This window comes from Telmatherina bonti (genome assembly GCF_933228915.1).
Source record: "Telmatherina bonti genome assembly, chromosome: 14".
Classification (NCBI taxonomy): Eukaryota; Metazoa; Chordata; class Actinopteri; order Atheriniformes; family Telmatherinidae; genus Telmatherina; species Telmatherina bonti.
The window spans coordinates 25720919-25791714 of record NC_136612.1 but is presented as its reverse complement, the minus strand read 5'-3'; the positions used below and the strand labels follow the sequence as shown (position 1 = coordinate 25791714).

At 38.0% G+C, this 70796-nt stretch overlaps 6 protein-coding genes across 6 annotated transcripts; all 6 read right to left on the bottom strand.

Moving 5' to 3' along the window:
- Nucleotides 1-12807: 12807 nt before the first annotated feature.
- raver1 (ribonucleoprotein, PTB-binding 1) lies at nt 12808-19544 on the bottom strand (the record flags this gene model as incomplete). The annotated part of the gene is made up of 15 exons (XM_079252184.1): nt 12808-12954; nt 13046-13111; nt 13305-13436; nt 13556-13627; nt 13778-13920; nt 14049-14130; nt 14258-14460; nt 14738-14816; nt 15243-15278; nt 15404-15504; nt 15594-15705; nt 15808-15999; nt 16716-17185; nt 18191-18257; nt 19227-19544. 15 exons carry the CDS (start codon nt 19542-19544, stop codon nt 12808-12810), a joined length of 2220 nt encoding a protein of 739 aa, XP_079108310.1.
- A 1375-nt stretch (nt 19545-20919) lies between these two features.
- Nucleotides 20920-30909, bottom strand: tyk2 (tyrosine kinase 2). Its single transcript, XM_079252868.1, has 24 exons — nt 30791-30909; nt 30111-30294; nt 29876-29999; nt 29663-29795; nt 29387-29550; nt 28033-28405; nt 27765-27950; nt 27329-27486; nt 27114-27231; nt 26835-27018; nt 26611-26732; nt 26354-26521; nt 26176-26263; nt 25824-25951; nt 25107-25242; nt 24534-24685; nt 24276-24426; nt 24095-24186; nt 23825-24014; nt 23089-23207; nt 22044-22216; nt 21841-21958; nt 21612-21719; nt 20920-21526 (listed from the first exon to the last, which is right to left on the bottom strand). Exons 1-24 carry the CDS (start codon nt 30791-30793, stop codon nt 21383-21385), a joined length of 3516 nt encoding a protein of 1171 aa, XP_079108994.1. The 5' UTR covers nt 30794-30909; the 3' UTR covers nt 20920-21382.
- A 3965-nt stretch (nt 30910-34874) lies between these two features.
- LOC306765904 (hsp90 co-chaperone Cdc37) lies at nt 34875-38712 on the bottom strand. Its single transcript, XM_079253439.1, has 8 exons — nt 38383-38712; nt 37827-38108; nt 37216-37321; nt 36715-36830; nt 36390-36512; nt 35990-36172; nt 35833-35904; nt 34875-35704 (listed from the first exon to the last, which is right to left on the bottom strand). The coding sequence occupies exons 1-8, from the start codon at nt 38488-38490 to the stop codon at nt 35564-35566; spliced, it is 1131 nt and encodes a 376-aa protein (XP_079109565.1). The 5' UTR covers nt 38491-38712; the 3' UTR covers nt 34875-35563.
- A 3169-nt stretch (nt 38713-41881) lies between these two features.
- On the bottom strand, nt 41882-43885 carry LOC306765524 (intercellular adhesion molecule 2-like). Its single transcript, XM_079253007.1, has 5 exons — nt 43736-43885; nt 43086-43352; nt 42663-42995; nt 42313-42567; nt 41882-42219 (listed from the first exon to the last, which is right to left on the bottom strand). Exons 1-5 carry the CDS (start codon nt 43785-43787, stop codon nt 42212-42214), a joined length of 915 nt encoding a protein of 304 aa, XP_079109133.1. The 5' UTR covers nt 43788-43885; the 3' UTR covers nt 41882-42211.
- Nucleotides 43886-45325: 1440 nt separating this feature from the next.
- Nucleotides 45326-50603, bottom strand: LOC306765171 (intercellular adhesion molecule 2-like). The gene is made up of 5 exons (XM_079252543.1): nt 50457-50603; nt 48666-48935; nt 48248-48568; nt 47859-48122; nt 45326-47701 (listed from the first exon to the last, which is right to left on the bottom strand). Exons 1-5 carry the CDS (start codon nt 50497-50499, stop codon nt 47565-47567), a joined length of 1035 nt encoding a protein of 344 aa, XP_079108669.1. The 5' UTR covers nt 50500-50603; the 3' UTR covers nt 45326-47564.
- A 2552-nt stretch (nt 50604-53155) lies between these two features.
- LOC306765503 (intercellular adhesion molecule 1-like) lies at nt 53156-65983 on the bottom strand. Its single transcript, XM_079252982.1, has 11 exons — nt 65863-65983; nt 63030-63293; nt 62635-62958; nt 61686-61910; nt 60793-61014; nt 60440-60709; nt 56519-56785; nt 56259-56417; nt 55947-56132; nt 55575-55814; nt 53156-54442 (listed from the first exon to the last, which is right to left on the bottom strand). Exons 1-11 carry the CDS (start codon nt 65918-65920, stop codon nt 54240-54242), a joined length of 2418 nt encoding a protein of 805 aa, XP_079109108.1. The 5' UTR covers nt 65921-65983; the 3' UTR covers nt 53156-54239.
- Between the last annotated feature and the right edge of the window lie 4813 nt (nt 65984-70796).

Sequence of the window (70796 nt, the reverse complement as noted above, 5' to 3'; positions counted from 1 at the left end):
AAAATTAAAAAAAAAAAAAAAGAAAAAGAAAAAAGAACAAGATCCCCTTTTAACTGAATAGTTAAATAATATGGCTATATTTGTTTATTTCAAGCACAAAATAAAACGTTTCATGTCCCTTTCTGACACTTGATCTCGGAGCGAACAAATCAAAGTGACCAAGTCCAGCACAGCCCCCGATCGGAATCTGGTTTTCTGAATACCATCAAAAACTGTCACAGTGATAACTTGACAAGTCATCCAAAAATGATTATCCTCATCGTTGTCGATGGTGACCAGTTTCAGCTTATCCCAGAACCTCCGTTCTGCCGTGGTCCTCACCAGTCCTGGGTTTTGGTGATGAGACACCAGTCCTGCTGCTTCTCCTGAAGTTTGACGCCTCATCGCCCATGGCGCAAAACCGGATGACAGTATTTATTTAACAGGATTTATTGCTTTTTATCAGCCACTTATTGCAGAGACACAGAGAACACCGGCGCTGGCTCCTCTATGTGTGCGCTGTGGTATTATTGCTGTCCGTCTGTCTTTCAGTTGAGCTGAAATCTTCAAGCAATTCCTATAAAAAGTGTCCAATCTATCACGGTTCATGTGGAGCTATGGCATCTTTGCCATACATATGGCGCTGAGGTCTCAAGTAATCCTTTCGTGGAGATGATTGATCCAATCATTTTATTATAGAAATGAAACTGGACTTAGTTACCTTAGTTACTCCTCTTCAGCAAATCAGGATGGTGACAAAAAAAAAAAAAGATCCAAAAACTAGATGCGGTCCTCTTTTCTTTGATGTCCAAATTTCCTCTGCCTCAGTTTTTTTTTCAGTGAGAACCCATCATGAAATTACTCAAACTGATAGTTGCAGAGGTTCAGTCATCCTGCTCAGTATGGCACATAATTTCCCCATCCTCATATTTACTGGAGTACGACGACTAACACTGGCTTCATCTCAACGCGCCCTCCCCCTCCTTTCCTCTCTTTAGCTTTCTTTCTCTCTCTCTCTCTCTCTCTCTCTCTCTTTCTCTCTCTCTGTGGTGGATGGGTGGTTGTTTCTTTGCTCATCCATTATGTTTTGCCCCATGCATGTTCACTGCGCATTTCCGTCACAGAAAACAAATACAGCAGTTTGGTCAAATTATTTCAAGTGGGCAACTGAAGCGTGGCATCTAAAATTAAATTATTTTGATCTTTTTTTTTTTCTTTCTTTTTTTTAGTTGATAGCTGTGAGTTTTATTTCCAAGCCGGAGTTTCTTGTCATATTCAGCTCTTTGGAGTGACAACAGACATTTTCCAGTCCTCTCCTCAGCTCAAGGTAGTGTGTGTAGACAAGGAACAAAAGTAAAATCCATCCTTTTTCAGCTGCTTTCACACACACAAAAATCTCCTTCCCATCCAAACCACTGCAGACTACTGTGTGTTGACCTTCAGTCAGTTGTCTGCTGCTTTGTGCATAAACAGGAATTGGAAATTAGGCTCATTTAAATTTCACATTTGATAAGTTGGCACTGGATGCTTCAGGGTTTCAAATGCTGCAATTTGAGTAACAGCTAACTTTTCATCAGATTGACTGTAATTTAAATAAATTAACCTGCTGCCATCCATCCAAACTTCTGTGTTATAGACTGATTATTTTGTACATTATAAAAACATTTTAAGTTTAGATGCAAGGGTTTGATCAATTTGAAGAAAATGCAACTTGAAATTCCAGCTTGTTATTTTCAGTAAAATAATATAAAAATAAATTGTAATAATAATAAATAAATACTAGCAAACTTCATTGGATTATAAGATATAAATAATTTTTGTTTCTGTTTTCATTTTTGGACCAATAACTTTACCACTAAAAAGGCATTCAACAAGTTTGAACAAGAAAATAAGAAATTCAATACATTCACAGCTCAAAATGAAAACAGTATCCTATATTAAATTTACATGTGAAATTCAGCCAAGAAAAAGATGAGACAAAAAATGATGTTAAACTGATTTAATAGTAACTACTGAACCTTTGTTTTCAATAGAGATAAAATTTTAATTTGCATTGGAAATGCAAATGAAACAATTTTAAGAAAACTTTCCAATTTCGAGCATTTGCAAAAAGCAGTAAGTGATTAGTTTGTGTTTAGAGAGTTTGGGCTGTTGTTAAATGCTTAGAGCTTGATTTTTTGTTGGTTGTTTTTTTTTTCGTTTGTTTGTTTGTTTATAAAAGATGTCCTGCTCAACCCAGGAAAAAAAAAAAAAAAAAGAAAAAACAAGGAGAAAATAAGTTTAATCAGACTCTTTATTTACAGAACGACAGCTCAAACAGATAATCTGTGGCAAAAGACAAACATCCAAGAAATGGATGAGCACAATCTTCATGGTCGGAAACATGGCTGTCTAAGAGAAGACATAATAGTTAGTATGATGGAGACAGGTTCTCCAGAAGCAATTACTATTCAAGAGAGGGGTACTGACTGGTAAGTAGCATGACAGAACTTTGATACAATTCCTCCTTTGGCAGTAGTACTGACTGTGGCAGTGGTGGCGAGCGGTGTATTCTTTGGCAGATGTTGATACCAGACCCAGATGAGTGAAACGGTCTGTGGTTGTGGCGTTGGAAAACAACAGTCTCCTCGGTGGGAATGGCATGCTGTGCAATGGCATCGAGGTGGTTTTCTCTCACATTGGTGCACAAAAATAAAATCAGCAATGAGATGAGAGAAGACTGGAGCTCTTAAGCAGCACACTGGAATCAGCTGGAGGTGAGAAGAATGAGTAATCAGGATCACAGTGAGCCGCCACGCCCACAGGGAAGGAGGAAACTAAAGAAAATAAAAACGGAGAACAGACAAATCCATAGATCCTAACATATTCAATATACCAGTCAAATTGTACAGTTCTGCTCCGAATTGTAACATTTCTTTCTTTTATAAAAATGTATAGTAATGTCTGATATATGTATAAACACATCATTACTATTACATGTAACTATCCAACCTCTTAACCCTTCCTGTAAACCCTTCTTTTACAAGGATTTTGTGACTTTGTAAATAAAACCGTTTTGTTGTTATTGTGATTATATTATTATCCAGTGCTTTCAGTTGACCCAAAAGGAAAACAATAAGTTGTGACTCGTTGAGTTTAAATGGTTCAGTATCACGGACTGCTGCCACTTTAGCTGCAGATCAGCCTGAAGCGCTTAGAGACTGCAAATTCCTCCTCATCAAAACTTTTATCAAGTTCCCACCGTGGTATAAACTGTGTTCAGTTCAGTGGGAAAACCCAACAAGTGCTGCGTCCCACATGGGATCTGCAGTACAATTTAAATAAGAGCATGCCTTTTATCTTTTGATGAGTATATTCTCTAATGAAGAAAAAAAAAAAAACATTTCTGCCATGCAGATTGAAAGAGGGTGGTAGGGGGTGGAGGTGGGGGGGTGCCAGGAAGCCCTTACATGTCAAAACATGGCAATACTCCTCAGACATTTCCTGTCAGTGATGTAAGCTGCTTACTGGACTTATCAAATAATTTTACTGGAGAAGAGCCTTCAGATTTCCAGAGAAGCACTGTAGAGGCTGGTGGGAAACAGATCTGACGTTAATCTAAAACAGATGAAAAGTCTAAACAAAAACAGAGGAAAAATAGGCAGATATTTGGATACACGATAAATCTGTGAAAGCTGCTGATCTCGCTTTGCATGTGCTACCTGAATACTTAAATACTTCTCGAGATGTGCTCCAATTTTTCTCAAAACAGAGAAAAATGTATTTAAAAAAAAAAAAAGATAGCTGGCTCAGTGTTAGAACTTTGATAAACTATAGTCAGCGGTTGTAGCTATGGTTAAGGTCTGCTAATGTTCTGGTAATGGTTGACGTGCTCAATATGCAGCATGCTGTTCTCTAGCAGGCACAGGGGAGGCGATGTCAAGACAAATTACCTACAAGTCCACCTTTTCCTCAGGGTCCACTGAAAGCATTCCCTCATTTCTCCCAAAAGGTGATGCCTCCACTCTCATACAATCAAACACAAAAGAAGGACATAGGGAGAAATGGATGGCATAGCAGAAGATTTTCATTAAAAATAAAAAAGGAAAAAAAAAAACCTTTGTCTCCTCCTTCTTGAGAAGTCTTTACAGAATTGCCATTTCAGCGTTCGTACATTTTATGATCTTTGACAAACAAATGCACAACTATAAAAAAACAAATTCTCATTGCGCTACAGATTCCTAGTCTGGTTTCTATCTATAGTGTAATTACTAGCTTTAGACTGACACCCTAAGGAGCTCTTTTCCCCTTCGTCCATGTGTCTTTTCTCTCTTTTCCTCTCCGCCTTGGCCTTAATTAAGTCATTACTTTACTTGTATATCCGAGCATTAAGAAAGGAAAAAAAAAACTGCTTTTCTGTCTTATGTGTTCGATGTGAAGACATATTGCTCTGAGATATGATATTAAACTCCAAAACCAATATACCGCTGGCAAACAGACAGAATAACAACATACAGAACAAGAAATGAAACAAACAACACAAAAAATTTGGTGTAAATGACTAAAGGCACAGTCCCATTCCAAATCTTCTGAGCGAAGTGACTAAAAAGATGTTCAACTTGTCTTTCGTTTGAAGAAAAGGAGCACATAGAAATAAGATGTGTAAGTTCAGTGGGGCATGTATGAACATGCTGCCACGGCCACGTCATCCCAGAATGTTTCACTTAAAGTGCCACCAAACTCGACGTAATTTGGTCTGGTCTTAAGAAGATTCAGGAAGATTATTTTCTTCTTCAAACAATGACTTAAGTACTTGCTGCAGAAGCTTGTGAGAGAAAATAGTGGCACAAAAGAACATTAATCATCTTGTCAGTGTCTTTAAAGGCCAAAGCAGGGCAGGGAAGGCTGAAGATGTCAAGCTGTTGAGGGTCTGTTGCTGCCTGATACAAATTCATTGTAACAGTCAGACACTCTTGATATTTATGCATGACGCACAGGTCAAATACACGTGGCATTGCACTAAAGTCATAGCTTTGAGGTGGATATGCATGTTTAATCTGACCAAAAGCTGTAACTGTAGGTTTGTTTGCCCAAGAAATCCCAGTAATGCAATGAATTGTTCACTCAGTTTCTCCTCAGGCTTTGCATATCAACCCTCACATACTTTAAAACCTTCCAAGCTTAAAGATGTAAAATCTTTTGACCTTTAAAATACTTTGCTCCAGACATCAAATCCAGCACTTCTTATGTCTTCATCCTATTTATACTCAATGTTACTTCTCTGCAACAACCTAGAGTATATCTGCAGCTGAACGACAGCTCTAAATGTGTTTTTTTTTTTCTCTCTGGGCAGCTGAATAAAAGTATATTCAATACCGTTTCCTTGAAAAGACAATGTCTGACTGCTTCATAACTGATACCAAAAGAAAAAAAAAGAAAAAAAAGAAAAGCAAGCGAGTTGTAACTGGATGCATAAAGAATTACGTGGAAAAAATGTCTTGTCATGTTTAAAGCTGCTAAAACAAGAATTTAAAAAAAGCTGCTTGGGGCTCAAGAATAGATCAGACACTTAAAAGTGCAACTGAAGACTTCTTAAAATCCCGGATTGGAAATTAGTCCTCTTGGAAAGACTTTTAAAAAAATCAAATCTTTTTTTTCTTTGAAGTTTAATAGCCCTGTGTGGAGTTCTCTAAAGATTTTTTTCTGCCCAGTTAAACAAATGATTCAGTTGCTTCATCAGACTTAGAAGCGAGCACACAAAGACTACTGCAACGCCTGTTTTTCCCAATCCTACAGACTGATAAAAAGAAAAAAAACTCGCCTTCATTTTTATGTTGAAAACCATGACCAAACACAGTAGGAAGGAAGAATGCCTACTAAAGTAACTGCAGAGCAGAAGTAATTTGGCTGAACTTTTGCCAAAAAACTCCAAATAATAAATTAAAAGCAGCATGCAGATGACTGAAATGTGATTTGACCAACATATCTCTGGGGTATGCAAGTGCACTTTATTCCGCTCCATTTGGGAAAATTTCAGATACTTGAAAACATCAGTACCAGTAAAACTGCAAACAACTAAATATAAAATGCTACTGAAAGGGAATGAAGTGGTCATCAATGGCAGAGAAATAAGGATATGGTATGTCTAAAAAAAACGTCAGTTTTGGGAAAACTTTAAAATAAATAATATGACATGACCTCTGACCACAGTACATATTGGAGTGCTTCTCTGTGGTGTGGGGGGGGGGGGGGGGGGGGGGGAAAGAAAAAAGAAAAAGCTTCCTTTTGCCTGAGTCAGCTCTGCACTTCATTTTCTGAGCATCTTATTTATCATGACCAAGCTCGCCAAATGGCTCTCCATGTTATACATTCATATTGTGAGGAATAATTGAAATGCCAAGCAGTCTTACTTACTTACCCATGTGGAAGAGACCATCGTGCACTGTGGAAAAACACTACGTTTCATGCATTCTCCCTGTTTTGATTTTAATATTGGTTGGTAGGACTGTGTACAAGACTGTATGTATATATGTTAAAATGAGCTTAACATGAACTTAAGGGCAATTTTCTCTTTACAGCTAAGGGCCAATTATAGAAAGCAGCAAGCTTTGCACGTCCAGAAAGACTGTCATCAGCCTGCCTGGCCTCTGGCCCTCGTGGACACAACTCACTGGGCTTTGGGGATTGCTGGGAAATGGATCCACTCTCTGCCAGTGAAGGTCCATGAAATATTAATACTCACTTCTTTTCTGACAGCGAGCAACAGTCTAGCAGCAAATGCGTGAGTCCACACGTGTGTACCCATGGTTGTGTTTACACATATGCAGAATGATGAAAAGTAAATTGGAACATGCTGGAATTTGGGCGTATGCGTGACAGAAAGAAAGAGGACGCGTGAGGATGGTGAGACACGGCTGAGGCGCAGTAATATGTAATAGCGTTTCTGCAGGGTATCATTTGTATTAAATGATGAAAGGATTCCTAAAATAACGTCAGGTTGACAGACTCAGACTGATTCAAATCTAATGTTGTAGCAGGGCTGTAAAAGATCCATCACGTTTGGAATAACATTAAAGAGCACAATCATTCACACAGCACCAAGTAATGTCACTCCCCCCCCCCCACACTCTTTCTTGAAACCAGCAAGATCTCACTCGCTCATTCAGCTGAGGGATGAGGAGGAGGAGGAGAAGTGAAGCAGTGTTTCGTTCTTGGGGAAACCTCAGAATGAACAAGTCCACCAATAAGATGATAACTAGGTTTCAGACCTGCTGAGTAATCTTATCAATTGCATAGCGGAGCTTTCATAGCAACAGGAAATGGCAGGGCCAGAATTACCACAAGGTTGTACTTTTACCCCTCACACACTCTCGCAGTGCACTCTCGTCCTTTCAACATAGTGGAATTTATTATTAATGGGCTACAGACACAAACAACTGCAGTAAGTTTTCAAGTTGAGGCATGCTTTCTGACCTCTGAAACTGCTTATATTTAAAGGTCTAAATCTCAGACTGCAGGTTTTTGATGCTTCCCTGCTGATACAAATGGTCAAGTTCGACACAACAGCCCATCGGCTTGATATAGGTGTGTTGAAGCACGGAAATATGTCAAACCTGCGGGACTGTGGCCAAAATAAATCTTCAGTAGCCCCAGAAAACGTCAACAACATGGCTTCAGCCAATGAAATGCAAACAATTTCAGCAGGTAGTGAAGCAATTTAAATGTCCCATTATGAGTCGCTTTAAACTACCAGCACTATTAACAAATCTGTGTATGCCTAGCTGTTCTCTGTCAGGTTAATATTTACATAGCAGGGATTTTAAGCAAAATCCAAAGAATTCAAGTGCAAAATATTTAGTAGGTGTTTAAATAGGAGGGAAGTGGTCAGATAGTGAAGAAGTTAGAGACTAATGGCTGTGGCAGAAAAAGAGAAATGAAAAGGAGCACTTCAAGATAAAAGTAGGCCATCGATGTTGAGCAGAACTCTAACGGGGCACGAATTTATGATTCCAAAAGAAATTGGAATGAGGGACACTTTTTTAGACAAATTAGTTTTTCACAGAGCTGTGGTAAAACGTGGGTTGCTTAAAGTTTAAACCAGGCTCATATGATTTTTATGGCCATTGTCAGAACTACTTCGATGTGCTGGATATTTAATGAATATTCAAGACTGAAACAATCTGAAGTACCTCTGAATGTGCAGTGCTTCCAAGAACAAAGGACAAAACATTTTGGTTTTAGAGTGTCTTCTTTTTCTTTTTAAATCAGGTGTGTTATTTCTAGACCACAACTCTGCACTGGGGACATTGCTTTTCTATTTCTCATAACCACAAGTGCTTATCTAATTTTGTGGGGACCACTGTGATATACAGTTGCACAGAGGATCGAGTGGAAAAGATGAAAATGAAGAGTGTAACAATACTCAAGCTTTTTTTTTTTTTTTTGGGGGGGGGGGGGGGGTGTAAGGGGACGTGTTGGGGCTTGGAATTTAAATCCCCACTATAATCTAATCTTGTTTGGGTGTATGAGCTGTAGCTCCATTCAAACCAAAAGGCTCTCTCCCTCGTCTGAATTCAGGGAAATGCAGGCTAGTAGCTTCCTCCTGGTCTACAGAGATGTTCTACTGTTTTATAGACTGTTTGTCACAAGGGGAGTGGGTTGTTTTCTATGACTAATCCTGCTATAAACAGCTTTTATGACATACCTTATTTGGCTCTGCTTCATTGCCGGTATATTGAAATCCAGCTGTAATACTGTTAATCACTGCACATGAAAATTTGGTGTTTTTCCTACATGTCGATTACAGTGTTTATATCTAAATACATTAATTTCTATTTAGCATATGCTGGCTGTCGAGTGAGAGGCATTTAAATTTGTGTCTACAGCACACATAAGGATGTGACGAAAACATCTATTTTAATATTTTTCTGTTTGTCATTTCTGATAAATGATGCTGCAGTGATTCGTCTTCAGAGCTCTGGCTCCTTCCAGTGTGTATTTGGGAAAGAAATGAAAAAACAAACAAACAAACAAACAAAAAAAACGCAGGTTTCAACAGCATTCACCAGCAACCGTGCCGGGTAACTGTGTGGGTGGAAAAATGAAAGGCAGAAATCTAAATGTGTCTGACTAGCGTCCACAGAGCCTCATTGGATCCCTCTGAGAACTCTGGGTAGACTGGCTGCAGGTATGAGAAACAACTCAGGGGTGCCAGAAGCATTAAAAATAAATATTACAGAAATAAAGCCAGAGGCTGGGAGAAAAGCATTAATATAATGGCAGCAGGCCTGAAAAATTCCTTCATAATGTTCTCATTTTCATTGTCGATTACAGATTGATGTAAAAATAAAAATAGAAAAAAGAAAAGAAAAAAAAAAAAACAAAACAGGAGTGTAGCCTTGTCAGACTTATTGCTATGACAAACCCAAACATAAAATAACATCTCCCCCTTTAGAGTTTAAAAGAGAGAGAGAGAGAGAAAAGAAAAAAATGATTTTTCCGGCAAGGGGAGATCTCCATCAGCAGCTCTCCTCCTGGAGGCTCAGTGGGAACACAAGAATAAAAGCTAATCAGAGCCTCTCATCCTGATGGCTGCTGGGAGTAAGAGGACTACCTTTTGCCTTTTAGCACCTCAGTCTGAAGGGTGAGGGTCTTCAGTGCAAAGGGGTGAGTCGTGCCGCAAAGCCCATTATCCAGACATACGACTAAGCTTTTTTGGGTCAGCCTGATAAGATCTTCCATAACCTTCCTTCAATTTCAAAGTGTGCTCAAAACAGTGGACCAAGAAGAACATGGCTGACATTTAAAGTCTTTTTCCTCACGTTTTTTTCCCCCCAAATCAAATCTAAATGTCATTGGGTTATTTAATCACAAAAGGAGTTTAAAGTCACCTCTCGGTGTGACTAATTCAGTTATTTTTATGTTTTGAAAATCCCATTATCAGCTTTTATGGCTGATCACTAATTTTGCTGATAAATAATTATGCAGCACAAATGATCCTCTTAGAAACAACCTGCTTAAGATTAAAACTGGTCACATTTGCAGCCTGTGAAGGATCGATGCAGCCCGTTAGAATCACCAGAGACATGTTTCACAAAAAAGTACACAGAGAAAGCACCTCAACAGCAGCTGAGGCAGGTTTGGTTATCAATTATTAAACATTACAGTAAGCGCATCATGAAATGCTGTTACAGCTTTGAAGTTTCCTTTCCCCCCCCCCCCCATGTGGGGCAACAAAAGAGGACATTTACAGTCAGACCTGCATCCAGAAAGCTTATTAGGAAATGTTTTGATGCAGCTTTTCTTCCTCTACCCAACACACACACACATTCAAAACTACCTGCTAGCATGTCAAAATGTTATCCTTGTGGTTGGTTTCTGAACCAACAGAATAAAACATGTCATGCCTGTACATGCAATCAACTTTGATTAAGAAGAGCCACTTTGGGTTCATTACTCTTTTTTTTAAAAAGAGAGAAACTGTAAAGTTGGTGATTTTTTACTTTGGTTACCACACAGTTCTTTCCCCAAATCAAAAAACGTTATCACCCCTTCACATTCCTTGTGAAATGTAAATCTATTTACTGTCTCCTACCACCTGGCCACCCCTATTTTTATTTTCACACAAGCAAATTTCTTGCTTCCATGCTTAAATATGACACTAAACAAGTTGAAGCAGCTACCTTATTAAACTGTCAAACTGGTTTTCATAAATGACTGCACATACTTTCTTTTAATATGCCTGTGGTTGACAGTGCTCAGATTCACCTCTTCACATTCAGAAGATTTGGTGCCAACATAACTGTGAAATTCATTTTGTCCCCTTAAAAATCTTTTTTTTAACCAATACCAAACCAAAACTTTTAATATTTAGGGCAAAAATACAAAAACACATTACTTTTTTTTTTTTTTTTTTTTTTTTAATGAGTCCACAAAGAGCAATGAATTTAAATAACATTTACTTGCGCACATCACACACACACACACACACACATATACAGAGACAATCATGGTGGTACAGATTAGATAGCAGTCAAAGTCCAAACCAGTATAAATGAATGATAAATATATAGTACAGCTGCATCTCAAGATCTATACACAACATGAACAGTCTGCTGCGTGCCACTCTATCACATCAGCGGTCAAAACATACAGGAAAACATCACAATGAGCAGCATGTTTCAATCAAAGAAAAAACACCACACACACACACACACACACACACACACACACACACACACACACACACACAAAAACAAACAAAAAAATACCAGACCATAGGCAGGTGGGATTAAAGAAAACAAAACGTTCGGGACTCCAAAAACTGATCAAGCTTTCAACTATTTACACAGCAAATAAAGAAATGGTAAATGTAGATGGAAGCCAACACAGGGCAGGATGATGTCACAGGAAACACTGTTAAGGCTCAAGTGTAACTGCTCTTTCTAGCAGAAGTCAGAGGTATTGGGTTTTCACAATCAAACTGTCAAGCAGATAATTATCAAAAAGAAAAAACAAGAAAAAAAAAAAGAAAAACAGAGAGAGCAAGAGAGAGAAAGATAGCCATGACCAATCACTGGCCACAAGCGTCCATTAGTATGTCCCCAGGCAGACTTAACTTCCCCTATTACTGGGAAACTTCAAACACAGGCTGCATCCATTATTCCAGCTGCAATCCATTCATTTAGATAAGAGAATTCAGCCTCTCACTGATGAGACCGTGACCCTCCCAGTGTTTATCATGCACTTGCAGCTCAAAAGATGGCACACTCATGTCCGCAGCCCCCGAACAAGCAGCTGAACCAACAAGGTGTGGCATTTGATTTAAGACATTCAAATGAGGGGGGGGGGGGGGGGGGGGGGGGGGGGGGGGGGGGAGAGAAAAAAAAAAAAAACTAGTGGAAACACACTAGTTACATGAAATATTTGACTCCTGAACCATTGAGTGAGAGGAGACTTGAAATGGCATCTTTTACAGGTGAAAACACATTGTGATCTGTGTCCTCTAAGTGCATCACTCAACAACCAGTGCAGAGAAAAGACTGCGTAAAAACAGGTTGAAGGGTGTGGATCAAAAGACAACGTGGAAAAGTTAAAGACATCCCAGAATTGTTTTTAAAATGTAATAATGATAATAATCATAAACGTCACCGTAGAATACATTGTTGGTACATACAACTATCATTGGTGGATGGAAAGCTGCATGTTAAGCAGTTAGGAAAAGCCTGAATCCAGAAAAAGCTAAATATACAACCCTGTGGTGAGAAGAAAACACAAAACACCATCTCAAAACAATCTACTCAACTTTTTACATGAAGTCGGGAAAGTAAGGCCTCTGAAATAGCTTGTTTTTAATACATCACAAGTCCCTTTGCCTGAAATCGTGGACAGTATCAAAATCATGAGACGTCAACCATTATTAAAAGCAGCACGTCTGCTACTGTAAACTGGTCAATCCATCTATAGATCTGATGGCACATCACACTCAATACAGGGATAATCAAAAAAAAAAAATTTAAAAAAAACTTTAAAAAGAAAAGACTTCATATGCTACTTAACCATTTTTTCACACTGTACAACTTTAACATGAAATTAAAATTCAAATTTAAAAAAAAAAAAAAAAAAGTAAAAAGTTAATTTACAAAGTACAGTAAAACAGAAGATACACACACACACAAAGAGGGGAGGGGACAAAAGTTCCCCATGGAGCGACATTACTGTCCAAACAGCAACAAGCCACATTCCTCAGTGCCCTCCATGAGTCACTCACAGGGGTACACTAGAGACAAATCCCACTGTGACCTGGCTGTTAAATGGCTACTCTCACAGCCAAGAGGCATTCAGCTGTATTCAGAATATACGCTTACGTTTAAGGTAGGAGTCTGCATAATGACCACCAAGGCCTTGGGAGTGCTGGCCCACGTAGCCACCCTCGGGACTCGGCTCTGGAGATGGGATTAGACGAGAGAACACGCGCTTGTGGCTTCCTATGGGTGTCTGGAAAAAACAAATTTAAAAATAAATATAAATAAAGATTTGACAGTTTTATGGCAGGAATAACAAGTAATTAAGACGCTCTGTTAGTTACCTTCATAACACTCCCCAGGCCTGGAGGATAGTTGGTGTTGTGGCTCACAGGAGGCATTCCCACAGCCTGAAGACAAAACAACAAATTCTGTGACTTACAGTACTCAGGCAATCACAGTGCAACATCAATTATTGACAATGGCTTATTCTTGGAGCCCCAACACTCCACTTTATCATCCAATTCTGCCGTGTGCTCACAAGTAATCAATAGTTTAAAAAAAACAAAGGGACTTTAAATCAATCTGAAGATGTGGACTTACCCTGTTGAGATGGGTGTTGGAAAGGTTGTTACTGGGAGCCTCTGGCCCTGAGCTGAAGTACGACGACAGCGGTGGGCTGACCGAGTAACTGCAGTGGGAAAACTGCTCACTGTAGTCATGATGATGAGAAAGCTGCCGATATTTCAACAAGTTAAAAATTGTATTTGTAACTGAAACTACGCATTTTATGTACTGAAAACAATGGAAAACAATGTGCCAGAGCCAGTCTAAACCGTCTGATTAAACACTACCTGCTGCCCGAATCCTGCCATGGCCCCTGCATCAAGGTTTTCCTGCTGTTCATACGAGTGGGCTAGAGGATCCTGAGGTTAAAGGAAAAGAAAGGGGAAATTCAGATGACTTCATATATTACAGCCCACTATATGCTAGTCAATGTGAGAAGTGAAGTAGCATCTTTCAGTGTCGTCAACACAAATTCCTGACACACAAACAAGACTAAACGTGTTGGTTACCTGGTGCAGAGGAGGATAATCAGAGCTGAAGGAATCCTGGTAACACAGGTTGTAATTCTGCTGTATATTCTGATGTGTGTGCTGGTTGGACACATTACTTAGTGTAGGCCTCTTCCTGTAGGGGTGAGGTCTGCAACTTGCTCCTGGAGCAGAGGGAAGGCAGGCTGAGAAAATATGGATGTTTCTGGCAGAATGTATGAGGTGATGCAGTGAACTAGAGCAGACTACCAAGCAAGAAAATCCCCCCGGGAGGGAGGGAGCGTCATCTCACCTGAGGGAAAAACATTGTTGACATTGAGGAAGGCACTGTGGAGAAGGTTCACATCTTTTGGAGGATCGCCCAGTATAGATACCTGACATTGAGCCAGAAAAAGTTGTTTTTTTCCCCCTCAACTTCTTATTCATTATCACAAAAGGCAAAAAGATGGTGTGAAGTACAAGTAGCTGAAATATCCTGATGGAAATGACTTGAAACCTCACCCCTTGTGCTGCCAAGCCATCTGCCCCCATCATGCCTCTCATCAGGGGCATGGAGATGCCGGGTAGGGTGGGAGAGGAAGTCTGGGGGAAGCTGCATGCTGATGGGGGGGAGTCCTGCTCTCTTGCCAGGGGTCTGCTGACTGGTACTTGCTTTAGTGGGGGTCGGGGATCTGTCTGCAGGCCCAGTCCTGAGACAACACCACCTAACATGATTAAAAGTTATGATTCCAATTTGTAATCAATTCAATTAATCTGATCGGTTTGATTTTTTCATTTAATATGTTCAACTAACCCTTTTCCCCTTCTAGTTTTACACAGCATTAAGCCTAATCTGGTAACTTAAAAGTCTGACCAAGATAAGCACTGCAAAGAGTGTTGAATTAGGAAAGAGAGAGATACAGATGTTTAGAATGAGGGGCAAAGCAACAACGTGCAATTAGTAGCTCAAGGTACTACAGCTGGAACTGACGGATGCCAAACCTTGAGGGAGGTCTCCAAGCAGATGGACTCCCTGCTGGACAGGCAGCGCAGCCAAAGGATTCTCCCCGATGAGTCCAGCCTGCTGGCCGAAGGAGAGCAGTGTCATAAGAGGGTCACTCAGCTTGGCTGCAGCACTCGTGCGGTGAAAAACACTGAATTACACAAGCACTCTTAATCAGCAGAGGTTTACTCACCACATATAAGATTATGTCCTCATAAAACAGGTATTTACAATTTTGGCACACAATAGAGAAGCACACCTACTGCATCACTCAGCACCACTCAAAAGAACACCCCACACATACAATCATAAAAACCTCACACCTTCTCAGAGAGCTTACCAACCCAAGCAAAGCTGTCCTCTTTCAGCAATCACATAAAAAAAAAAAAAAAAAAGCTAGGATCCATCTAGCTTCACCCTCCGCCCCATACACTTGAAAGCCAAACACTAAACACCATCATCACTCACACTAGGCACTAGAGGGTTTTCTTTATTGTGCAGCACCTGAGCCCACAGAAGATGATTTCCCAGAAAGGCTTGCTAATGGAGCAGAGGGACGGAACAAAGAGGGAGGAGAAAGCAAGTATGAGTAGGAGAGGATGAATCAAAACCAGGGTGAAGGAGCAGCAGGGAGAAAGCATGTCAGAGAAGATGCTGAAAGGTACCTGCTGGACTTTGGCCTGGTTCTGCAGAAGCAGCTGGAGTAGGGCAGCAGAGAGAGCAGGGTTGGCCAGCAGTGGCATTGCAGGAGATGCCCCAAGGAGGCCTGCCAAAAAAAACAAACAAAGAAACATCCAGATCCACACCAGAAGAAAATAAATTATTAATGAAGTACAGCAGATGTGGACTCTTAACCTTGTTTCTGTAGAGGGTTTAGCAACATCTTGAGTGTGGCAGGGTTGTTAAGACCTGTGAGTATCTGCATGGCAGTGGGATCAGGAAGGAGACCTTTGCCTCTATTTACAGCCTTGGAGAAAAGAACAGGCCAAATAATCAGCAAAAGAGACGCTGCTAATAAAGAGGCAGCTTTAAGACATGTAACTGCTGCAAATCGATTTAACAGCAATACCATGGTTTGTGCAGCAATCAGAGCAGCCAGCATGCTTCTTCCAGGAGGGCCGGGGGCACAGAAGGACACCCTGATGTGCGTCCCGCCCAGCAGCCTGCCATCTGCGAGCCGCTGTGCCTCCTCAGCCATCTCCGCAGTGGCAAACTCCAATACAGCAAAACGCCGGAAACTTCCATCTTGTCCCTGAGCCAACTGTGGGCAAGAAAAATCAAAACAAAACAACTGCCATAATTCTGCAAATTATGAACCTTGCACGTTTTCTCACCATCACTCACTGCAAGAGGCCTGGGATCTGCCAGCATCGGGTTTAACAAATAAGCCACTCGTGCTTTATTTCAACAAGCACTGTGAAACAAAACAAAACTGTTCCCTAGAACAACCACACACTCAATCACTGCTGCCATTAATACAATGTAAAAGGAAGAAAAAAAAAACAAAAAAACACCTATATCCTTGCCTGTTGTGCTAAAAGACACACCTCTCTCATTCCAGAAAAGCCTGCTGAATGACACCACCTGTGGGAGTCAGGTGGTCATCACCATAGAAACCAGCATTTGCCATGGAAACTTTGCACGCCCATATGAAAACCAGGTCAAAGGTTAAAGGTCCTCAAAGATCAAATACAGAGAGCAATTTGACCCTCTTTTTTTCAAATAAACTCTTCAAATTACTCCCAATACCCTCAGGGCCAGCTTCAGATACATATGATAGCACTCAACATCAATAAGCTTCAAAAACTCTTAATCTGCCATCAGCTGCATAAAGACACTACCAAAGATAGGAGATACAGAGCAACAACCAGTGCCATGTTAAGGATTTATTCATTTCTCTTAGTGTAAACTTAAATCAGGATAATCCTTTTTCTGAATTCATTGATTTACTGATATCGTGTTGTGTGATAAACTCACCTGGCAGAACACTGGTGAATGGGTGTCGTTGAGAGCGTTGCGGAGGTCCTGAGCTGTCAGCAGGCTTGAAGGTAGGCGATCAACACACAAGCATTTGGAGTGCAGCTGTGGGTATGTGAGTGAGCCCACCTCAGTCCAGTGAACATACAGCATGCGGGAGCCCAGCTGCTTCCCTAAGAGCTCCGACTTGGCCCTGGCTGCAGAGTCTTTTTTCATGTACTCCACAAAGCCATAGCCTTTGGAATGCCCTGTGGAGGCACTATAAACCAAAAAGCAGCGCTCCAAGTTGCCAAAGGGTCGCACCAGCTCCTCAAACTGCTGCTGTGTGAAAGCTTGAGGCAGGTTCGCGATGCATAGCAGAGCATCGGTCGGCTGCAGCTGCACTGAGATCTCCCTGTCTCGCAGGACATGTTGGTGGAACTCTTTGATGGCACACTGCGCCTGTTCCCCATTGAATAGTGTCACAAAAGCTGTGCAATAGTCAGGAAGGGAAAAAAAAACAAAAAAAACATTAAAATTAAATTTAATGTGTGGCAGTGACATTTGTAGAGCCAGCACTAAGATACACATCAACTTTCAAAGAGGTCTCAAGGAACAAATTCTGTTGTTGACACTGTTTATTTCTGCTCAGCATGTCTGAGACAATGCCTGTGGCACAATGTCAGGAAACACTATCTTTCCTGTCAGGGATGCAACACTAATCAATCACACTGACTGATAAGAATCTGAGGCATCTTAACTTGCTGATCATCTCTGACAGCAAAGAGAAAAATAAGAACAGCCCTTTAGATCTGGATCTAGAAATGTGTCAGACTCCTAATGTTAAAAAAATGACAAACACCACATGCAACTAGTTTTCTGCCACAACAGCTTGGTAAATACCAGATATACTCTGAATTTGCCATCTGACTAATGCACCTCAGCTAAAGTATTAAGTCGTTTAAAAGGTATATTCTGAGCTGATGTCTCACTCCTAAATATGGCTCGTAAAGAGTTTGATGGTGATGCTGCACATCAGTTTGATAACAATGAAATTTGACACTTGAGACAACCACTTAGAGAAAAAAAATATTATCTTCATGTCTGTCACAATGATGAATTACTGAAACATGCTGATCAGCTGAGTAAATTCCTATACTAAGGGTGTAAAAGGGTTTTAATTTTACAGTAATTTTTTTTTTTTGCTGTAGAAGCCATTGATAATTTTTGTCAGAGGTCTTGCCAAGAGTCAATAACTTTATCTTGTAACAGTTGTATAAATTAGGAATTCAACCAGGGACCTCCACAATTAGTGAGCCGGTTTTAAAATAAACAGCGCCTTCTACAGCTTTTTTTTTTTTTTTTTGGCTCTTTAAACTCATTTTCTGTGTGTGTGTGTGTGTGTGTGTGTGTGTGTGTGTGTGTGTGTGTGTGTGTGTGTTACCAATTATATATTAAAAGGAATGTAACATGATAGATAATGGTGGTGGACCAACCTGTGCCTTTGTATTTGTCAACAAAGCAGTACTTCAAATCATAGTTGCCCAACAGCTCGTGGACCTCCTGTTTATACAAAAAGACAATTATTCCACCATAAGATTTAAATGTGAAAATCCAAAGTTCAAACAACCCCAGAACTATTCACAGATTAATTAACTATGATGAAGACTTTGCCATTGATATATGCCTAGTTGCCGATTTTAATCGTCACATAATTAACTCATTCATGTCCATTGGGAAACTGACAACAAGTGCACCTGTGTGGGGGGGAGAGAATTGAATAACTCCCTCATTGTTATAGGAGAAATTGTTCTGTGCTGCTTTTGCCCATTCAAAAACCAATGGTGATGCTCTCTAGCATTTTCTGAAACGTTTTGTCTCTACGCCTTCCACCTTTTGTTGTATGGGAACTCACATCTCGAACTACCGCTACAACCCCCTCTGGGAACAATGGTACCGCCCGCAGGCCCACCGCTCCCCACGAGTCAGGCACGTTCCCAATAAATGTAGCATCATGAGTACAACTCGGGCAGGCTGACACATCGAGACGCAAGGATTAACAACAAATAGACACTTGAAAAAGTTGGAGTGCACCTGTTCATCTCAACACTAATTTAAATCTCCAACCATTCAGCTCGTCGAATATAATATAAAAGTTACCGACAAGGCCAAGCTGGCAGGTCACACAGGCCACAAATGACCATTACTGACTTGACAGCCATCTGACCATCTGGCATTTTAAACAGGTTGGCGTAGTTAATAGCTAACCATCCAATTATGCAATAAACTTTCAGTGACTGTCACAAAATTTTGCTTTGAACTCTGGATTAGTTGAAAATTTAATTAAATGATGTAAAAAAAAAAAAAAAAAAAAAAAAAAGGTTAAAGTCAGCCAACGAGTTAAAGGGCTAGCAGGCTAACACTAGTAGCATGGCAGGCATACTACGGCTAGGCTAACTAGCCAAAGTACTTCATCAATCAATCATTCATCCGCCAAAAAAAATGCTCATTAAAAACTAACTCTACCCATACCTGATTACTAACGTCGGATGGTAAATTTTTTATTATAATTTTCCTGCGGTTGTAAAATTCCCGACGAGTTCTCTCCAAGCGGCTCTCAACTTCTTCTAGGCTCAGTGATGTCAAGTCCTCCTCGACCCTTCGCTGATACTCATGTCCCAATGTCGCGTCCTTTTCGGGTACGACTTCGGAATACCGGTGATCTCTCACCATCCAGTTTTCTTGATCCGCAGCGAGGTCGAAATTTCCATTTAGTGGACGAGACACAAAACTGGGCCCAGTGTCTGTACTTTCATCTCCAGCTGTACAAACAGACACGGCGGCCGCCATCACTCACTTTGGTGGAAGTTTTATCGGTCTGGAAACTCTGCCTGATTTGAGCAGTTTAAACAATACACACATGGCCCCAGCGCCGCTTCTCATTGGACGACACGGGGACGCATTCTCCATGACTACGACGTAGCGTAGGATGGGGGCGGGGCCGTGGTGTTCCAAAATGTAATATGCTGCAGCAACATATAAATCACATTTATTTATTTTGTTGTAAAGCACATTTAAAGTTTACTTGTTTTTAAAACTCCAATCATTTAAAAGATTCATAATACTGTAATATTTGTGAGATTATTTTCAAGATAGAAATTTCTTTGAAAATTTTATATCAGTGCCAGATTTTTAAAGAAGCTTTGTGAGTTATTTGCTAATAGCTTATGTGGAGTTTGACAGTAAATACAACACTTACTATGAAACAGAACTGCCGAACAATGCAACATCCTTTGTAAGTTTTTCTCCATGTGTACAAATGCTTAATTGTTGGACACATTTGTAATAACATGCATTAAAAATGGTGCCTGCAACTGTTCAGACAACTTCAAGAGTTTCTATAAAGATATCCCTCTAATGCTCACAACACAAGGAGACAGAAAAACATAAACTCAACACAAATGAGCCAGAATCTGAGAACTTTGGTTAATGTCTTTATGATTCTTAACTGTACAAGCACCACCAAGAAGCCCAATATTGAGTCAGTGATAGGTTTGAGGTTTGCTTGCTGGCTTCTTACCACAGGCACAATTGGCAGTATTACACAAACATGGACATGTCTTCTACAAACATGGACATAAAATTACTGTTATACCTTAAAATTTTCATTAAACTTCATTTGTGTTGTAGAGTCTAACAATACACTAATATAAAGATAAACAATACAATAACATCAATTCAAACTAATCAAACATCGATTCAGTTAAATCAGCACATAATATCAGAAAAATATTGATTGCTAGCTCCAGAATTTAAAAAGTCTAAATTGGATTGTGACAGAATTTCTGAAATCAGCAAACATGGGAACATTACCCACTTAAATAATGGGCTATATTGTATTAACAAACTTGTCATGGTTACCAGCACATGCAGAGTGTAAGTTAGTGCTATATTTGACTGCTCTCTTTATTTAGCTGTAGGGCCTGTGGCTATCTGTATCAATTTTATTCACACCTTTGATTCATTTGCACAGTAAGAACTAGTCCAACAATGCACTACTCTTTAAATTACACAGCAAAGTACAAATTAAGTGTATTTATATTCTGCTTAAAACTGTAATGTATAGAAAAGCACCAAATTGGACAAGAAAACTTTAGGGAGAAATATACAGCTGATCTTTGTTGTGTGCAGGACATCTGTGACAATGCTTTAACGAAAAGACCTATTCCGCTTTCAATAAAAGAGAAGGTGGGAATGGATTTATTATATTTTGAATCTGTTTTACATTTAAAAATTTCCATGCAAGGCTCATATACATCTTAAAACAATAAGTACAGATATGCAAAACCCAAGACAGAAATATTTTCACCTTACAGAAACCTTCTATACTGTGAAACATGAAACTCTAAACAAAAACAAAAACAAAAAAAACTGATAATGGCCGATTATGCCAAGCCCTCATTTACAATATGAAGTTCAACTCAGGAGAAAAGGTACACACAGTTAAAGCCTGAGATACCATTATGTTAGAGGATATCAGATATCAGTGTGCTTTACCATTATACATTTATAAAGACATCTCTGGAAATATATGCTAGATGGAGTGCACTAAAATACTACTGGCTACCTTATAAATACATTTTCATCAAAGTAATGACGTGTAGTCACATGTGTCACCCAAGAGTTCATCAGCAAATCTGGGACATGGATAGGTTTGTGTCAGATGGCCAGTGATAGCTTTTGAGCATAGCCTCAAACTTTCCAATGAGGTCTTTGAATGATGGCCGATTTGCAGGATCCGTATCCCAACACCGTTCCATTAACAACTTCACCTGTTGACATCATTAACATTAGAGATAACTGGTCCATGATAATGGAAATAAAATGTTCATTTGGTTTATGTGTATTTAATGTTACCTCAAATGGGCAGTCTCTGGGACAAGGTAGCCTCTGACCTTTCTCCAACAGACCCACGAGTATCGGCACGGTTATCGGTTCTTGGCCTGGCACCATTTCCGAGAATTTCTACAAAATGCACACACAGTAGAAAAATTAGCATTACACGTGAAAAAAAAAGGATGTATTTAAATTTTCCAAAATGTGAACACATGCAAGTTTCGACTTGCAATGTCTGTTTATGACGTACCTGTGGAGGGCTCTGCCGACTGTGGCAGCGGGTCAGGATCTCATACAAGGTAACTCCAAAGGACCAAACGTCAGAGGCCAAAGAAAATTTGTTGTCCTTCAAGCACTCAATGGCATACCTAAAAAGTGCAACACCATCAATTTAAGTACCAAAGTCACAAAACAGAGCATTCAAGAAAACTCACAAGTACTGCATGAACTGACCAGTAAACAGGGCTGTCTCCATTCTCGCGGACACGGTAGTAAACCACTCCTTCAGGGAGGCATTTTGTCAGGCCAAAGTCTCCAATCTTTACCAAATTCTCATTTTCCACCAAGACATTCCGAGCAGCCAAATCGCGATGCATGTAGCGCTTTGAATGCAAGTACTCCATCCCCTTCAAAAGAGAGCAACACAATAAGCATATTATGGGGAATTTTTAACCACATCAGCAGCATGGGTCTGTATAAATAGTAATGTGTGTCTGCAGGTCGTTTAGACAGAAATCATTAGAAAGACTAATGAATGTCTTTGCATTGCAACCCATTTGGGATCAACTTTTTTATTGATATTTGACTCCTCAATGACAAATAATCTCAAATAAAAGAGATACTGTCCTCAAACCGTGTGAGTATATTCATATCAGCTTGTGCGAACAGATTATGCCACTACACTGATATTATTTAACACCACCACCACAACAGACTTTTAATTTCAGTTTGTAATATTTGAAGCAGCCTGCTTCCCAGCCACCTGATGCGTCTTTCTGTGGCTAAATGATGCGTTTCCATGCAACACTAAGGCAACAAACATAACAAACATTGTACTTGCACCAACACTACCTGCTTTAAGGAGATTACTGTACCTGGTCAATATTGACAGGCTAGAAGTGTTACTGTCATCGTAACAGATAGTTGACATCAACATTTAGGTCAAAGTGCTGCTTAAACAACCTCAACAACTTATTAAAACCTTTTGCAAGTTAATAAGACAAAATAATGTTCACTTGATGCAATAATTTGACCAGTCAAGCTATATTGATAAACACAAAACACCCAGTGCTATAAAATCTAATTACATTTTATTGTGATGCAATATGTCTTTTTGTTGCTTTTATGTTGCACAATGATCAGAAAGAGAGTGCATCTGAATGATGATGTACTCAACTTAACTCTACTTTTTTAACCCCAGTAAATGCATGACATTATTCTTGCAGAAACAAGACTTCAGGGCACAAACTACAGTCAATACTTAACCACTTAAACTCACCTGACAGATCTGCAGTGCAAACAAGAGGCACTGAGCCATACCAACTTTATTTTTGGGAAGATACTCTCGCAAACTCCTTTGGGGAAGGTACTCCATTATTAGATGTACTTCGTCTCTTCCTGTCAATGCACAATACAGCAGCATTTTTAATCTTACTCCACCATTTTCAGGATAAAGCATTTCCCAAACAGGTGCTCAGCAAGTTGAAAACTCAAAATATTGAGTTCAAAAAGAGATTTGTTTTTATTCCAGTTGATATTTCAGCCGTGTGAATATAGTGTGTATATATATATATATATATATATATATATATATATATATATATATATATATATATATATATATATATATATATATATATATATATACACTATATATATATATATATATATGTATATATATATATATATATACATATATATGTATATATATATATATATACATATATATATATACACTATATATATATATATATATATATATATATATATATATATACACATACACTATATATATATGTATATATATATATATATATATATATATATATGTATATATATATATATATATATATATATATATATATGTATATATATGTATATATATATATATATATATATATATATATATATGTATATATATGTATATATATATATATATGTATATATATATATATATATACATATATATATATATATATATATTTAAAGCAGATTAAGGACACTTGAAAACTCACCCCTCTCAGTGCAAGACCCTTTGTATTTGACAATGTTACAGTGATAGAGGGACTTCAGGATTTCTATCTCCTTCTTCCAGCTGTCAGGCACATGACCATTTTCTTGCTTCAAGGTCTTCATGGCCACAAGCTCTCCTGTCCCGTCATTGTGTGGATCATACCTGCAGAGTGTCACCTTTCCAAAGTGGCCCTTTGTACAGAACAGTAAGCATCAGATTGTTCTCTCAATGCATGGATAAAGAAATGAACTGGCGTGGAGTTGATACTCACCTCTCCCAACACTTTAATCTTTTTCAGATAGCGTTTGTCGAACACATTGGGGTCCGATTTCGGGATAGGTTCACAATAAGCTATGTTAGGATCTGTGTGAAGAATGAAACATCCGTTTAGTAAATACGCTGAAACGGACTGAAAGAAAAGCAAAACATCAGATGAGTAATGAAAGACCAACTTTTTCTCATGATTTCTGTGAGATCCCTGAGCAAAGTGCGAAATGAGGGCCTCTCCTCAGGCTCATAGGTCAAACATGTACGGATGAAGCTCGCCAGTGCCGGGGAAGCCAGCTCATCCAGGCGGCCCTTTTGCTCATAGAAGCACTCCTTCTGTTGATGTGAAAAGACTTACAGTTAGATGCACTAAGGATAACACATGCATATGAAGCTTTTAGCTGTTGAGTGACTGGCAGATTAAAACTGAGGAATAGGCCTACTTCAGACAATGTGCTGCCACTCATGGGAAGATCACCATTGTTGAATATTTCGAGCAATGTGACACCAAAGCTCCACTTGTCAGCAGCATTACTAATAGGTCCACTGCTGTCAACACACTCAGGTGCAATCCATGGGATACGATCCAACCGTTCTGCGGGGTCAAGGAGCAATAACGAAAATGACTCTAAAAGCTTCTTGTACTTTTTTTTAATGCTCATAATAATAACAGAGCATAATTAACCATAGCCTAATACATGAACAAACAGAGTAAATACTTTTAAAGTACTTGACATCTTTTTTCATCCTTTACATTAATTTTGTCAAAACTTATTTACATCAGAGTGATAAAACTTTGTTTTTTGTTGTTGTCAAGTCAGTTTACAATGAATATAAAACTGCAAGACAACAGGAAAGAGTTCAAAGGATGTGGTGTGGTTAAATCTTCCTGTTTCCAACATCTGACTGCACTGCTGAATAGCATTACCACTTTAAAATAAGGACATCTAAAGATAACTGAACTGAGACACTTTCAAGTGAGTTTGGGCAAACTAAGAGCTTATGCAGGTACTGACCTTCTCGTGTGAGGACATTTGGGGCGATTCCTGGATCACTCAGCTTGATCAAAGGAGTAGTGCCATATTCTAGACCCTTCCTTGCCACCAGTATGTTCTTGGCACAGACGTTTCCATGAACCAACTGTTTAGTCTCCTGGGATAGCAAAAATACACGGATGTTGACTCTTTATATGTAAATTGGTTTTAAAACGGATTATATTGTGTTTCTTTTTTTTTTTTTTTTTTTACAAAGCCAACCCACCCACATAATGTTTACATAACTGATATCTCGCAAGCAATGCAGAAATAAGCATTGACATATCACCCTACTTATATTAAAATCACATATATACAAAGATTACAGACATTTTACAAACAATGTTTTGAGAGTAGCACATGTGAGGCTGTCTTGAAAAATCCTTGCAAAGTTCTAGTTGAATAATTGCCAAATTAAGTTTTAATGATATGATTTGGGGAATGAAAAAATTAAAAAAAAAAAAAAAAAAAACAGCTAGCAGCACTCATCGCAGAACTTGGCCTGATAATAATATTGCTTAATTTCCTGCCTCAGTGTAGCAAACTTGGTGTCCAGTCAAAAATGCACACTTTCTGATTATGTTTCGAAAGTATTTCTCACTGAACTACAGCTTAAAGCTGCAAGATTAAACAGACATAAGTTCATTGTAATGAATTATGATGAATGGCATAGACAAACACAAAAAGTATTTAACTCACAAGATAACTGAGGGCACTGGCAAGTTGTTTGGCAACTGTTAATTTCCACTGAGCATTCACACTGTCCTTTTCTTTGTGAAGGAAAACATCCAAGGGCCCAAACGTCACATATTCTTCTACCAAGATGTCTGTGGAGGCAAGAGGTCCAACTTCTTTTAGACTCACAAAAAATAAATAAATAAAACTAGAATCATCTATAAAGCAGGATAACATTTGTACTTGCTACACGGTTTACTTTGTGGTCAAATAAATTGGACAAGAGACAATAAACATATGTGTGATAGGGAAGCAGCAAATGAGGAAGTTGCTAGAAATGGAAATGCGTAGAAGTGGATGGTGTTGTTGCTCTTACTTTCAGATCCTTTCACAAACATGCCATGTACGTGCACCAGGTGACTGTGGGATACCTGGCTCATGAGACTTGCGATTTCAAAAAATGCCTAAGAGACAGAGGAAGGAATCATCAAAGTTTAAACATCAGACATGCACTGTTTTTTTTAATAGTTTCATCTAAATTTCATGGAGCTTACTAAAGTAATATCTTCATGGCTTTGGTCTAAAATCTTGAGAACCACAGGGATGCCTGTGTGGTCAGCAGAGTTGTTGTTGAACTCAAAATCATCATTGTTGTTGTCTACTCCCCGTATCAAGTGTCCTGAGTAGATGTTAGTTCTGGTGCCACGGCCCAAGTGATCCTTCTGCATACAACACAAACACCGTCCTAGTTAATTACAGAAACAGAGAGCATAAAGATCCTATAAATAAAAAATGAATATACAGCCACAACCTGAATGATCTCTTTGTCCTTGATCGGGTAGAAACGCAGCACCTCAGTTGGATTCAAAGGCATGGAGTCACAGTGAGTGTGTTGATCTGCACCTTGCCTTTTCACCAGAAGGTTGGAAATCTCTACAACCCCCAGAACACACAGAAAACCCTGTGTTGAGCGCTAAATGCCCACATCCATGTTACTTTATACAAAAAGACATTTGAGAAGTCCAAAAGACAAACCTGCTTGTCTCGGTAAACAGCATTTTTTAATTGTGCAGCAGTCACCACCTGACTTCAGCACAAAGGGTTTAAGGTTTCTTATGAGTTTTTTTACATCGGAGAATTCTTGATCCCATCCCTCCAAGCAGAACACTGAACCCTTCTGCTGGATACGAAACTGCTTGTGACCGGATGGCGATCCATCCTGCGGGGATTAACACAGGTAACCATGTAGCGTCTGAAATTTTTCAACAATACTGCATTGCAATAATTCCCAGAAGAGTTTAGGTGTCGACATACCTGATTTTTGGTCAGCACAACCAAGATGATGAGGTGATAGTCGAAGACACTCCACCGAACAAGGCAAGTTCCATCTTCCGTTGCCTCCTTTTTCAGCTTGTGTAGCACAAAATCATCACTGGAAGCAAACCACAGTCACGATATAGCCGTTTCTCTTTGCAGTCTTTGTGTCTAAATGTGCTTGTATAACAGTTGAAAAAAAAAAAAAAACTTACTGCATAGGTCCATGCAATGCATTTGCTTCACTCAGGACTACCCTTGGGGGAGCCACTTCTTTACAAAGATAGTGGTAGGCGTCTGCAGTCAGTCGGTAGTATCCATCTAGAAGGGAGATGAAGGAATGGGCCTCCTGGCTGGAGTTCATGTGTACCTCCTACATACATATCCCAAAAAAAAAAAAAACACTAGCTTACAATCTGAGCTTCCACCTACAGACACATACATTTAAAACTCCTCAAAATGCCCAAAGCAAAACCAAAAGCACTCACAGCCAGACAGTTAAACAGCAGAATAAGGAGCATACATGTGTATCACACAGTGGATTCAACCTCATCAGCTGAATTACCCATGTCCAGTATTTCAACTAGAACATTTGCCAATTAAATTAAAGTATAACAGCTTTTACATAGACAGATAAACAAGCACTCTTACCATGCACTGATTGTCCTGAGTGCTAATGCACACATTAGCTTCAGTAATGGCTATGTGAGTTATTTCAGGGAAATCACAGAAGGAGATCCATTTATTGGGAGTGTCCTCATTTGCTTGACCGGACTGTTGTTTTGCGTTCTTCGTGTAGTTCAGGTAGCCATAACTGAGGTACGAGTTTGCTTGCGCCTAGGTTGAAAAGTTAAGATAATAAAAAGTCTGCATAATATGACAACAAAATTCAGAAAGCTAAAAATATAGTTTGACAAACCTTCTGAAGGGGCCTCTTTCTCCACTGAATCCCCTTGGTGCCAGACACCATTATTTCACATGTGACAGGGGTTGTGAAGTCATTTTTCGGGCCCTCCACACCATGGCTGCTGTTTAAAAAAGCATTGTTTCCATCCTCTCTGAGTTCCAGGTGGGTTGCACAAAAAGTCTCGGTGCCAAAATGTGGAGCTAAGTGTTCGAGAGTGGAGATGTACTTGTACATGATCTCCTGGACACCCAATTTTCCCTTTTCCATCGTGTGCTGCTGGAAGGTATTCACAAATTCTGTAAATACCCTCCGAATCCTGAGTTTTGTCAGCAAGTTGTCTCTGGAAATTTGTTTGGCAAAAGATCTTGGAATGCAGTTTAGGAAGCTGAAAGCAGATACATAAAAAAATTCGATACTTGTAAAAGCAGCAGAAAATACTAAATAACTTTTTGTTTAAATGAATGAACGAATGAATGAATAAATAAATAAACGTATTCCTACTTTCTAATCAGAAAAGAAGAAGGTATTTAAGTACATTTTTTTATGGAAAACCCCTTGAGATGTGGCATCTCGTTTGCCAGGGGGACCAACACAACACAATTCACAGACATAACAATAACAATATTACAGACATAAAATTACAAATAGATGGTGACACGGGACATATTACAAACAATACACTAAAGACTAACACCTAACACAAGACAATCATTATATAAATTGATTTAGTTCACAAAACCCACTCTACTCGCTCCTCTCACCTCCCCATATTATAACATAAGGAATAAACATTATAAATAATTAGATATTGAACATAAGGAAAATTACAGACACAGACAGGTTGTTTCAAGATTTACATAAAGTAAGGTTCTAAAGTAGCTATGAGATGTTGTTGCCCTTAAAGATACTGGTAGATGGTTCCAATCATTTGGAGCCTTAAAGGAAAAGAGCGACGGTCAACCTCATTACGAGGTAAAGGACAGATTTTCTGAGTTTCTTTAAGAATAAGTGGATTTAAATTGAATAAGGAAACATTTTAGATATAGACGGACATCAAAATGGACACATTTAAATAAGAATTGCAACCAATGCCATTGTCGTCTCCTATTTGGTTGTAACCAGTTAAGTTTGTCATATGGTATACAGGGATGAGTTCTATAGGGACATCGAAAAATAATCTGCATATAGTATGCAGATTTATTGGTTTAATATATATATGTGTCAAAAGCATTTTGATAAATTATTACAGCATAATCAATAATTGGTAACTGTGAAATGATTTTCTTTCTAGTAGTATTTTGCAGTCGCATCTGTTTGATACCAAACATTTAAAAAGAAAGCATATTTATCCCTTGCAAACTATTACCTTATTTTTCTGGCAACTTCCTGTAAAGTAGAACCACTTTCTATTGCGAGGTGTGCGAGCTGAAGCACAGCCATTCCCAAGCTCTCATTTTTGTAGCGACTTCGTTCCTCTTCTGGCTCAATCTCCTCCATTTGTATCAGCTCGTTCACAAATTCATGTTTCGCCTGATTTACAAACACAGGAGACAAAGAGGTTGGATACTCTACATATCACCTTTCTCCATATGAAAGAAGAAGATGCAGGTGATGAAAATATCACAGCATGTTAAAGACAAACCTGGGCAAACAAATACTCCAGCGATATGAGTTCAAGCAAAGGAAAGCCTTCCTGAGCTTTCCCGGATTTCAGACCATAGCGAGACACAGTCGGCTCCTTGTCATTCAGCCCATGCCAATTCCGAAAGTAAAACCTTGGCACAAAGAAACCAGAGAGCTTACAAGAATGCACTAAATTTCTTTCAAATTCAGTGTTACACTATCACACACTTACCTCATACAGTAGTGAAGCACTAGGCTGGTGTTCTCTTGCGGACTGAAAATGTGGTTTGGACTGCACCAGCAACGTGTTTGTGGGTTATATAAGCTAAATAGCACATGGCACAGTGGCGATATCCCTGTTAAGGAAACAGTGAAGTTATATACACACACATACCAAACACCAGAACATAAAAAACAATATGAATACAATCTCTTTTCCTTTTCTTTTATGTAGCAATCACTCTCACCTACAGCCTCTGCAGCTGAGATGCACAGCTCCTCTGCTGTTACATCTCCACTTGTATGAGACAAGTATTTCTCCCCTTCTTTGGACCAGAGAAGGTAAACATGGATGCCCTGAGTCTCAGGAGTTGCACTTGGACCTGGAGGTGATTCCTGCCTGAAGAACGTGGACCATCCTTTTTTCGACATCTTATTCATGACCGGCAAACAAAGCAAGTGTTAAACAAATCAGCTGTTTATTGGCTGGAGTCATGTAAGCATTGAGGCTTATGCAAACTTAGACGGAAGAGCTATTTTAAAGTTGCAACTTCCCCAAAACAGCAACCCCACTTTCCATATGGCTAATTTGTATTTTATTTCTAAACTCGCAGCGGAACAAATGTCAAAAACAGATAACTGTTAACAAATATACGGCAAATCAATCGCTTCAGTTTGTCTAAGGCCTTCCAGGGATTACACCTAGTCAAACTTGTTCTTTAAGTCACAAATAAAGCTTAAGACAACATGTATAACATTTTAACATGTTTTTAACAAATAGCAACACAGTTGCTCGACGTTTCATAGTTCGACAGTTGCTTCAAGTATCGCAGCGTATTCGATACCACAACAAGGAAATAGCTACAGTAATCTATGTAAACATTGTTTACCCGAATCTACGTGTGAAGATAAGAAGTGAGTATCTCACCATTAAACGTCGAGCTTTCGTTGAACGTTAAAATGTCTTAAAAGCTCAGCCCAGTGAACTGACGGTCAAGCTTCATTATTTAGAGCGTAATTCCCCTCTTCCACCTACTCACTGATTCTCGCGAACCGTGTGAGAGACGACAGGACGCTGCTTCCCGAAACTAGGGCTGGTAGGGTCGATACGTGTGTCGATAGCATCGATACCAATGCTAGCGTCAGTGTCCTTTGATACTAGCGCTCCTGCCGATGGCTCTGGGGTTTAAAAAAAAAAAAAAAAAAAAAAAAACAAGAATGTGAGTGACAGCCAGACAGTTTTAGGTTTTGCTTTTCTTCTGCAAATATGCATTGTTGACTTATTTTTTTTCTTAAACAATTGTGTGTGATAAAAGAGAACAACCTTTATTTTTTATGTTTTCATATACCCTGTTATTTTATATTGTTTAACTATAGTAGTAGTTTAATTAAATAATTGAATAAAAGAAAATTAATAATTGTAAAATTTCAAGGAAGTAAACCAAGGCATTGTATCGGTATTGGTATTAGTGATACTTTCCCTGGATTTACTCAGTATCAGTATTGATACCAAATTTTGCAGTATCATTCAGCTGAAACCGAAGTTAAGATGGCAACTCCTTCCTCATACATGCGCGCACGTACACTTAACAGTGACATAGATGTTGACAATATTTCTTTTGTGTTTACTCAACCTTATTTGCAAATGGACTTTACTTCAGAAAACCGTGAGAAAAAAAAGATAAGATGAGAAAAGAAAATATAAGAAAAGAAAGAAAACAAAAGAGAAGGAAAGAAAAGAAAAAGAAAAGCTGTAACACTATCCATGAACAAAAAGCAAAACTGAAGCCTAGAAACTACAATTCACTTGGTGCCAGAGGGGTATAACATCTTTATTGGACAAAACCTCTTGGTTATTACATATGTTCTATTTAATGTGTGTTTGCATGTGTGCATTTCTGGTTTTTGAAAAGGCTGTTTTCAAAACCAGTTAATTTTAAAAAGTTCTTTTGTCAATAAAAATGTATGTCTAATTCCTAAACAAAGCAAAAATATGGACATAAGTGTTTTGGAATGGCCCTATACTGTTGGAAGGCCTGTTTATTTCCCTGGATGGGAAATTTATTTGTGGGGTGAGCATGGGGTGAGCAGTTCAGCAGAGTATTGGATTATGCACATGAAAAACTTGCCATTTTTTTCTGCTGATTCTGCTATTGACTGCTATGATTGCCCCTCATGGACAGGCCTGTTTGCATTGGTGTTGACAACATGCACACCAGAACCTGGATATGTGGAGAAGCACTCTTTTTAGCCATGGGGGTCCACAGTAGTCAGGTCATAGGGTCAAAGTGTGGGGAAGATGCTGATGCTTTGCTGATTGTTGCACTGAAAGAGTTACAGCCTTTGGTAGAGGCAGAGATGGCAGTGGTGTGGGAGAGGGGCATCTTCCTCACTGGAAAAGCAAGGCTTGCTGTTATTAGAAACTAGACAGATATCAAGATGAGATTTCAGACCTGTAGCAAACCCATTTCTCAACAGCCTGGGAACAAACTCATCCTTGTGGTCATGACTTCAACTGTCCTGAACATCTGTGATCCATCTGAGCATGCTCTTAGTGCCAGAGTGAACACAACCACGCTGGCTCATTTGTGACATATGCTGGTTGAAAAATGGGATGTCATCCCACAGCAGTGGGTGACCAGGCTTTTGACCAACATGAGGAGGGGGTACCCGGCTGTTTGGGTTCTTCCATGTGCCACGAAGGCCCCTGTGTTGTGATCCTGTTCCTTGGTGGGCGTGCCTGGCATCCTAAACACCTGATCCTCATTCTGGCAATCAGCTGCAGCACTATTTAGGATCCGCCCGGCCTGCTGTTCATCGCCAGATTGTTGAACGTTCCGCGGTACAACTCTCGGCCTGAAAGATTCTTTCCTGTGTGTAGTCCTGATCAATAACCCGTGTGTTTTTTCCCGTCAGAGATCCTGCCTGTTTGCCCGATTGTTGTCCTGCCTGCCTGCCTGCCTGCCTGCCTGCCCGCCTGCCTGCCTGCCCGCCTCTCTATCCGCTAGGTTTTCCTCCCCGCTTGTCTGCCTGCCGACTAAGCCTGGTTTCCGCATCCACCTGGGAAAGAATCAAGAATCTGAAAGAAGCAAATAAATTATTATCGAAACTCCAAGCCGAGTCCGCATGTGAATTCTCCGAACCTGACGTCAACCTAACACCCTGCTTTTTAAATAAATAAATAGTAAATTGCCAGTCTGCCTTGTTTTGTCAGACTTCAATCATTGAGTTCAAATAATTAGGGACCACTGATGCACTTTATATTTCCAAATATCTAGCACAGTATGAACCTTGCCCTGCATGTTTTGGATGTTTTATGGATTATGCACATTTGACAGCTGTTTGCTTGTGTATTCATGGATAAGGAGTGTATATTTGCCACTTCAGTGGATATCCATGAGTCATCCAATAATGTAATACTCACTGCAGAATAAATAAATATATCTATATATACATGACAATTGGCAAATTTGCCTCAAATATAAGCAGGGCACATTAGACAGAACATTATATATTTACATATACATATTTTTATAATTTCATTCAACAGAAATGTGAAAATATTTTAACCATTTTTGCAGAATATAGGCTAATAAATAAAATAAAAAAAAGCATCATTCTATATGTTTACACAAGTCAAATATTGTATGTAAAAAAAACAAAAAAACAAAACAAAAACATGCTTCTTAATGAAACAATGAAGTGAGGAGCTAAAAGGAAACATGGAATGATTAATATACCTGGCTGAAATTCCACGAACTTGATGAGAAATGCAAAAAGTCTAGGTGTGTTGAGGAGGAAAACAAACATCTAAAACATGCAAGGCGATGGGTCCTCATCACCAGGCTTGTGGAGAAACTGGTGTAAAAGGTATGTCATACAGTCTGTTATGATGAGAGGCTTGTAGAATATCCTATCTATTATCAGCTCCAATGAATCCAAATAAGGCCTCAGTAGAAAGTTTCCCTCTTTGTCAGTTTATTTGGCTCGCTGCCTGCAGATGACTAAAAGTAAAAAGGCTTTCCGTTACAGATTTAAAGAACATATGAACTGTCTAGCTGCAAACTTTGAAAGGCCTGAACATCCTCCTCTGGTAGACAGCCGTGTTCTCAAAATGATGACCTAGGTCCTTCGCCACCTTCCCCCCCATTAACCCATGACAAAACCAGTTAAGTTCCTTTCAGTCTTCATTTGTTTAGTGTTGTATAAGAAAAGGATGATGTTCGCAAGGAAGATCTGATCCTTCGGTGGTTGAGATGTTTCCAGTGCCATCATGTGAGCTGTGGTGTGCTGAGGGAGCAAGATCAGCTCCACGGATGCCAGTAGAATCAGTAAATCGATTAATTAAACTGGTAAAATGGTTGGACAAAACCTGGAGAGACTGAAAAACAGTCAGGGACAGGTTTCTGAAAGAAACTGGCCTCTATCGTGTAGAAGTGCTCACGCCATCTGCAAAACTTTCACAGAATCAGTAAAGTACCCGTCTATAAATCCATTTAGCTAATACAGATACTGCCTAGTCACCTGCATTTAGCATCCTGTCCACACATACACAACACAATTCTTATATTTTTGAGTTGCTGTGTTGACAGAAATGTTAACATCTTCTATCACATTTAAATCTTATTACAAAGCAGGCACTTTTTTCCTCACGGTAAAATCCCAACCATCGAACTAAAGACACATGAAAATATTAGTGCCAACTGTTTCAGTTAATTTGGGGTTTCTTAACTGATAAATCTCACAACACTACAATTTTCTCTCACAACAGCTTTTGTTTCATGCTGTTCTCTGACTTTGTACTGGATATCCCATCTGTTCACATATCAGTCATCCTGGTCAATATGATGCAGGATTCTGATGCAATCTTTAGTTATCTTGCCCAGGTTAAACGCATAAAATGTACATTCTATTCAGCATCAAGTTGTCACTACATCAGTCGCATCCTTTCAGTCTTTCATGCAAACTGCAAACAAAAACTTCATAAAAAAAAAACAACCCAAAACAAGCTATGCGTTCCATAAAAAAGCAATTTTATTTAGTAATTTCCAATTGATTCAAATAGTGCCTTGGTATAAGCTGGGTCTCTGAAGCAAATGCCTTTTATGTTTTATTTTTAAAAGAAAAACACCACCATTACAAACTGTAATGAAGATGTGCAATCTTCTACTCATTTCCTTGTCATTCTTTAATTACTTGTTTCCCAGGACTTCAATGATCTGAAGAGCATGCTTGCCAAACATAACTTGAGACATAACAAAAATGTTGTTTTGAAAGAGTGGACAGAACTTAACCTTTAGTTAAAGATGTTTGTAGAAAACCTAACACTGAGAAATACCCATCTAAATACATTGGCTGTTTAACCCCAAATGTAAACCTAAAATACTGAGTCAGAAAATGAAAAATACAGCAACACAAAAAGATCAGACAGGCATGTGTACACGCATACAAGCTGACGACAGTAAGCGGAAAAAAAAAAAAAAGAAAAGAAAAAAAAATTGTCATGGTGAACATACAGGCAGCAGTCCCTTGTCCAAGTAAGAGCAACTGATGCAACATAGTTATGTAGTTAAGTCAACATCAACATATTATGTCTCAGCTAAGCAATTCACTTGATTGGCAAACTATCCATACATACAGTGGAGTTGCAAGTTACAGTGAGTAAGTACATTTGCAAACAACAACTTGGGGTTCATTCTTGTCATTCCTTCTTAGTTTCTTCTTGCTCCTTTTTGACCTCTTCATAGGTGGCTTCTTCCTCTTTTTCATCCCCATCATCTGTCTTGGAGTTAGGCACCCAGAGCCCAGAATCAATGCACCTCTTCATATGAAGTTTTGCCTCCTAAACCACATGCAAGAACCATATGTAAAATTAAATCTGGATTCAATGCATTTCACCATTTCATCAAATAAAAGATACTTCAACTACTCCTTAATAAAAAACCTAAACATTTAGACAAAATAACTAACCGTTGGGTCCATTTTGCTAATTACGTCCTGTAACAGCTGGATGTCCTTCTCATCGAAGCATTTCTGCATCTCCTGCAATAATCAACACATTCTGTAAAGGGTTTAAACTAAAAAGATATGATTAAAACGTGTCAAGGCCTCTGAAAGATGAACTCACAGCTGGCAGGGACTCATACACTTCTACAGGGTCGAGTCCCCCCGGTCCTAGGCGTTTCTGACGCTCCTCTTCCTCATATTCCTTTAGGGCCTTTTCTACGCGAATCTTCGCCCTCCCCCGAACTCGCTCTTTGAATGATTCCAGCTCGTCATTGAAAGCTTCCTGGTACTGCTGATCTGCTGTCTATCAGTGTAAAAAATAAATTTGTATCAAGATAAATCTACCACATCTCCACAAGGAACTGAAAGATGTTACAGAAACTGGGTTAAAAATGAAAATCATCAGGGATATATTCAGTTTCATCCAATAAACCAGGGGCTACGTATGCTTATGAAAGATAAAAAGAAACACAAACTGTTGAAAAAAAAAAAAAAAATTTTGTAAAATCAAATGTATTTACCTTAATTTTGGAAAAGAACTGACGAAAGCAACCACGAGGGTCGACTTTGAGGCTTTTGGCCAATTCTAAAATGAATTGCATGACAATGGTCTGATGAGCCACTTGCTCCATTAAAGCGCTTTTCTGCAAAAGAAAGAAAGATGCTTGTAATAATGCACATAGTTTTGCATCTCATTGGAACCAGTAAAAACAAAGAAGATCGCATCGCAGAGTTACAGCCAACATAAATAATTTCAGCCTTTTTGCTCCTTAAATCTTATACAATGTTTTGGAACATCAGACATGAAAATGAACACAGGAACAAAATTAAGCAAACTATGTTTACCTCTTCAACTTCAAGGTCAATGCACATGATGACAAGATAGTTGGCAGTTTCTTCACAAACAAGATGAGGATTGTCAGAGAGGTACTTCTGGCTGTCATCCCAACGCCGCAGCATGCCTGAGGATGCCACAATAATGAATTATCATGCCTACTTTAAAATTTTTAACAAGGAATAATTTAAATGGACTGTACTCATATTGTGCTTTTCTGGTAACTTCACCACTTATAACACTTTTACACTACATATCATATTCACCCAATCACACACACTCATACAGGTCTTCTATTGTTATTAGACCAAGTGTTTTTTTTTTTCCTCTTTAAACTTATCTCACTCATTCATACCCTGATAGACTTATCGGGAAGCTCTAAGTTGTACCACAACAGAGTCAGGGAAGAAGCAGAAATCAACTTTCTGGTTGATAGGCAAGTGCTCTTCCTTCAGAGCTACAGCCATCCCACCCCAAAATCTCAAAAGGTTATAGTTGCTAATGATGCTTACCAAAATGTTTTATCTGCTTCTCATATTTCTCCACAAATGTTTTGTGTTTTTGCTCCTTCTCCTCTTCAGTCTCTTCTATGGATTCAGGTTTCACATTAACAATACTCTGTTGAAGACATTTAAGGGAAACAAACAATTAAGAGTATGTCTTCCTGCTGAAAAGATGTCATACTTCAGCAGCAACTTTAAACCACTGTGAATTTAATAGTATAAATAATAACTGATTTTACTTAAAGGTTGTGAGTCTGTTACACAACAGCCTTTAATCAAATATTGTTTATAATTATTTTATGATTTACAATTTAATTTTAAACAGTGACAATCTGCTTGATGTCAACAAAATGACAACCTTTGTACTACCGTACTTGGAGATATGGCCAGAAAGGGAATTAACTTATGAGCTGATCAGTCTGAAAAGTTTGTTTGTGATCTGTTTTTGTTTTTTTAGGAAATTGCCAGACAGTTTTAATTTGCAAGATTAAGATAACATTATAACAACATTATACTACAATAATATAACATTATAAAATGCCTGTATATTTCACAGAGCATTAGTCATTTTACGAGAAAGAGATTAAAGTTTTCGAGAAAGCCTGCTAGGTCTTCCTCACCTTGCTGAAACCGTCTTTGCTGAGTGTGTCCACGTTCCAGGGCATCTTCTTTTCCTCTCGGTTGTGCTCATCCACCTTCTTCTCCCATTCCCGCTCCTCTTTTTTCAGCTTCTTCTCCTCAGCCTGGACTTTGTTCAGCTCTGCTTTGGCATCATCTGATGATGCAATGGACAACTCTTGCACCTTTTTCTGTGTCTCTGCCAGCTTCCGTCGACATTCAGAGAGTCCTTTATTTAGATCTTCTCCCATTTTCTGAAATTCTTCCATTCGCTCCACACGTGCCTGAGATGGAAATATGACATCTGTCAAAACTATAGGTCCAAGAGTTTCATAGTGCGTTAGACATTTATCTCCCTCAGTCATTTATTTTATTAGTTTTGGATTCAATTTAAAAGTGATCTGGAAATTTATCCTCATTTTATAATTTATATATAAATATATTTAAAAGTCAAGCAACACCAAATATAAACCCAGGAAGCCTGCTAACAAAAGTAATGACCATTAATCTCAGAAATGATAAACATCTTCAGCTTAATAGTAAGTCTTAAAATTGTACCTGATGTCTCCATCTGAAGAGGCTGGGTGTGTCGATGTTTGGGTGGGTATCATCTTCATCATCTGACACCTCAATGTGGTCCCACACGCTGTAATCGATTCTAGACATCCTACCCAGAAGAACCTATTGCTAACAACGTTAGCTTGCAATGAGAAGTGGCTAAGTTAATGAGCTAAACGGAACCAATAAGATTTATTTTAAAAGCATACAGGCAAAACACGCTACACGTCGTACAAATGTACTTTATGTCCGGAGTAACGATGGCAGAAATCCGACCAACACAAACTAATGTGAGCCTCTCCAACGTCAGCTAACAAGTTAGTGCTACAAAATTCTAGAAAGAATCGCTTCAGTAAGTTTCCGTTGATGTCATCACGTCGCAGCGTCACATGGACGTACGGCGCCGGAAGGCAGAAAGCAAAACAAGAGGGGAATGTATTTTGTTTTTCCCAGGCATAATCATTAGACACAATGGTCTTTCCCGTTCTTTTTCAAATATACTTTGCGTCTTAAATTAGAAAATGCTTTAATATGTGTCTCTCTGATTCTTTTTTAAAGATTATTTTTCATTTTTATGTCGTCGGTCTGTTAACAGAATGTCCTAAGTAATTTTTTCCCCCATATTTTAAAACACAAAGGATGGATTTCTTAAAGATGTCTGGTTGAGTTATTAGAAAACCCTTAAAGATTAGTTAGGGGATTATTTTTATACATTGATAATATTACTGCCTTATATCATTCTCAGTTATGGTGTTGCTTGGAGAATTCCAGGCTGCAAGGTTAAGAATAATTTGATTAAAAATGCCTGTAGATATTCACTTCCAAGAAATAACTGATAGGGCAAAACATAAGAAAATTACAAAGCATAATTAATAAATGAATAAGTGCTTTTCCCCTTAATTACTTATTCTGTTAATTACTTTTCTTCCAAAACAATTAGCATACAGTGGATAATTTACCAAGCAGTGAATAGATTAATTAAGTTATACCACTTTTTAAGAGTTTGCCATGCTATGATTTTTTTCATTGTGTTATTCCTTTTGTTACATGCCTGTTGTTCTATTGGGCCAACAAATTTGAATGGCATGTTTAAATCTATCCGTTTGTTCATGCAAAATTATATACATCAGTGTTTATTTTATTAAAAGCGGGGGAATGGAAAAAAAATTGTCACTGAATACACAAAACCAAAATAAAAAAAAATTCTGGATTAAAAAAAAGAAAAGATAAAGAATTAATGCATGCATGCAAGGTGGTTTCTGCAAAACACTACAACAGTATCTGGATTTACAACCTTGACAGATTTTATATTGTATATCTTAATATGGTAGATGGTAGCTCAAATGAATAAACATAATACACAGTAGAATTGTTTTATGTTGTATGTTGAAGTATGTAAACAAAAGAGGAAATGGCTTAACAACCAATGTCTTAAAAACAACAAACACATTCTCTAAAAACAGGCTTTCATGTTTTCTGGTGACACAAGCCAAATTAAAACACTCTTGGATAGGTTAACAGACTGGAAAGGTTTCAAATAAATAGAGTGGTTCTGGGAGTTGTAAAGTCACCTTATTTTATTATGAATTAAGACAATGCAGTTTTGTTTAGCCTTCACAGATACCACCGGGAGAGTCAGGCAATCACAGCCAAGATGTAATCTGTTCATCATTTCCCATGAGTCTGCAGAGCTAACATCATCCATCTGTAATACGTCTGTCGCATTTACTCACCTCTGACATGCACAAACAAGTGCCTCAAACTTGATAATGGTGCATGAAGTGACATGTGAACATTTCAGTTCAATCTGACAATTTAGTTATATTGAACCCCAATGACATAGGTTGTTTATATAACTTTACGCATAGACAAGAACATAAAAAAAATAACATAACCTGCCCACATTCACATCAGTAATACGGTTCACAGAATATAATTTTGTTCCAAAGTTTAATAAATTGGATAGTGAAGAAATATTATGAAATTTACTTGTTAACTCTTAAATAAATCTCAGATAAAAGTAAAACAGTTTACTTTTTAAGAGGAGCTTTTTACTTATTGCTCTACATGTATTTATTTCAAAGGACTTATGTAAGCTGTCTCATTTGTTTCCCAGTTGTTATTCCATTTCTTATATTTAAATGATGACTCACTGATATTCACCAGTTCTAGCAAAATAGCTGCAGCAATCCAACGTGTTCAAGGTCATATTGAAACCAGCATTACCTCATTCAATTATGCTGAAGAGTAGATATGTACAACAGACACATGTTCCCTACTATGTGAATTAGGAAAAATCTGGTATTCCCTTGTTTGTTAATACATTCACTTTTGATTTTTATAAGCGTGCGAGTAACTGACTTACTATAAACAATCCAAATTGATATTCAGTTTAAGACCACCATTCTTGCTTCAGTGGACACATTTTCTTTCTTGTTAAGTCACAAGTACTTTATTATACTGTGGAAGTGCCTTAGAACGATGAACAAAATTAATGCAATGTTGCTTTTATTTACCGTCACATGCAGACACAACAAAACAGGCGTTTTAGGCTAAGTGTTACTCTTGTTTCCCGTCGATTTGGAGTCTTTAAAACCGGAGCAGCAGATGGAGTTTCCACTCTGCGCCTCACAACACCGTCGCATCTCCTGGATAACATCTACGCACATGCTCTCCACATATTTGTTAGCTGCAAGAGGAGGACTGAGTGAGATAGAAGGTTTCAGTGGGGTTTGCTTGAACGGAATACAACATTCAGGGTACCTTGTAAGCACTTTTGAATGGCGCATGCTTGCTTTTGACATGGATCTTTCTGTGGCATATCTGAAAGACAATAACCAGACAGCAATTTTAAAGAATTGGTTCACTTGTAGTAATGAAATACATACAATATCAGAGGACAGACTTTCTTGTCCTTAAAGTACCAATCATGCTCCAGCCTGTTTAAGGTCGTTAGCTAACGTTAGCCACTACGGTAACTTCCTGATGCAGCGAGCTGTTTTGGTCACATGACACACGGAGACCCAATCACCTCTGGACAAACGGCAACGGCGCCCTCTGCTGGTGAAAGGCTGTAAGACTGAAACCTGAAATATGACATAGGCGTTGATGGGCTGTTTCCTCATAATCTCTATGAATCATGATTTGTGTATCTATTTTAAAATGAGACTGAACATGTAGCCAACAGGCAAAAAATCTTTTTCTTTTTTGTACAAAAGATGACAACAATGATTGACAACAAAAATTATATATATATATTATATATATATATATATATATATATATATATATATATATATATATATATATATATATATATATATATTTACAACTTACAATTTGACAGAATAACATTAAAAGCAAAAGTATATCAATAACTCAAAACCATTTTTCCTCTTTTAGTTTTTATTGATAAAGAACATTAAGAAACACTCCATATTTACAATAACAACCTCCTGCTACTCATTGGAATATTAAGAAAAACTATACTTTTGAAGTGTTACAAAGATTTTTTTGTATTAGTGGGAAAAGTCTAAAAGTCTACCAAAACATAAATTAGACAGAGAATATAATATGGAAAACATAAAGCATAAACTACATCCTAAACCCCCACTGACAAATTAAATGGCAGTTAAAAATTATAGTATTTTCAGGTCTTGTTATCTATGAGATCTAACTCTGGATGATAATAGGCTCATAATATACATCCATTGAATCGTAAATGTCATTTCCACCTCCTAAGCAGCAGCAGTAACATTTGCTTGATGGAATAATCCCCGTGTGTTGTACGATGTATGCATTGATCTGATTCGTCTGAAGATAGCGTGCCTCAAACACCTAAGTAAAAGTAAAAAGAGAAAACAGATTAGGGTAGTGTAATGTGGAGACAACTTGCATCATACGCAGCATTTCAGAGTTTGGATTTCTAGCCTTTGGTCTTTGCTTTGACAACAAACTGCTTGCTCTTCTTTTCCAGCGTATTGGAGACAGTGCAGGTGTAGGTCCCTGGAAGCAGCAAAGACGAGGTAACAACTGCTTCATCGTCCATCTTGTGTTGTATGGGATGTGCGGATTCCCAGCTGTATACAGGTGCAGGGTTTCCTGTGGCAGTGCAGTTTAACGTGATTTCTTCACCGGGTGTAAATTCCAAAACCTCTGTTTCAGGACTGAGAAATGTTGGTGGAACTAGAGGGGAAAAGAAAAACAACACACATCACTCTTTAATGCATGAGACGTATTTGAGAACTTCTTTTAAGAGTCAGAAAAGCTGCAGAACTCACAATACACAGATGATGTTAGGAGTTCTGAGGCAACAGTAGGAGGTGGTTGTGGTCCCTCAGGTCCAAGCTCAAGCTCTGCTACACACTTATACTCTGCTCCATTGTCAGCTTTTGTTGGGGTGATGATGAGGGTAGAAGACACTTGGACGGGTGAGGACGATGTGAGGTCAGAGAAGGAGTGATTATAAACTTCAGTCTGCCCTCTGTACCACCTCAGGGTGAGATACTGAACAGGAGCAATATTCTGGACCTCACAGAGTAGCTGATACTCTTTTCCTTCCACCATGGGTCCAGTGTGGTTCACCTGCTTAATCGAGACGCTGTCTGGAGTTTCTAGATAAATAATACACAGAATTTGGCTCAGTAAAATGGGTTAATTAGTCACTCATTTTAAAAACAGATTTTAGTTGAGGGGGAGCTCACTGTAGAGGACAAGGTTGAGTTTCTCCTCACACTGTCGGGGAGCTGTGAAAAACACCCCATAGCAGATAGGCTCTTCTATCCAGTCAATAAGACTGTCAACCTTCCACTGGACAGACCGGTCCTCCTGCGTATGTGTAGCACTGATGGCTGATTCCCAGCCCAGTACATGAACCGGGCGTGTGGCTTCGCAGCTGACTGACACCGACTCCCCAAAGCCCACCACAACTCTAGAGGGCTTGAGGATTAATGAGCAACCTTCACATGACCCTGAGACACACAGCAGTAGTCATTGTCATCATTATAGCCTGTGGCAACAACACCTTTCATTTTCACATTTACTGCATAAATATAGTACCTATTGCGTAACCCTGTTACTAAAAAAAGCACAGAAATTCAATTACCAGTAATTTATGACAAAAACACAAGCATGCATCGTAAGAGGTTATTCAGAGGTTGAATCTATATGCTATACCAATTACTATAAATCTGTGAGAACTACCCTGGATTTGTTCTACTGACACTTAACAATCCACTGAAGTCTACAGTTGGCCAACAAATCTTTTTGCCCCAAATAATACATCTACTTTACTGCAACAAACAATCTACAAGCCAAACAAGTGAGAAAAAACACATTGTCTACCACAGTTTACCTGAACAAACCATGCAAAACATGAGAATCCATGATAAAAAGTATTTTCCCATGTTACTTTCTGCAAGGAGCCTTCGAGAGACTGAAAATTCCAACTTCGACAACCTTGGCAACTCTGCAGGGAACTATGTTGGAACAAAGCATTGCTCCCTCCCAGCTGACTTTGGGGGACAAGAGGGGGAAGAGAGGGAAATTTAACAGGTGGCAGGCATTTGTACAACACAGTTCATTAATGTGCACTAAAAAGATCTATAGCAGAGACATAAGCTCTTAAAGCATAAGCAGCACAGAAATAGTTCAACAGAATGTAATCGGTTTTAAATCCCCAAACTATTTCTGTTGTCCAAACAGCATTTTCCTCAGTACCTTCTGAGACACTTACATTTCTTGAAGTTTGAAGATAAAATCTGATCTGGACTTAAATTCTTCTACTGATTTGCATAAGCTGCATTCCAGCACTAGGTGTGGCCATTGTTCCACTGATCAAACCACTGAATTTATTCTGTATCTTGGGAGTTGAATCATAACTACCTTAAGAAAAAGGCTTGTTTTCAGTCCTTTTTGCATGCTTGTCTCCTACTATTTCTTTCCTCCAATGCTTTGTGAAATCTCAGCAGGCAGAAATTTTGGTCTTGTGCAGCATGTAGCTTGTAAGACTCACACTGTGACCAGAATGCTACACAGCACATCAGCCAAGAGAGAAAGTAATGCGATGCTTTTTTTTTTTGGTGTATTTATGATGAGGACAGCTGGGAATTTCAAGGCACAGCTTATATGACATCCCTTGCAGCTTTAAATATGCCTCAACCATTTGTCTATAGTAAAATCTGGATCCTTTATATCTATGACTAATTGTGAAGGATCTGATCTGCCAGGTTGTTATGGCAACGCAGACAAAGCATAAACAGTCAGCCTACTTCTGGGTAAAAATATTTGGTGGGAATGACACAAACTAAACACAAAGAACTGGGTTTAAAAAAAAAAAAGGTTTACATTGGGAACCGTAGGTAGGCAGGACAACACATACTCTCTTTTTACATTCACTTTGTGAAAAGCTAATTAGTATGGCAGTCTCAGCACTGTATATGTAAGCAGGTCTGAAAGAGACAGAAAAAGAGGTCCAAGCCATTGACAAAAAGTGGCAGAGACACAGACACTGGTTTGACTTCACCTCATTAAGTATTCTGTCCAAGCAGGTCACTGAGACAGAAGTTGGCTAAACACAAAACATATACAATTTTCAATGACTCTCCTTTTAAAATACCCTACAGTAACCTGAAAGTCCCTATATTACACTTATACAACAACAAAAAATTATTTTACAAGCAAGGTTTTCACTGATGCTAATTAAATTCAAGTCAGCTCAACATAGCAATTTTTTTTATTATGAAAAGGTCCATGTACAACATATTCTATTCAGTGCAGAAACATTCGACAGGCATAGCATCACATGCATATGCAAAAATACTTACAGATCAAGGAAAGACTTACACAGACACATCATTGAAAAGAAATAACTTTGTGTTCAGCACAGTGTTAATCAATTACAGCAGCTGCACTAAAGGGTTTCATAAAAATGCAATTGTATAAAAGTACCATGAAAGGTTAAAAACATGACAAGGGCTATTCCATTTTTACAAAGAAGTTAAAGAAAATGCATTGCTAATCATATGGATGTTCTGTATAAAAAAGTAAAGAAATTAAAAAAAAAAAAAAAAGAGTAATAAGAGAAAAAACTTCCTCAAAGCTTTTGATGACATACAGAGGCCATACAACTTGACCCAAGAGCTCATCCTTTGTGGCTTTTTGAAACCCTTGGTAAGGAGTATAACGCCCACTATCATAAGCAAACCCTAAAAACAATGCTTTGATGCTGTCTGTACCTTCTACCTGAGATTTACCTGACATCACATTAGACCTGGAAAAGCAATAATCTGCTTTTGTGGGAACTGAACCTTAGAAGCTGCAGCTGCAACAAGACTATGTTTCTAAGCTTAGAAGTTTCCCAAGTTGTCTCAAGTCCTAGTTATTTTGGAACACAGTTTTATCACCAAGTTGTAAATGAAAAATGGCTGGATAAGTCTCAGCAACACCAAGAAGAGCTTTTCCTGAGTTTTAAGTGAGATTAATGAATTTGTGTGCAAAGTTGTAATTACAGCCTTGAGCAGGTTGTATACAGTGGGTTTTTAATCAGATTTGCAAAAATCAAAGAAGTATATGTGACAAGTACCAAATCAAGCAGTAACACTTAAAATAAATAAATAAAACATACCTCATCCTAACTTTACAGGTACAAAGGTTTGTCACTGGTGGGGTTCCCTCAACATCAACAGTGGGTAACTATTTCTACTCTTGTAGTTGATGCTTATCACTGCATTTCCCTTCATTACACTGGATTACTGTAATGGTATTTTAACAGGATTTCCTGAAAAAAAGCATCAAACATCTGCATCTCATCCAACACGTTGGCTCAGGTTAACTAGTCCTGACCAGAGTCCAGACTAAACATGGAGCACCATTTAGCAGTTAAGCTGCAAACAGGGTAACTTTAACTACTTTTGGTTCAATCATTTTAATTCATGATTTTATTGTGATTTTTGCTATTTGTTGCTGCCTTTATGTTTCCTTTACACTATCTGTAATGCTTTCATGTTTTATGTGAAACACTTTGAATTGCCTTGTACAAATGTGCGACACAAATAAACTTAAATAAAAATAAAAAATAAAAAACTAGTATTGCACCCCTAGAAAAAGCATAAAATATTGGTCTTCTATCACAAGTCAAAAGAAACATAATGCTTTTTTCCCAACTCACACACTAGCCAGTGAAGGCATCAGAGGCAATATGGTGTTTGGTATTTAGACATGTGGTCTGGAGAAAACTGGGCTCAAACCACCAAACCACCAAGGGTTGACAACTACTCTACAAGCCACAGAAGAATAATAATAAAAAAAAAAAAGAATGTAAAACAAATTTTTAAAAAGTGTGCCATAGTTCATTAAAACAAGAAAGTGCATAAAATTACACAAAACCACATTTAAAACTCATTTTTTCTTTCATCAAGAGTACTTAGCTGCATAACTGAATGTTGTGTCTTTCGACCACAAGTGTAAAACCCTAATTTGTAAGATAAGCTTTAACCATGTCTTTTCTTTCCTCTTTTTGCCCAACACATTGTCTTCTGATAATATAGTCTAACATCAAAAGGAAGATTTGTGTCCCATTTACTGCATGGGAACGTAACAGTACCTTTCAGGCCTTCACAGATGTACTCATGTCCAGTTATGAGACCCAGAAATGAACACCCACTCAATTCCTTTTATGATAGGGCAGAAGCTTTAACGCTCAAAAGAGCGGCAGCGTTTGTGACAAAGATTTCATATGAGTAAGTGCTGCTTGAAATTAGAGACTGCTCTGCTCTAATGAGAATCTCCAAGATAATGATAGCTCTGAGTTGGACTAAAAGTGAAACAGAAAGTAGCTGAAAAGCAAAGGAGGCACCATCCCATCAACATTTAAAGCAAGCAATTCATTTTTCGAAAGCAAGGCTTGATTGTTGGCCGGTTGCTTCTATAAAAATGACTACGGAGCAAAACACCCTCTCCATTTAGGTAATGTACTGGTTGTTAATACAATGTTTGATTGATAGGAATTTGAAGACGTCAGCCAAGCAGGATCAAATAAACACAAGCGAGGCTAAAGTACTGAGAAAGCCCCTCTCACAGTTAAAATCATGTAAATATGTTTCTGTAAGCCAAAAAAATAATAATAAAAATATACTTTCAACAAGAAGCCATGCAAATACTCATTTCTTAAAAAAAGGCCTGCTTCATATAACTTCTGAAGGACCTTGTCCTTTGAAACAAAACGTTCCATCCTGTTTCACATAGTAAAGACCACCAATGACGAGCAGGACTCCAACGAACACGAATGCTGCCACTATTGCTATGAAGGAGGTTCGATCCACTGTGGAAGATAGGAGTTTCTATTAGTCTCACTCATTTCATTTGACTTGCAACAGATCATTATCTCTGTTTATGATAAACCCCACATGCAAACATAAAGACTAAAAACAAGACAAGAACCAGCTGTGAAAAATGAGAGAAACTTAATGGACTCTCACCTGGAGTTTCAATCACTGTGAAATATTTGGTACTGCTGCCCTGCGAATTAGAGGCTGTGCAACTGTAGGTTCCTTGAAGATGAAAAGACGAAGTCAAAATGGACTCGTTCATTTGTTGATTGTTGACCTCCTCTTGTACGGGGTATGAGAAACGCCATGTGTAAATTGGCTTTGGGTTTCCAGTAGCTGTGCAGTTTAAACTTATGTGTCCATTGGCAGAAACTTCCACTGTCTCATTTGCAGACTCTATGAAGGTTGGTGGGTCTTTTGTTCATTCACAAGCAGAGAAAAAAATATCAAGTGATTAAAACACAAGCAGAGAAAAGCCAAAAGTCCTATACTAATTTCTCAGATTTTGATGGTTTAATTAAGAAAGTGTTCAAACTCACAAAGTACAGTCATTCTACGGGACTCTGACTTCATCGGGGGAGGACCTTGATCATCTGGCCATAAGTTTAGCTGTGCTTGACACCAGATTTCATTTTCATTATCATCTCTGTGGGCGGTCAGTGTGAAATAAGATGAAATGTTTTGTGGGTTTGAACTGGACTCAGTAAATGTCTCGGTGTGGAATTTCTCACTTCCTTTGAGCAAAACCAAAGAGAGATTGCCCACTGGTGCAACGTTATTAATGTGACACTCAATGGGGTACTGCTGACCCTCCACCATTTGACTCGATGGCTGAGACATGTACATACTTTCTGGCATTTCTGCAAAAAAAGTGGGGGGTGGACAAGATAAATCATGATGAGTATTAAATTATAAAAATAAAATTGTAATGACTGATTTAACACATAAGCTACTTACGGTAAAGAGTGACTTGTAGTTTTTTACTGAGTTGTTCTGGTACAGCAATATAACACATTGGTGCTATTTCCCAGTCTGTCACTCTTTCAATTTTCAAAGGCAATGAAAAGACCCCCTCTTGAAGTCCTGTTCCCCCTGATGATGACTCCCAGCCAATTCCAATCACCTGTTTGCACGATGATGAGGTGCAGTTGGCCGACAAGGAATCTCCATATCTTACAACAATACTTGAGGGGATAATTTGTACCTCACAGGCTCTTGAAAACAATCCTGAAAGAATACAAAGACACCTTTTAGTAAGGATGTATAATGATTAAAAAAAACATTTATAAAAAAATATGATTATTAAACATGTTTAAATACATTTTAAAAAAACCCCAAAAGAATATGAACAAAATGGTGGAATATTTTTAAAATAAAAATGATGTGCTTTGATATGCAAGAACACCCCAAAATGGCTGATTCATCAAAATAAAGAGAAAATATAGGAAAGAAGGTGACTTCTCTGGAAGACAATGTAGACAACAAAAATATTACAAAAAGTGTCACTAAAGTTATATGGCAGAAAATTTGGGAATTAAATAATTATTGGCAAAATCCATTCAAATTTTCGTTTTTAAGATATGTTTTGAAGTAAGGGACTCAAATAAAAGTGGCATTAAATGGCAGCCATCTTTGTTTCCAGACATGATTCTGAAGTTCAATTAAATATAAAAAGCCAAAGCCTTCTCTAGATTTGAAGTTTAACAATGAAAAGTTTATTAATTTGAAAACTCCAAGTCTTCTGGACTAAAGAAAAAAGAGGGAATGTCTGATTAATTTTAATAGCCAGCATCTCAGATAGTTTGAAGTTGTGAAAAGCACACAACATGGAAAACGCACATCTATTTAGAAAGCATAAGACACCCTGACCACTTTGCTCATTTAGGGAAGACAATGCAAAACAGCATTTAGCAAGTTTTACAACAGAATTACTCTGATAAAGGAGAACTTTTATAAGTATCCTACCTACTGTGCCTACAGGAAGTAGTTTGCATTCCAAACTTTTAGGCAGCTAAAACTTTACATCAGGAAAGACAAGGAAAGTATCTCCCTTTCAAAACAACAGCTATGACACATTTTGCATGAGGACTTTTTTTTTTTTTTTAACCAGAGCCATAAAAAAAGTGATGCACACAGTGACAAACATGCAACGGTCTCAACATTTTAACCCTGTATTAAAGTAATAATGAAAAAAGGTGTGAATTTTTTTTCCACACATGCATTTATACACACACATATACATTTACATGTATATATATATATATATATATATATATATATATATATATATATATATATATATATATATATATATATATATATAGCTATATTGGCTTTAATGATTTTTTTTAAACTTCAAAAGCTTTTAGGAAACCACGAAAGACTTATTTGTTCCGAAATATGTTAATATAACATAGGCTACTATTTTTTACAAATTTTAAATGCATTTTTATCTACTGTGTGCCACAAATTAAGTCCTTGAAAATGTTAAGCAACTTTCTGTTTGTTTTGCATAAAAGGTAAGTAAATACCACGTTACCCAAACTTCAGTTAATGTTTTATTACATTTGGTTAAAATGTATCTGGAAGAAAAAAAGGTCCATCTAAAAAAAGAAATAAAAATATAAGTATGTGGGCGTAGGCTCTGAAAAAAACACAGCACGCAACGCGCAAACAATGGAAACGCAAAAAGGTTTCTTTCAGATAGCTGCACAGTTAACAGATGAGGACGACACAGAAAAATGTTACCTGAGCTCAAGGTTAGGAAGACGAGTGTGAAGAGCCGTCGCATTGTAGTTTCGCTGACTGTAACACTCCCTCAACAATAAAATATATATTTATAAAAGTTACAGCTGAAAAAGTGCAGCTTCCTTCTACATAAGTCTTTCCTGTACTCTGCTGACACCCTTTACGCACACTTCTTAGGTATGTCCCACTTAATTTAGCCACCGAATCATAGAAAGTCCCGAGTCCAAACACTTACGGTGCATTAGGGTACATCTAGGAAATACCGCAACTCTGCTAAACGCATTCCTTTCTCCATAATGACACGTGTTTTTAGGTCGAGTTTATCATATTAATGAGTTGCATTAGGGATTCGGACATTTAAACAGTATGTCTGTACATTAAAACCACATCCAACGAAACTAATGTTTTACTGGTTGCTTAAGATTCTATCGTAATGTGCATTTTCCGATAATATAAAGTATTCACCAGGGCGTTATTACCAGGGGTGGAGCCAATGGCTGGCTAAATTGGTCATGACCACCACTCACTTCTGGGCAAACAACGCAACAGACAGAGCTACTAATATACTGTACTTGAAGAGAAATCGATTCATCTTCTCATTTAATTATTTACTCTGACAGACTTTTTTTTTTTTTTTTTTTTTTAATATATATAGTTTGGTGCTTTTCATTCTAATTAAACATAGCTTAATTTACATCACATAATTAAAACAACACAATGGGGGGAAAAAATTCAATAACAACATTTAAGAACCATTAACCGTCTGAAACACCCATCCAATCCTAATCTACCCCTACACCTCCAAGCCCAAAAGACTGCTAAATTCAAATCAAACAAATCAACAAACATGTGGGACTATGTAGGTAAAACCTAAACATTGTCAAATCTAAATTTATTAAATCTTTTAGATTGGATATGAGAGCACACTTTGGCCTGAAATAAGCACAGAAAACTTTCCAAGTCTGAAATTCCCAAACGGCACTAAAGAAGCATGAATGGAGATGAAATAAAATTAGACAAAATTCAGATAAAAATGCCTTTTATGTCCTACATTAGAGATATTCAGATGAACTACAAACAAATAAATGACAACACATAAAAAACATTGAGAATAAAATTAGAGTAAACCAATTTAGAAGTAATTATTCATTTATTTTCTGAACTGCTTAATCCAATTCAGGGTCACAGGGAAGCTGGAGCCTATCCCAGCTGGCTTTGGGTGACACATATGGACAGCTTGCCAGTCCATCGCAGGGCCACACAGAGATGAACAACCACACATGCTCACTCCTATGGGCAGTTTAGAGCAACCAATTAACCTAACATGCATGTCTTTTGATGGTGGGAGGAAGCCAGAGTACCTGGAGAGAACCCACGCATACAATACATGCAAACACCACACACAAAGGCCACTGACCAAACCCCTCCCCAGCCAAGGATTGAACCAGTGACCTTTTTGCTGTGAGGCCATAGTGCTAACCACTGTGCCACTGTGCAGTCCAATTTAGAAGTAAAGGCAGCTAAAATTCATGGATTGATACACAATAACAAAAAAAATAGCTGGGTTTGCTAATTTTTGCAAATCAAATAGTAGTTTCTGTGCTACTGGGGTGAAAGCAATGGTGTCAGTCTGGCCTTTGCTAATGATGATAATGTTACTCTCCTTGTCCTGACAGAACAACAGGGCAGAATGCTTTTTTTTTTTCCCCCGCTAAAACAAGTGATGGTAATTTAAAACATAAATAATAGGATTTAAAAAGATTTAATATTTCCCATTGAAGTACAAAAAAGAAACAAAGAAACAAAAAATCCATAATTAGAGTGTGTGTGCTTTGACGTCATTGACCTAGAGATTGATAGATTGTGAAGCATACTGGATGATCTTACTGTTTCAAGTCCCACTATGGTGATAACAGTGGGCAAGTTTTGAGAATCTTTTCTTTCAATTAACAGCAATATTTGATTGTGTAAATATCATAATTGTATTTTACAGAATTGTATTGCATTGTATTGTCATTTGGCAGACACTTTTATCCAAAACTACTTACATGTGATAAGTGATCAATTGACCATAGCGACAAAACTTAACATGCGTGTCTTATCAACAATGCTTGACAATGCCGGCAGATGATCCTTTTCACCATCTTGTCCATATTAACCATGTCTGTTACCAGGTTGACTAATCTGTATGTTTGAACTGAGTACAGCCTCTATCTGCAACCTACTAAAAGTGTTGTTCAACCAACCGACCGAATGGTTTACCATCTTATCTTAGAAGGTAGTTTTAACAGTTTTTGAAACGCACAAACCTTGCTTTCATGTGGTGAGTTTCTGCACTGAGCGACAAACTGATGCCACAGGCTTTGCATGCTTGGTGTCCAGAAAAATCACTCTCTCTCTCTCTGCTGCAGTAGACAAGTGCACAGAAAATAGACTTTGTCTGACTCACTAACAGGGGTTGTGACAGTACTGGATTACAACTTTTTTGGGTAAGACATGACATCTTAAAGCTAGATTTTATGCCATTACAGACAAAAACAGACCATGTCAGGCCTGCCATAAAGAGCAAAATAATCACTTCCTTGAATCTACTACTTCTTCTAAAGTGCCACCCAGTAAATAGTCAAGATTAGTTAGTCCACAGAGAAAATACTTAATATGTGACCACACCTTTCTACAACTGCAGATGGTGCTCCAAGTCCTGACAGCTGTTTTTTATTCAATGATGCAAGCTTCAAATACAACAGTAGATAAATGAAAACACAAGTATGTGGATCTCTACAATGTCCTCATGTCACTTCACTTGATTGAATTTGACTTAAAAGACAGATGTTTTTGAGCATTTAGGGGCAATATTTATCACAAATTGTTTAAAATCCACATAAAATATAATTTTATACAAGTTGCAAATATTTACAGCAGTATACACATTTCAAAGTCCCTTCAGTCTTTGTGTAAAAATGAGATTTCAATAACACTTCAATCACTGAAACCGTTCACATTCATATGTACAGTATACATTCTAAAGAAACCATTTTATTCATTTTTCTATATTATATTTTTCATTTATGTAAAACAAGTTCCTGTATTTACATTCAAGGCCATAATTCCTGCAGTCACTGATACAAAAGCATAAAAATGTAGAACAAGACACTTTTGTCCCATTAGGACAATATCTGACACAGTATGGCACTGAAAAGAGCCTGACAGAGAGAGAAGGCAGTAAAATGCAGAGTGGTTAAAGTGGGCTCAGGTAATAGTGTAGAAATTCTGCAAAGCTATTGCATATCTTCTGTTTGAGTGGTGATATTAACACTAAAACTATGTCTGGTTCTTGAAACAATTACATACAGAGGTCTCAAGTTGAGTGAATAAAAAATATTTCTAACATCAACGCCAGAAATACAATAATAATCACATCAAACTCCTCCTGAGCCCAGAAATGCTGCACTTTTTCCTCTCCTGAGCAAAAGCCACATAATTTATGTATTTGCTTCTTCTCTTCTATCTGTCCAGTGAAAGGAGACTAAATCCAGTAGATACGACTGTACATCTCAAGCCAAGATCGCTCAACTGCATAAATGCAAAGAGGAATTTTAAAAAATGTCAGAAAAAAACTAATGTGACAATAATGTCATGTTTGGAGTAAAAGATATTTTTGCTTTTAAGGCCACTTTCCAGGTTGTATTTATACTTTAAAAAAGCTGTAACTTTTGGTGGCACAGAGATGCAGCTTTTTTCGAGCGAACAGCTATCCATCCCATGTTATCAACAGACGCACAACTAAGACAGTTTAGTCATGGGGAACTGCAGGTCCCAGCCGTTATGGGCCACGTTGCCATTTTGCGTGCTGAGCTTTGGGTTTTTAAAGTTGTAGCGGCGCATCTTGGTGTTCTTGTAGTAGATGGAGTAGATGAAGAGGAAGATGACGGATATTGCCACCACTATGACGGCCACAAATCCAGCAATTAAAGGCTGATAGTCCTCTGAAAATGAAAGCAGACAGACATAAATGCATTCATTTTTAAAAGGCTTGTGAAGTTTTTGTTTATTTTCTACATCTGAAATTTACAATTTACCTGGAAACTTTTGACTTTTTGAAAAGACGTTATAAGATCTATACAAGGGAGTGATGTGCAGCAGTGCACAAAAGGCGGATGTCCAGTTACAAACAGAAATAGGTTGTTGGAACCAAGCCATCACTGACTGGTACAAACACGCCAGCTCATAAAACCATTTAATCACAAAAGCCAGACTAGATTGTCGTGGCAAAGAGCAGTTTGTGAACTGGATTAATAATGCCATTTATCTATTTTCTGTACAACGTATACCATTTCAGGTTTGCAGGCAAGCTAGAGCCTATCCCAGCAGTTTCTAGGTGTGAGGCAGGGTACACCCTGGACTGGTGGACACTATCACATGGCTAACACAGAGAGTGAAACAACCACTCACACTTATTTCTTTAGAAACATTTAGAGCGGCCAGTTAACCAAACATACACGTCTTTGGACTTTGGGAAGAAGCTGGGCTGACTTATGACCACACCACCCTGATCGCACCTGATCTTGTCTGATAGCAGAAGCTAAGCGTGGTCGGGTCTGCTAAGTACTTAGACGGCATTAATAACATTGACATCAAATTTTGACATCTCTGCCTAAATCAAAATTCATCAGATCAGAAGACAATTATACCCCTTTTTTATTTTAGTGAGCCTGTACTCTCCCAGTAATTAAAAAAAAACCATCAAAACCTAGATGGTCTTGATCCGCATGGTCTACAACCAAAATGACTACTAATAATCATGTCGTTGCTACATCTTACTCTCTACTTGTGAGAAAATGTTGCTTGATCAAGAAGCCATTGCACTAGTTTTCAGTGCACAGATAACTTCTCTACAACGGCACATTGCCAGACATCCTGCGTTGGTAAGTATGAAATAGTTATTATCAATGGGAAAACATTGGTCTATAGCTCTGGGTTATCAAAAGTTAACATGTGCTGAATATGTCAGAGAAAAACATTGCAGTCTGGCAGGTATAAATGAACACTTTAGATAAGGTCAGAATGAGCAGGGTAGGCCAAAATCAAAGTTGCTGAAAGGATAATAGCAAAGATTACCTTCTAGAATCACAGTAACCACATGCTTTGTGGAATCAAAATTGGTAGCCGTGCAGTTGTAGAGGCCTGCTTCAAACACAAGGAGTCTATTATCAGACATACGACGTGCTGTATTTGAGCTGAAGTCCCATGTAATGTTTGGAGGCGGGTTGCCATCGGCTTCACAAATGAGCTCCTCAGGATAACCTCTGAAGACTGGGACTGTCTCTGGAAGCTTTGTGGTGTTAATGATGGGTTTATCTGTTCAGATGCAGGAGGCAAACAAAGCAGTGTGAGGACAAATGCTGTTCAAATAGTTAGGATCCAAAATAAGCACGTTTTATTTGCTCTTTCGTCTGATGTGATAAAATACTGTGAAAGTGAAATTCTTACATAAGACGTTGATGTTTAACAGGTTGGACCTCATTTTTGGTGTAGACTGATGTTTTTCAGGCCACAGCTGAGCCTCGCACTGGAGCTTCACTGCATTGTGATTTCTACTCAGATTGAGAAACAGGGTGCGCGATATGTTTACTGGAGATCTGCCTTGGTAGTTGCTTTGTACGTCATTATCTTCCACTGAAGGAATTACAAAAAAAAAAACAAAAAAAAAACCCGACAAAAATCTGATTATTTTAGTATAATATGACAATGTATTGAATAACAGTGACACATGGCCTTAGTGGTCCTCAATGGTTTCCATACCAGTCTCGACGGTATCATTCTGGGTGTACCAAATCCACAACACTTTGAGGTTTTGTGCCGGAGCAACGTTGAAAACGTCACACTGCAGTCGCAGCCTACTGCCCTCCTTCACTGAAGCAGAGCCGTCATCAGCACGGATGGAAACACTGTCTGGTGTTTCTATAGGTGAGTTGTTTGGAGAAAAATATTGAAAGTTACAACTCTGAAAACCCTTTAAAGCTAACAACAATGAAAGGACATAAAATGTAGAGCGAACTTACTGTAGAGAATATATTTTAAATCTTTGTGACATGTTTCATTTGCCTGAAACTTTGCATAACAAGTAGGTTTTGGGTCCCAGTCTTTCTGTGTGTCAGCAAGCCATGTTGAGTTATGTGTTATGATGTTCTGCTGAGTCTTCCAGTAGATTTCCTTGATATTTGTGGACTCGGAGTGTAATGGTTCACATATAACCGGCTGCCCTCTGCTTTGGTACTGTAACACCATGTTGTTTGGAGTTATTTTAATCGGACATTCTGACTTGGCACCTGTAGAAAGTAGCATGTCAGTGAGAAATGTTTTTCACTTCTAATCTACAGGAACCCATTGTGATATTAAACATTTCCTGATCTAGGATGATAACAAAAAAAACAAAACAAAACACTAAAAGCAAAGGGTCTTAAGTACAATGGTATTTGTGGAAGCAACAGGGAAAGACTCAGGAAGGATATATCCCACCCCTTTTGGGCAATTTGCACTTGCTGCCTACCATTCTTTGAGTCGAACCATAAATGTCAATTACAAGTATTGTTGTAACTTATTATAATAAATAAGTCACCCAACCAGAGGCAGTTGATTTTGATCATAAAACCGAATGGGACACAAACACTAAAAATAAAATATAATTGCCCACTGAAGGGAACTTATAGTATCACTTCTGAACTCGGACAGTAGATCCCATTCAAAATCTGATGATTATGAGACTTAAAACTTTTGAAACACCTCTCTTTTTGTTTGTTAGTTTGTTTCTAAATAAGTCTCTCAGCAGCGATGACATCATCAGCAGGGATATTAACTTGTAGGTCAAGCATTTCATTTCAGTCTCAGCATAAAGGAAATCATAAGTACACAAGTCTTCACACAACTTACGCGACTGAATCCCGTTACAAAGCGACAGCAGCTCTAAAGCCAAAAAGACGGAAACCAAACGAAGAGAGCTGAAATCCTCCATTGGAAATAAATGTCTCAATTTTTCCAAAAAGCTGCCGCCTCTTTCCGTCCCGCTGCTTCTCCTCTCGCCTCACTTCAGCTGCACACGGCGACCCCGCGGCGGATTTCTTTCTTTTCTTTTTTTTTTTTTTTTTTTAAAGGAGGAAGCTAAACTAAGCTAAGCTATGCTATCTTACTGGCCGCTCCTTGCTCTGCGTTACTGGAGAGGAAACCTGCCCCCCCCTCCCAACACTGGGCACACACATGGTATGCCCACACACTCCCACTGTGACTATAAATGTAGCAGCTGAGCAACAAGCTACAAATGACTGAAACGATTAAAAGAAGAGAGGCAGATTGAGTCCATATTTAAAGTAAAGCTAGCAATGATAAAACATGAACAATTACACATAGAAATCACTCATGAGGAAAAAACTTTACAATATTTAATTTAATTTAATTTAATACAATATAATATAATATAACATAATATAATACTGTAACGCCACCAGAAGAAGTGTAATATGTAGACTACCTATGAAATGGATAATGGTAATAAACAGATTAATTTCATTAGGACATACTGAACCTACAGAAAACATGACTTCAGTAAATAACAATAGGAGAATATTTCAGGGAATTTTGATACATATTCTACAGGAACTACCTACAGCTTTAGCTGTATTTCCCATTCCATATATGCAGAATTCTCACAAGTTGTACCTCATTGTAAAGGTCACTTATCAGGCTCACCAAAGTAAAATACAACATCAGCTGCTGTTACCAAATGGGATAAATGATTAATTAAACAAACGTTTGCTTTCTTATTGTACTAACTTTACTGCAAATTCTTATTATACATATTATATTTATAAAATAATGTTGATTGAAAAAATAAATTAAACCAAGAATGGACATCACTGAAAAAAGACAAATCTGTGCTTATTTTTCTTCTGGTTCTAATTAAATGAGTACTAACACATGTTGATTCCTAAGACTCCTTTTAAACTTTGAAATTTTCTCCCATGTATGAGTTTTTGTAAATGATATGACTCTTTTGTCTTCATAAATCCAAAACCATAGTAGTAAAAAAAAAAAAGGTATAAATTTTACATAACTTTTGGGTGTGTAAATCTGCTTGATGACAATACAATATTGTATTGATGTGAAGGTTATTTCAGTTTCAAAGTTTGCCGATGCATCAAATTCAATCACAATCTGATTTAGATCCCAATTCAATCAAGATCCACTGACTGATATGGAGCGATATCACAGGTCATCTCCTTTCATACACACTCAAAAATAGAGGAACCAGCTTGTACCTAAAAAGGTACAAATGCTTGTCGCTGGAGGTGTACTCTTTTGAGAGACATTTCTGTACCCTTCAGTTCTGGTCTATTTTTGTACCTTATCAAGTTGAACCTCACCTTATCAAGTTATTTTTTTTAATGTTTTCATAGCATTAGGCCTGGTCCATTCCACCTAGCAATATTATCTAATCTTTAATCTAGAAATAATCTTCAAAAACTCAAAATACTGACCAGCCATACACTTAGTTTGCAGCATTTGACCTTCATTGTCTGGTGTAGTAAATGACTGTTAAGTAGTACTACTGTCATCACTCAACCCTGCTCTCGTTTGTAACATTACAGCCATTAACATTACATTTTTCAATGCAGCAGGTACCCTTATGGTCAAAATGGTACAAATTTGTACTTTATGTCATTTTGAACCCTTTTTCATACTCTGAAGGTGTGCTTCTGGTCTCTTAAAGACCAGTATTGTACTTTTGAGAGAACATTTCTTGAAAATGTACCTATAGGTACAGAAATGTCCTTATCTTGTACCTCTATTTTTGAGAGTGTATAAAAAGATAACAAAAAGCAGCTTGTTAATCATTTAACAGTTTTATTCCTTAGAGCTTAGATTTTTAGTTGATTTATTAAATTTTTAGAAAATTGGTTCTCGTAACAATGACAGACTAGTAAACCAAAAGCGATGTCCAGGGGAACTCAAAATACAGCCATTTTCAAAATAAAAGTGCATTTGATAAATGGTAAATCCATCGATGTTTGAGTGATGTTTGCATTTTGGATAAATGTCATTGGCTCATTGACCACATGATCAATGTATCTCAATGTAGATTGGTGTAGATCGATTTATTCCTACACCACTTGTAAATTTGTTGGAGCTGAAAGCAAACACTGACTCACTCACAGAAGCCAAAGGCACAGAAGCACGTGATTAGCCTAGATGTTTCATCATATGGCCCAGTTTACACCCTCATAAAAAGCAGATAGGACTGGAAATGATGTGATGTGCATGCCAAGCCTGTAGCGGTAGAACTTTGGAAGAATACTCCCAATATGTCTACTACATCCTCACCAAGCATGAAGGCATAACAGCTGCATGTATGGATATGGTATCTAACACATGTCAGTGATGAGTCTGACAGCATAAATGCAGACACCCCCCCCCAAAGAAAAATGAAAAAATAAAACAGGCTTTTCTCCATAATGGACCAAAATAATGAAATAAAGATTTAAAAGCACAAACAGATGAAGGAGGTCCGCCATTGTTGTCATTGCATGCTGTGCGCAACTGTAAACATGGCCTGAGTACAAAATAATGTGACAGACATCATCATTTCCAATGATTCCAGCTGATGTTTATTCAGACTGGGTCCACCCTGTGGTCTATAAAAATTTTATATCGGTGCCCGTTCTCAAACCTTTGCTGTATATTCACCTACAACTCTGTTGCCATGTAAAAGAGAGGCCACAACTTACCAAAACCTTTGTGTGTTACTGTCTCAGCATTGTTATGTTGATGAAACCCATCATTAAAGTGTCAGGAAATGTACCACAGGTCTTTTACTGATGTTATATTGATCATAACAACTGTACCATACAGGATGCTGAATGTAGGCACTTTGAATTATTTTATTAACTACGTAATGCCTCAGTAAAATCCATGTATTACGTTAAACTTACCTTTAACTGTGACTCTGACTGTTTTGGAGACATGTCCTCCCTCATTTGCAACATTGCATTTGTATGATCCTATGTTGTTCCCCGTAGCATTGTGGATGATCAGAAAGGACACTCCATCTTCATTTACACTCTTCACATTTGGCATTGGCATGTAGGAATAACTCCAGGAGTAATTAGGCATAGGATTGCTCTTGGAGGAGCACTTCAGCTTCAATGTGTCACCAACCTGGACTTCAGAGTCTTCAAGATCATCTATAATTGATGGTGGGTCTGCAAATAAGAGTTAAAGCAATGTGAAACAAATAATACAATACATCTCTAATGTCATAAAGAGGTATGGATAAAGGACATACATAGAACAGTAATATTCACAGTGAATCTGATCCATGAGTTGGCGTTTGAAGCATTGACGGAGTACTGCCCTGAGTCTCTTCTTGTTAGGATGTCTGGAAGCTCCACCTCCTCATCATCATAGTACCAGATTTCCTTGGGTGGAGGGAAGCCCTGACTGCAGCTTTTGTGATTGGAGTATTCTTGAACAATATATGTGTCTGAACATATCTGCTCAGGTCCATCTGAAAGAAAATCATAAAGATGCTTGAAACTTGCACTGGATCATCAAAGCACCTCATCCCTTCTGGTGGATATATTCAATTTATTCTATATATAATAAATTAGTGTTTTTAGAATAATATTTTTGCTGCTGAAGAGTAAAGGTTTGACCATTTCTATTCTTCAGAGCAGCCTAGGTCTCTTAGATATATTTGTTGTTTTGTTTTTTTTTGTTTATTTTTTTAAATAGTTCCCAAGAATAGTTCTCCAGTCTTCTAGGGAGCATTACAAAGCTTAACTTTAGGTGTTGGTGGCCTTTTGTTCTGTTCGCAATCAGAATACTCCCACACAGCTTCGGTAATATTAAAGTTCAGGCACCTGGAGGGATTCATTAATCCATCACAGTTCTTTAGGCCAAGTTTTGTGTAATTTGGTATAATGCTGCCTCTTGTCTCTGCTTCCCTATAAGATGGCTTCTTTACAACCAAAACATTTTCTTTCGTCAAAAAATAAGTTTGTATTCAGGACTTGAACAATAATATCAACTGTGAAGTTGATGCTTGAGTTAGTTCTTAAAGATTTAACCATGTACTGCTCTGACTGAGTACTTAAATCAATGTAAATGTGAGGTAGATAATACCAGTGTAATGCAGTCAGTTTCTAAAACAATTAAAGGAATGGATAGAGGACTTACATAGAACAGAAATATTCACTGTGAATAGAATCCACGAGTTAGCACTTGAAGCATTGACGGAGTACTGCCCTGATTCACTTCTTGTAAGGATCTCTGGAAGCTCAACCTTCTTCCCATCTTTGTACCAGGTCTCTATAGGCTGAGGGAAGCCCTCGGAACAAGTGAGTTTGTGAGGAGTGTTTTCGCTTACAGTGACTGTGATTGGACATTTCCGATCTGGTCCATCTGGAAGGAAAATCACGAAGACACTTAAAAGCTGCTGTGGATAAACATACTTTATTCATATTCTTTAATAGAAAATTGAAGTTTTATGGTAACTGATTTAAAGAGACAGTGTGTAAGAATGACTGACATCTGGCTGTAAAAATGGGCATAGATGTTACTACAGAGTCTAAGTGCAGTTGTGAAAGGATGGTGGCTGTCAGGGGCCAAAATTCTTTCAGACATAAACATTTTTCCTCTTTAAGTGGATCCAGTGTTCTCAGGAAGAGCATTTACTGCACTACAAGTAACTTCTGGAGCATTGTGTGCATGTATACTGACTGTCTTTTGAGTGGTTACCTGTCCAAAACAGTACTCTAGCATCTACTAAAGCCAGGACCAAAAATTTAAAGTTTGGAGGATTTTCCACTACACTCTCAGAGTTGTTTGTCCATTCAGAGAATAAAAAATGGTGGCACAAATATTGCAGCTGTCATGTATGTGGACAATTTGGACTAAATGGTTCCTTCTAAGTGAACAAGCATACAAAGGTTATTTTAGTAAAGTGATTAGAAATTGAAACACAGTTTTAACTCTGTTTTTTTTAAGTCCTTAACCTTTGATTTTATTACACACTGCACCTTTAAGTCCATTTTTATTTTATTTTTCTCTAGAACTGTTTCAGAATTTTTTGGACTATAAATCAGTAGAACAGGACAAGAGGCAAAATATGTTATGAAATACTTACATAAAACTTCTACGTCATATTCTTGTGAAGATACATTAAACTGTGGCCCTTCAGGTCCCAGGTCCATATAGGCCTCACATCTGAATGTGGCTTGATGGTCTTGTCTGGTCGGAGTATGGCTAAAGATAGATGACTGATTCGAAGGTTCTTTGTAACCATTAAGAGTATCTATGTGGAGGATTTGATCTCCTCTGTACCATCTTACAGTGAGATTTTGAACTGGTGCAATATCAATAATGTCACATGTTAAGTCAATGTTTTTTCCTTCTGTCATTGTAATTTTGTATCCACTGTTGGACCTGATGTTGATGGTTTCCGGGAATCCTGGAGAACAATAAATGATTATCAGATAGCAGTTAATATGTTATAGTCTGTGCACAACAAGCAGGACTTACTGTAAACAATAACATTTAGCTCCTTGTTGCATTGTTGGCTGTTGAAGTTGATGTAACAAATGGGAGAAATATTCCACTCTGTTAGACTCTTTACGGTCCACAGCAAATGGTTGACAGGTTGAAAACCAATGCCTCCTTGAGAAGCCTCCCAGCCCATTCCTTCGAAAACACTTTCTGATGTGCTGCAGTTGACTGACACCGAGTCTCCATGTTTCACCACCACTGTGGGGGGGCTCAACTCAATGGGGCAGGAGGCACATACACCTGGAGTATGGGAGTGTATAACAGAATTCAAAGTTAAAGAGAAACAAGTCACTACCATGAATGACTAAATTAAATCTACTTTATTATACTTTATTAATTCACTGAGAGTTTCTTTTCTGTGTATAAATATTCTAGTCTATTTCATTCATGTTTTTTTCTATATTTTTGAAAGTGCACATAATACTGTCTTTAAGTGATATTCCTAAAACAAATTAAGAACTTCTTATTCAAACATTTAAACAAAAAAGCATCCATTTTTATTTTCGCAAGCTAATACTTGCTTAGGGGGTATGGCTAAACACCTGGTAGCCTGTACTCTCCTATAGAAACCAATATTATTATGACAGCTTTCTAAAACTAACCTTATTAAAAATGACACTGAACAATTTACCGTTATAGCCTCAAGACTAAAAGGTATGGAAGCCCAGAGTGGTCATTCCAACAATAATTCCTTTTTATACTATTATCATGACATCACAAGTTTTCTATTCAGTTTACCTGAAATTGCAAAACTAATTTTCACATAAGTAAAAATGTGTCTTTATCTTAAGACATTCTTTTCTTGTTCCTTCTGTTGTTTTCTCAAAATCACAAGATGAGCACAGAAATGAGTTGCAAGCACCTTTTTAATGTAAGTCAATATGTTGAGCTGTAAATTTAGTGTGTTCACTTTTCCAGTTAAGATCAGACTATTTAAAGTCTATTAATGTACACTGCCCATTTGTGGAGGAGCTACAGCGAAGGAATCATGGGAGGTTTGCTGTAGTGTATGATGATGGAATGAGGCTGATGCTCTCAAGATGTCGAGATGGAGCAATGCAAGACAAATGTTTGTGCATGTTTGGGTGCCCGCTTGTGAGATGAGGTCACGTAATCTCATTTACAGTTAAATGTGTAGTTTAATGACCTCTACAAATACAACAGTTGCTTCTCTGTTTTACTCAAAGTCCTGGAATTATTGGCATGTTAACCATCATGTAAATATGTGACTGTGAATTGTATCTTGTTTGATCTTTCTACCTTTTTTTGCGCATTTCTTTTTCTTTTTGTTTTTTTTGTTTTTTTTTTAACTGTGGACCCTTGTGAATGCCATGACTACCAGCTAGCCTGTTTCTGCAGCGAAACAGAAGAGTTGGGTGTCTGAGAAAGAGGTCAGCAGCATGGCGCAAGGGTCTGAATGTTGACCCTTTGTCTTCACAAGGTATACATTAGACTTTCATTACAGCTCTTGAGTCCTGTCATCTATAGAAATACTCTGAAGACTCTGTTGTGGGGTGCATCAGTGATGGACAAGAAGCTGAGTACAGAAGACTGGTCAGTCAATTTGTGAGACGGTGGAAAAACAGTCACCTCATATTCATCATTGCAATAATAAGTGGGTAACTGTGTCAGCTGGGTCATGCACCCATACTGGGATCTACCAACATCTCCATAAATAAGGAGGATAAAGTGGTTTTTGATGGATTCATTCATTAATTCATTCATTTTCCTAACCGCTTAATCCAAATTGAGGGTCGTGGTGAAGCTTGAGCCTATCCCAGCAGTCTTTGGGCAAAAGGCAGGGTACACCCTGGATAGCTCACCCATATGCACCAAATCAGCTTATCCAACTGAAATATTCCACTAATTGATCTCTTTGCATTAATTTTGACATAAAAATCCCATATTTATTTGATATATATGATCTGGGAACCCCCTGAAATTATCTAGGGCCCCATGAAGGTCACGACCCCCCCAGTTTGAAAAACAACTGCTCTACACAGCGAGGAAACAGCAGTGTCTGTAATGAGAGGGCTTTGTCAAGTATGCTGCGAGATGGAAAGATGCAGGAGACCATTTCCTGCCATCATCCTCCGGAAAAAAGCTTTGACTGAGAATAAATTCGTTTTTTAACCTGTTCCTTTTTAGAAAATCAGTTGATTTAAAAAAGTGATCCCGCACAGAGACTGGACAGAAATGTGTTGAACTGAATGATTTAAAGAGAGCCAGAACAACTTTAAACACCACTTTAAAATATCAAGACAAGCAAAACACAGCAAATGAAACATCCAAAAAAATATCTGGCTACTTTGAAGAGAAGTATCACTAAACAATGAGGAGTGACAAACATTTTGAACAGCATTATACAAGTCCCTAAAATTGATATGGTAATGATATGTACAATGCAGCACTATTAATGTGTGGGGGAGCTTGAAAAAGAAAAAATTGAAAATAGCTGGACCCAAAAACTTGTTCAGTTTAAATTTTCTACATGATTTTCCATCATTTTTTTCAAAAGTCGTTAAATACAGGTTTTATAAATATAAATTATTTACAAATGTATGGAAACTTTTTAATGTAATGCTGCTGTGTCTTTTCTCCCAAGATACTGCTACTTTCTGCTTAAATCTCAGTGGCTTCTTACAATTTTAAATGCAGCCTCGTGAATTTTAACAATACTAACCGTCTGTCTCAGTTTTAAGCACTTCCACTTCGGAAAAACTAACTGAGAACTTGGCCAAGAATAAGCTTAACTACTATGATAACACTCATAGATTAAATGATGTAAATAAAAGTGTGAGCAGCCTACCTGTCACAAAGAGAATGAACCCCACAGAGAGTTGAAGAAATATCGCACTTTCACTCATTGGCTTTTTTTTCCTTATTTGCTTTGAACAAAGTCCGCTTTGTGGTTTATTCCTGCTCTGCTCTGTTTCTCTTGTGAGGCTGTGCTGTCCCGACCCTGCATAGAACAGTGAAGTACATGCAGAGGGGAAGGAGGGAGAAAACTACAAGCAACACACTCAAAGACATGCTCTTATTTTCTCAGTTAACACACGCACACACACACACACTGACACACACAGGGCATATCTGTGTTCAAATGAGGAACAGAGAGAGGGGGCTGAGAGGCTGACTCATGTTATTTCTGAGTCAGGCAGCTTTACATTGTGTCTTCAAAGCTATTTGATGCATTTAGATTAATTAATGCTATTTATTAATTGTTTTTGGTGTATATTTTCATAGTATTAATGCAATTGTTTAGAGTTTGTACCACTGGCCAAGTGTTGAAAGACTCATCTATATCCTGGCATTATATAACCTTTGGAAAGCCAAGTCTAGTGAAAATACGAGTAGCCAGAATCACCAGATTTGGTTGGGTGTCAGGTCTGTGGATTTTAGCCAGCTTGGGGAGGGGCTTTGGGGTGAGATTTGGCACATTTAGCCACATGATTAACAATGACACACCATATGTGCTCAACATTTTCAACAACATCTATGTATTGTCTGTTGTGCTTGAGCTAATTTGAGGGTGTCGTTCATACAACATTTAGGGTCACAGTTTTTACTTTGACCTGAACATCCAGGAAAGCTGTCAGCTCAGCTGGACTAAAAGTTCTGCATCAGCAGGCAAAATCAAGTGTTTACTAGAAAAAAAAGGCTGGAGTGCACAGAGCAGGTTGTTAAACTTTATATCACATTGTTGCCAACGACTGTGTTTCATTTTGTGTTCTTTTATTTCTTACGTGTATCATTATTTTGTATCAGTATTACATGTAACTGAAACAAGGAACACACTGACAGCAGTGCTGGTTTTGTGGCTCTTTTTCGTAAATCTGAAATATTTGGTTTCTATGCTGGAAATGTCCACCATACCGCACACATCTTGAGGCCGCCAGTGCAGAAATGAACGTATACTCATGTCTTTGTGGTGGTTATGTTTACCTGTTGTTAATTTGTTTGCTTGTTTGTGTTCAAGATAAATACAAAGGTTATGGATGGATTTTCATGACATTTTCAGGAATTGTTGGAAATGTGAAAAGGAAGAACTGATTTAATTTTAGTGGTGGTCCGGATCACTCTTTGGAACCAGGAACTTTTTAAAGGCCTTGACAGAAGTTTGTGCGCTCTGAGTGCTTTTTTTAGTTAAAAAAAAAAATACAATACATCTAAATTGCATTTTAGTATGATAAACAGCCTGGTTGATGTATTTGTTCACAACTATTTTCGTATCATGGTACCTACAATTTCCAGATAAAAGCTAAGAAAGAACTTTCCAGACTTACACTGTCACAGTCACATCCTGTTTTTGCTTGTGTCAAATATCATTTCTGGGATTTTCCAGAATATCTGAAATATCTAAGAGTTCATTAAGCATGAGGAAATTTGGCCCCATGCACCGATGAAATCGTTGTAGAGCCCCTTCAGGGTTATTTAATTCTTGTGAGACCTTTTTTTTCCCCCCAAAGAATGATTACAAAAAGCTGAAAACAGATTGTGTAGGAGGGTAGAAAGGCATGTAGTGTAATCACATCCTCCCTGAGCTACTATGACCCACAGGCAAGACGAAGAGAAACTGAGCAAAAGTGTTTGTAGATAAAATAGAGGATAAACGACTGTTCACAGCAAGTTATCTATAATCCTGTTGTCAGTAAAGGGTAGATGGAGGTAATAGCAGATATGTTACAGTGGAGACACTGAAAGACAAATAGGATGCTTAGTAAAGAAAACAAGCATTGAGATTCAGGTCATGTCTCTGAAACACTTTCTGTTCACAGAAACTTTTTTTTCTTTTTAAAAAAAAGCAGCAAAAAAGAAAGAAAAAAGGAATTTCACTCCCTACTTCAGAAAGCTTGCACTCAGCAGCAAAGTAGACTCCTACCACTATTAAAACTGCAGTCTCCTGTCTTTGGTTCCATGCCAGCAGTAAACTTTAATCACTTGTTGTTTCCCAGCAGAGATATTACATGACTGAAACCTGAATGAAGAACTGCCAAACACAACACTTAGATAGTCAAGCAGGAATGACTTTAATTGCATTTTTCAAGATAGCACATGTGCTAATTTGCAAAAGCTTAAATGAAGAGAGGCTACTAATGTAAAAAAAAAAAAATAAAAAAAAATAAAAATAAAAATAAAAATCATATAAATTTCTCAATTCTTCAGAACAAAACCATATGAACAAGCATTTTCCTATTTATTTGTTTTTTTCCCAGTCAGTCTCCTGTTATAAACTTGAAAAGAGAAGTGACATGAAAACAGAAATCCCCTGACCAGTATATTAAGAAAGTGAAAGTAATAGAGTTAGTGACAAAGGGAAATGAATCATTATTCATGAAACCCCCCTTGATATAATTTCTGTCAGGAGTTCAGATTTTTTCTTATCAGTGCTCTTACAGGATGGTAAGGAACTGGGTGAAAAGAATAAGCTGTGTATTTAGACTTTAACTAATTTAACAGGCACCAGGATGTACCTTTTTATGTTTTTTTTCATGTAGCAAAAAGGAAACAGCTGTAACACTTTGACAATGGAAAACTATGAAAGTGGGAAACAGACTTGTGCTATCGATGGACCAGTGACTCATTTGATATCTGAAAAAGGGACCTTGTACTTTAAAAAAATGAGATCATCTTTAGGAGCCCTCAGTATATCTAGTATTAAAAAAACTGAGTTGGCATTTAATATTCAACTACTTCGTTAATGTAAACAGAACAACTGGAAAGGCATTCACAGTGTAACAATCCCACTGTTGTGCAAAGACACACTGAAAGCCATCTTACAGTAAGATGGTCATGGAAAATTCATGATTCTAACAGAGGTTCTTCTGTGTCCACATTCCTACCATCTCCTCTGGTATTTTGAAGTTCTTTGCTTCATTTTGTGCAAGAGAAATGACCATCAGGGTGCCTGGATAGACTCTTGAGCTTATTCATCATCTTTCTAAAGCGGATCTCTTACTGTTATGCTGAGGATGCATTTCCTGCCCATCTTTGTTATTATCTTGCAGGAATGTAAAAACAACAACCAACTGCTGTTTCCTAAAATTTGACATTTATTGTTGTATTAAAATTTAGCATGAACGTAATATTTCTAAGCACTCTCATTAATTTGTATGTCTATTACCGCTGTCTATACTCTTGTATGAGGACACCTTACATACCAAGGTGCTGAGAAAAAGGGGAGTCCCCTGCCAAAAATCCCAGTTATCCCTTGAAAATAGATGTGAGCACAAATCATTTTTGCAAGAAGTGTGTATGCTTTCTGGAATGTGCTTTGTGTATACAGGTCATTATATCTGATATTATCCAGAAATTATATATAGTAATTCTCAGAAAGTGCAAGGATTCCCAAAAGGCCTGCAGTGTTAAAATCTATTTCGGGAGAAAACTCAGACTATTATTACAACACACATATTAAACTTGTCTAATTACATTTGAACACTTGGAAAGAAGAGGTCTCCCAAGTTTAAAACCCAAGGTTCCTTAAATTTTCTTTGAATTTGGATGTGGATACCTACAAATAAAAGTTGGGGCTCTGCATTACATAGGTTCAGATTAATTGTATGACTGAAACTTTGGTTGGATTTACTTAATCTTTGGTATAGTTATAAAAGCAATACAATGTCAGAGTCTAAATATTTTTAGACTTTGCTGTTAGTGACGAGGATTTCAGCCTCAGTAAAGCCAATCAGAAACTGCAGCAGTCCGAAGACTAAAACACAATGGAAAGCTCTTTTGTAGGTTTCACTGTTTATCTGAAGACCTCCTGTGCTAATTACTGGACCCCACATGCTTGCTTAACATTCCTCATTTACAACACCATGCATTTCCTGGTATCAGGTTTCTTTAGGAATCACAATGCACTTTACATTCCCCATTAACATCACCGTGCATTTCCTTGTATAAGGTTGCTTTAACACTCACGGTGTGATTCTAATCTACATTTTCTACCCGAACTTCACCTTTGTTTAAACACAAAAGCTACATGGCCTGTTCTATAAGCTTCTATTAAATAGATGTGGATCTCCTCCTGCACCACTCAATGTCCATTTACTGATCTAAATCTTCTGTTTTCTGTGTTAATTCACCCCACCCTCGCTCAATACTGAGCTCCTATTCTGCTTCTCTCTCTTGTCTCCTTTAAAATGCAATAGCTCTTTTGCTTTGGAGATGAAGAAATACTGTTGGAAGCCTCAGCTGAAACTAAAGGACCCCTTTCACTGTAATGTTTTGGCATGTTGCTTTGAGAAGAGGGGCTCTCTCCTGTTCAGCTGACTCATAGGGGAAGATCTTTCCAAGAGCGATCCCCCCTTCATAGCCTCCCCTTTTGTTTATTTTGTGTGTGCTGAAAACACTCAGAATGAACCAGAAATGTATATTTTAGAGATAAGTAAATTAGAAAGAATAACTCCTTAAAACAACATAGGTCAGGAGAAGGAGATGGTGAGCATACTTGAAGATTCCAGAGAAAACCTTGAAATAGTTTGAGAGATCTTTGCAAGAACTTCCAGTTTCTTTAACTTCTCTGGCTCTTAAAGGGCATTTCAGTGAGGCAATATGCTCTCACAGTTTGTTTCAGATCCTCCCTCCTTGGAGGATGTTCCTGCTCTATGTGACCCTGATGCTCCCAAAGAGAAGATCATTTCTCTGCAGCTTAATGCTAAACATCACTGCCATATGGCAATGTTTAGAAGCTGCTTCATGGATACAGACAGAGTTTATGCAAGATTTAATTTAGTTTAG

Coding starts and splice junctions, on each gene's coding strand:
- LOC306765904 (XM_079253439.1), bottom strand. CDS start 38,490: ATGTCTAGAATCGATTACAGCGTGTGGGACCACATTGAGGTGTCAGAT. Junction 37,322..37,826: donor GCAAAGACGGTTTCAGCAAG/GTGAGGAAGACC, acceptor TGTCTTCAACAG/AGTATTGTTAATGTGAAACC. Junction 35,905..35,989: donor TGTATGAGTCCCTGCCAGCT/GTGAGTTCATCT, acceptor TGATTATTGCAG/GAGATGCAGAAATGCTTCGA.
- LOC306765503 (XM_079252982.1), bottom strand. CDS start 65,920: ATGAGTGAAAGTGCGATATTTCTTCAACTCTCTGTGGGGTTCATTCTC. Junction 56,133..56,258: donor GAATGATACCGTCGAGACTG/GTATGGAAACCA, acceptor TAATTCCTTCAG/TGGAAGATAATGACGTACAA. Junction 54,443..55,574: donor GGTTACTGTGATTCTAGAAG/GTAATCTTTGCT, acceptor TTTCATTTTCAG/AGGACTATCAGCCTTTAATT.
- LOC306765171 (XM_079252543.1), bottom strand. CDS start 50,499: ATGCGACGGCTCTTCACACTCGTCTTCCTAACCTTGAGCTCAG. Junction 48,936..50,456: donor CTTCCTAACCTTGAGCTCAG/GTAACATTTTTC, acceptor GTATTCTTTCAG/GATTGTTTTCAAGAGCCTGT. Junction 48,569..48,665: donor ACTACAAGTCACTCTTTACC/GTAAGTAGCTTA, acceptor CTTTTTTTGCAG/AAATGCCAGAAAGTATGTAC.
- LOC306765524 (XM_079253007.1), bottom strand. CDS start 43,787: ATGGGAAAATACTTTTTATCATGGATTCTCATGTTTTGCATGGTTTGT. Junction 43,353..43,735: donor GTTTTGCATGGTTTGTTCAG/GTAAACTGTGGT, acceptor TGTGTGTCTCAG/GGTCATGTGAAGGTTGCTCA. Junction 42,996..43,085: donor ACTCAACCTTGTCCTCTACA/GTGAGCTCCCCC, acceptor TTATTTATCTAG/AAACTCCAGACAGCGTCTCG.
- tyk2 (XM_079252868.1), bottom strand. Junction 26,733..26,834: donor CTGTTTACCGAGACAAGCAG/GTTTGTCTTTTG, acceptor TGGGGGTTGTAG/AGATTTCCAACCTTCTGGTG. Junction 24,686..25,106: donor AAATGTCCTCACACGAGAAG/GTCAGTACCTGC, acceptor TTGACCCCGCAG/AACGGTTGGATCGTATCCCA.